This window comes from Polyodon spathula, chromosome 3, assembly GCF_017654505.1.
Source record: "Polyodon spathula isolate WHYD16114869_AA chromosome 3, ASM1765450v1, whole genome shotgun sequence".
Taxonomy (NCBI): Eukaryota; Metazoa; Chordata; class Actinopteri; order Acipenseriformes; family Polyodontidae; genus Polyodon; species Polyodon spathula.
Window position 1 is genome coordinate 38078056 of NC_054536.1, and position 72089 is coordinate 38150144.

At 36.7% G+C, this 72089-nt stretch overlaps 1 protein-coding gene across 1 annotated transcript; it reads right to left on the reverse strand.

Annotated features, from left to right (window-relative positions):
* Positions 1-1115: 1115 nt before the first annotated feature.
* LOC121313066 (receptor activity-modifying protein 3-like) lies at positions 1116-46602 on the reverse strand. The gene is made up of 4 exons (XM_041245205.1): positions 46156-46602; positions 23911-23940; positions 22910-23066; positions 1116-3606 (listed from the first exon to the last, which is right to left on the reverse strand). The coding sequence occupies exons 1-4, from the start codon at positions 46205-46207 to the stop codon at positions 3351-3353; spliced, it is 495 nt and encodes a 164-aa protein (XP_041101139.1). The 5' UTR covers positions 46208-46602; the 3' UTR covers positions 1116-3350.
* Between the last annotated feature and the right edge of the window lie 25487 nt (positions 46603-72089).

Here is a 72089-nt window from a genome sequence, read left to right on the forward strand (position 1 = left end):
TCACATTGCAGGAGTACAAAATTTTTTATTTCAAGATAATTTATTGGTATAATCACTAGTCAGTATAGAAGTCAATGGGAAGGAAAATGGGATTGGATCAGAGACCACTGGAGCCGGATCATGAGATGGGGTTTTATTACAAGGATCTGGATCAGACTCCACTGACCCGATGTTAATCCGATCCTGGAGCTACACACAATGATAATGCAGAACTTCATTCTAGAATAGTCTAGAAAATGCTGAATTGTAGGTGAACATTCTTATAGTGTATATTTTTGATGATTGCTGCCATTGCCAATAAGTCAATATGGGAAAAAGTAAAGAGTATATGTATATATGCCGAACAGAAGCATATTGCATAGCCTTGCATCATTGCAAAATATAACCTACATCCATAACACCTATGGAAGTAATCAGTAGTATATTACTATTATTTTTTGGAGGTAGTAATCAAGTAGTACAGTCATTTTTAAATATATACTGATATTGATTAGGCCCTAAGTAGATGACAATTTAAGTGTAGAAATACTGAAACAAATATTATTATGTTTCTTTTTGAGCTAAATGGATTTTTAGCTATCAATTTCTCATTTACTAGGAATAACTCCTTTAATGTCCACATGGTAGACTTTTAGTTGTGTCTCTTTCCATGCCAGGGGATTGATTAAGCTACTGTATGGCCCAGAAAAAAGGGTGATGACTGCTGACTCACACACAGCACTCAGTATTGCCACATTTAGAAACATACCAAACCCAACTCTAATTATCTACAGAGACAAGATTATAGATTTTGTACATGAATAGGAGACATAGATAAAACAAAAAAGATGAAGTCAAAGTGAAGATCTGTGGTACTGAGTGTGTATGTTGGCAAGTTTTGATGTTTGAAGATTTACTTGATGGCAAGTCTTATAGTACAGAATCTAAATTGGTTTGCCCACTCCTGGTAAAATGATTACTTCCTTTAAAAAACTGTGACTGTATTTTGATTTTCTCTTGTCATGTGGTAGGGGATGAGCACTCTGATTTTCCAACCTTTGTTTAAGGACTGTTAAAAAAAAAAAAAAAAAGTGTTTTTAAAACTTACTCAGCATACAATAATTTACACACTACAGTTTTGAAGACACTATCATCCTTTTTATTAATGTCCTTTGCACACAAAACATACCCTCGCTGGGAGGGGATACAAGCAAAAACAGCAGCAGCCCAGTCATAACAATACAAGAGCAGGGAAGTATGGCACTGTTGACAGTTCCTGTACCACTCCTGGTAAAATCATAGTCAGCCCATTTCCTCTAATTCTTTACGTGCTCTGGGAAACAGTCTTATATCCTTCCCGGAGCGCCATTCCTTACCCCTTAAGCTCTAAGAAGTCATCCTTAAGGGCATGCACCACAACGTTTCTTCAGAATATACCATTGTCTTTTGTTTCATTCTTAATGATATTTACACTTGTGACTTGTATTTTGTCTGTAATAAATAACGGATCTGTGTGTGTGTTTTTTTGGTTTTGTTTTACCTCATTAGTCCACAACCATCGACCAGTATAAGCAAATAGGTTCATTCTTCTTTTTTGCCACTTCAACCAAGGACCTTCTGAGTTTAAATTTGAATTGCAACAACAAAGTTTTAACAGAAATGAAACATCCCTTGCTTCTTATATTATAATAATATTATAATTGTTCATCATGTGTGTTTGTTTCGCTATGCTGACTAAACTTCTCTATGTTTATACCATTGTAGACGGCTGCACACTTTTATAAGTGTATGCCCACGTACGTTATCTCAACTAAGCTCTCCTGCATGTCTGCTGGCATACCAATATTACAAATTTATTTGCAACAGCTTATCCATGCAAAGCTATTTTTGCTAATCATCATTTTATCATCAAAGAAAAATGAACATTTTGCCGTAAGACAGAGAATGCAGATTTATGGGGAACATTTTACCCTTTTGCAAGGTTAAGGTACAAGAAGCATAATTGTGTTGATAGAATATCAATTACCAATTGCTTCAAAAGGTCTAAAAAAATGTGCTTCCCCAGAAATAATGGCACAGGTGGAATTACATTAGATGTAGGTATCACAAAATTATTATTAGACAAGCTCAAAAATAGTTTACAACTACACAACTTGAGTGGCAGTTTCAGATCTAAATGGCATTTCTTGCCAATAACTTATTTTAAAATTGATTAATACAGATATTTGGAATGCATGTTTTACAATCAGAAACTTTTTTGATTTCTTCTCAATCTAGGCAGGGATATTTTCATGCCTGCCTCTGACTTATGTCCGGTACTGGGTTTGTCTTTATAGTAGTAAGCGCCATCTAGTGAACAACTATTGTAGAACACATTTCCTTTTGTATTGCTGACAATAGTAAATGGCACTCTTACAACTACAAAGCACTTTAGATAATCTAGCCTGTGTTACATATGTCTATGGTTTGCCACTAGAACCACAGAGCAGCTTCTGAACTTAGGTCAAAGCAACTCAAAATAGACTATATTGAAAAGTAAAAAGGTACTGGCAATTACAACCACTCATACGTATTACAAACACCCATAAAGGGCACTGCAAATGAAATTGTAATTTAAAGCTACTTACTCTTTAATGTGAAAAACATTTTGGTAAATGTACAGCAGCAGAAATCTAAGGTAATGTGACAAAAATGCATACCTGTAACTGCCAACATTTGCTTGGTAGAAAACATAAAGAGAAATGTTGTATGGGTATGACATATAATTTATTGATTTTTAATTAAAGATTTAAAATTATACTCTAAGTATTAGAACAGTACAAGATTTACAGATAATCAGAACATGGTATCAAACCATATTGTATGAATTGATAAATAGATGGAAAGTAAAATATTATACATTTAAATTTATTATAGTCCTCTGTTAAGCCCCTGGTATCATTTTAGCACCCCTAAAAAACGCTATTGTTTATGACATTGCTGACTGCTTGTTGACTTCCCTGCTAAGAATCACTGGTATTCTGGCTGAATCTGCAGCAAAACATTATAAAACAACACAAATCCATTTCCATTGCTCTTGCCCATGATACACCATACTAATTATTAACAACCTCAAAAAGGCTGGGGGGGTTCTGTCATAGTGAGCTGGGTTTACTATCCAAAGTTAATCTACAGATTTCTAAGATTTCCAGAGACAACTCTGGAGACTTCTGGCCTTATTTTGGATCCCATAAAATGCAAATAGATTCAGATAGCTCTGGAGGAGCAACCAATTAAACACAATTAAAATAAGAAATGAAGTGCGTCCTTTCACTCTTTGCTTGGCAGGATGAAAACATGCAAATAAAACCCTAATCTCTGTGCGGTCTGGATTACAACAGGAAGTCGTTGCGTTTACTGCACCACACCACCAGCGCTATTATGAGAACCGTCAGGAGCACAGGAATTAAAATGAGGACAGTGAGCATGTTGTCTGGGGGATCCTCCCAAACCACTTGGTCCGAAGTACAGTTTGAGAAAAAGTGTTTGTGGATGCTGATAATGAAGCTCTCAACAAGTGGATTTGGCCAGAAGCAACCTACTTTCTCAGCATTATGCTCAGTACAGGTGGAGAATGTGTTGTATTCCCTGCAAGACAGAAAGGGAAAATAATGGTCAGTTATACAAAAAAAACCCATAATAATATTGCCATACCATAACAATACAATTGTATAACCTCTGCAAACCATTACATTTCTAGCAATGGTAATGGAAAGAATTTGGAATTAATGATATTTATATATATATATAATTCTGAGTTCTATATATATATATATATATATATATATATATATATATATTAATATATACACAGTCATTCTGATACAGTTCACATGAGAGGATAGGGGACTCGCCATCAGAGCCAGCCCCTTCAGAACCAATAGCCCTCGTGTCCCAGCACCAGTGGAAGGATGCCCATTGCTGGAAGAAAAGCCTAGACAGTCCAGGTCAACCTAGAAGTGGTTGGACTTCTGCTAGAACTACCTAAGTCAGCACCACCTCTAAGAAATAGTAATCCACATTAGTTGCTGACTGAGAAGGGGCTATCAGAAAGAAGGATTCAGCCACTGCCACCAACACCCTGACAACCATCTAAACCATGTCAGTTGGGCATGGGTTAACAGAAGCTACTAAGAGGTCTCCAGGATTCACAATTGCAGTGCCAGTGGATCTTTTGTTGCTCCCCCTCTTGCCCCAGTTGCTGCCCCAAGGTTCCAAGAATGTCACTGCAGACAGCAGAAGTCGCAATGTTTAGAAACATTCTCTTCGGTTAAACAGTGATTTGAAAAATACGAATGTACTTCCAACCCTCTATAAAACAGTTCATAAAGGTTTGATGCACTGCAAACAGGATTTACAGTATTTATTCAAAACTGGATTATTATTATAAATCATGTTTTAATTAAAACACACACTTTGTTACAAACAACAAAAATGGTTGTCAGTTTTGACAAGCTATTTTTAAAAAGTCTGAATAGTCTCACATGAACTATAAAGATAGAACTATAGTATAGAAATAAAGGAATTTGCTAGTAGTTAGGGTGGGCTTAAAGTATTCAGAACAAATCAGTGCAAGATACAAGTCAAAAAGGAGGTACACTGGCCAACTGCACTGGGAAATTATTATAAATTTTTTTTTTGCAGTTTTTTTTTTCACAGTGAAACGGGTCAGCGTGAATTGACCAATGTTTTCCAGTGTTTATTGGTTATCCATCGATTTCATTTTTTTTGTATGGGGGATGTTTTATCGTTTTTTATCAGTTAAAACCGAAAATCAGAAGCCCTAATTAGATGTTATGTATTATTTTGTTTATATAGTTTAACTATTATATGAAAATCGTTTTTCTGGTTACACAGAACTAGCATTGACCATTAGATAAGTATGAAATATATTATTCCTGCAGTCATTTTTGCGTAGACAATCAAACAGGATAAAAATTGCAGGTTTCCTCGCCTAACTTGTTTCAGGAAATGTGGAAAACATACACATTTATTTTGCAAATATTTTTCATGACAAAAATGTGAGGTGGTTTTACTTTTTCCTAGCTATTGGGCTAAATAAAATATATGGTGCTGTCCTTTTTTTTTATTATTATTAAAAAGAAATCAGTGGCATTATATAGTATTTATTTTCTATACTAAAAAGATAGATGGTAACCCTTCCACAAACATTTTCTCTAAACATTTGTAAAACACTATTTTATCTGCAAATTATTTCTAAATTGTCATTATTTCTCAGCCATAAGAAGGTCATCTTCCTGTTACCTGATTGGCAATTTGAGCGGTATCAGCAGTGGACCAACAAAACATCCAGTGGGATTACAAAAGTAAATTCTGACTGAACACTTATGAGGGACTTTGAATTATGTGCAATCAGTCCACCATGTAATGTTCATTTTTCATTTTTGGATAGCAGCCATATCATTGTACTAAGTGCTGGCTGGCATGCAGATAAGGTGCTCATTTAAAAAAGTACCCTTTGTTTGAACAAGGTATGCTATTTGGTTTAAATGTGGCACAAAGGTAAAACACAACAATTTCCATTCATTACAGTCCCTTGCTGCAGTTGTTTCCTTCACTTGTACAAACTATTCCGCTCATCACATTAATGGGAGTTTAAAGTAGCAATGAACAGGTCATGAATGGATAAGAGCCACGGAACACAATTGCACTTGATCGCTGCAGTCTGCTTCTAGATCTGTGCCATGTAACAAAAAACACTCACTTGAAGCGCTTGATTAGCTCTGTTGACCGGATAGATTTTAATTAGCAATGTTTTGGGAAACGTACATTAACCAAAGGACCTCTTTATTTTTCCACTCTGCTGTTCTTCCAGATGAGCTCTTTTACGTCTGTCCACTGTTTAGCATAGTAATTACCTCTTTCCAATTGCTCCAAATTTGATGTAATATGATTTTAAAATGATGTTTGACATTATGGCTGTAAGTCTCATGCTTGCATTAAAGCATGTAGTACTGCATTTAAAATCATTGGCTATTTTTATTACATCTGGTGTTTGATCACTTTGCTTTTGGATGATTCATTTGATCTTATCAACCCTTTTTCAGCTGCTTTCAGTCATAATTTAGCTTTTTAAATGTAATTGAACATTTTTGGCTGAAGGTAATGCAATTGTGTAGCATTACACAAATTAAAAAAAAAAAAAAAAAAAAAAAAAACTAACTAAGGATTAAATTTATGGAACCTATGCTGTATCTATGGAAGGGTTTCCATGCATTTTAGAAACTCAAATTTTTCTCTCCATTGTCATCAGAATGTAATGTAGCACATAGCAGCAAACTGTCCAAAAACTTTTTTTTTCATTGAAACCTGTGTGAAAGCCATACATTATGTTCACGTGACTTCAGCAGTGAAGATCCCATTTGTGATGTAACCTCGCACAATTTCTACTATAACTAAAGGCTGTACCAAGAAATTCTGTATTAACACCTACAATCTGCTGGAAGTAGCCCTGGCAAGCTTCTTTGACCAATTAGGAAGCTGCTCTTCAATACAATACAATCTAAAAAGTTTTGTGTTAACACAGTTTAAGAAAGCTGTGTGACATAATTAAATCTCACAAGGCCAAAGTGGAACTCAGGCAGAAATATTTAAATATACCCTCCCATATTTTAATATTAATTAGGTTATTTGCAAGAAAGAAAACTAGTTTGAAAGAAAACTACATGGAAACAGACACAACCCAAAGGTACTACCAACATAGTGAGAAAAAGGTGAGACTTTTCTTTTTCCATGGAAATTGCCTCAATGTCACAAAGCATTTGTGTTCCAAAGGACATCACTCTACCCCCTACCACTGCAGATACATTAATGTTTGAAAAATCAGAGTTTAACATGGAAATGAATTATGCAGTACACGGACAAGAAAAGCAGACACATCGTTGCACTTTCACAGTGCAGTGCAGCAAAGGAACTCTAAACAACCAGATTTCTTTGATTTAAGAAGATATATTCGAAACGGAGAGATTAGATGGTAATACAAATACAGATATTGAAACCAGAGAAAAATTACTACTGCCACACAGGATCTGAAAAATGATCCCTTTAAAATCACACATGGACCCCACCTGGAAAACATTAGGGTTAATCTTGTAAACGTAATCTCTGCATCAATGAGATGAACAGAGCCTGACTCGAAAAGCCCACGTGCTTCTAAAATGAATGAGCTGCCACTATCAGGATAGTGTATATCAGGCACAGTTTTTAGTACAAGCCCTAGGTTTATAAAAACAATTCAAAAGTTATTCAATTGTCTTGAAGTATTATTGAAGCAATAGACATGGAAGAAAATTTAACAACTTTAGTCACTTAAATGATACTAAAATGCTAAAGCAGTGTTAACTCAATGCTTTTGGAATTGGGTTAATCTAATAATCAACATGCTGTGCTTTGGACAACATACAGTGTTAAAATTATATTTTTTTGACAGGGAGCAATTGATTAAGATCAAGACTGGTACCATATATTTTAAAATACAACCTATTAAGATTCTGGAGGCAATATGTACAAAATATGATATTGCTGTTTGTAGGAACCCCTTTTTAGACCATTATTGATATTAATTCTGGACATACATTTATGTATACACACTGTTTCACATAAAATACTAAAATTGTGTTTTCCGCATTGTCTCATTATCCTGTACATCTGGGTTGGGTTACACCAGCTGTGAGTAAGTTCTTACTTAGCTTAGTTAAAGTGTAAGTACTAACGTTGATTTTACACATTACTAACTTTTCATGGGTTGCACCGGCAATGATAGTTATAACATAAGACTTAGTTGTTACTTAAAATGTATGCATACCTTTAGGGAGGTGTAAGCTGTTCATAGAATCTGTTCATAGACTCAAAATACAAGATGACACGACAACTTTTGCTGCGTGAGCTTCATGAAGATGATTTTGTTCATAGTTTTCATCGTCAGTGAATCCTGCAAGACTGCTTACACCCTTTTGATAATTATAGGACATCCTTTGAAATCCTATTAGATTCTAGAGTTTCTATATGATTTAATGGGATCAAAAAAAAAAAAAAAAATCATACAGAAATAATTTTAAGGTTCCTGTATGATCCTATAGGAATTATTTCAATTTCTGAAGGTTTCTTATAAAATGTCCTGTAGGAGATTTTCACCAGGGTTATATTTGAATGTAGAATTAAATATTTATATGTATTATTCTTATAAGGTACACAATATTTGAGAAAGTTTAGGTTTTTATGAATGGAAAATATTTCAGAGACATAGAACATTAATTAACGGTATTAAAGTTATATTGAGTAATAATTTATAAACTTTCCTAAAACTTCTAAATTTCAATATTTTATACCGTATATATTAGAGATGTGATTTTGGTACACTTTTATGAAAGTTTAAATGCTATGCAGGTGTCAGCGTTTAAAGGTTTAAACCATATCTACATTCACACACACTCTTCATATTACATTCTGATGTATACTGACAGTCCTGGTTAGTAATTTCCAAGCAAAGAAACCTTAAATAAGCAAATAAAGTTTTAACATAGCAAATACTTAACTATAAAGTAAAAAAAAAAAATGTACACACCAAAGTATATATTGAAATTAGTACTGTCACACGATTCAAATTTTTAATCAGTTAATCTATGGGTTTTAGTTGATTAACCTGTAGATTAATTGGTAGATTCATCCATGCGCATTTTTAATAAAGGTAATGATCTTATAGCAGCTGTCCTGCATGTAATACTAAAAAAATCTAAAATAAATAAATAAATAAAAATAAACCCAATGGGAATTTGGTCTTTCTAAAAGCATTTGTTTTATTATTTTTTATCTTCAATGTCTCTTTTTGTATTTGTACTGCGCTACTGAGATGTGCCTGTGCTGGACCTGTGGGCACAGTGAGTAAACTAAACTATTTTTTAGATTATATTATATTCAAAGAACAAAACAAAAGCAATAATAAAAAAATAAAAACAGCTTACATGTGTTACAAAATCTATGAAATGCACACATTCCAATACATTGTTATATTAACTCTACTTGTTTATTTTACTTTTTAAATATCCTTTTCTATTGACAAATTACATAATTTGTTGTTGTATTTTTTTAACAACAAACGATTTGCGTAAAAGTATACTGGTAAACTAAAATCTGTACATAATTCATTTAAACTTATGGATTATGGACACACATTATAGATTATTATGGATGTTTGCTTCTTACTACATTCAGTAACTGCATCCAGAGTGTTATGTACTGAAAGAGTCTTCAAGACCAAAACTTGAATTCCCAAATAGATGCTTTATTTTTTATAAAAATCAATAGCTCCCGCTTGAACTGCGTTCCATCCTTTTATAGACTTAAATAATCCGTCTGCCAATCAAAACCATGCATTCGCCAATACAGAAATTTGCACAATATACACATGCAATAGAACACATTTACAACAATAACCAATTACAATAAAACACAACACTTCCCTCCCTTCTATTTTTTTTTTTTTTTTTTTTTTACAGATTTAATCTAACAGGAGATTTGATTACTCTTTTTGGACGACAGTTTGCCCCTTCATTAGAAATAACAGATTCTGCAATTTGTTCTGAATGATCTTGGTTTGGAACCTGGTTATTTCCTTCAGTTGCCAACACTTGTACCCTTTCCAGTTGTTTACCCAACTCATTGCAGTCTGAGCAAACTAACTCCTGGGTTAATTTTTTCAATCATTTGAGTAACATGAGTTTTTCTGCATTTCCCATTTACTTAAACCAAGTATGTTACCGGAACCAAAACTCGCTTTACCACACCTTGACACCACTTCTGTCCCCCAGTGTAATTTCTCACTAGTGCCATCTGTCCTAAATTTTCTCATAGGTCTTGTCTGATGCCTGTTTTTGTTTTCTCATACTCTCCCAATTTCTTACTTTCCATTACACTTGCTACATTTGGTCTAATCAAGGACAGTCTAGTGCGCACCTGTCTTTTCAGAAACAATTCTGCAGATGACTTTTGTGTGGAGTATTTCTATAATTGAACAGGAGATTAGCCACACAATGCTGCAGGGATCACCCTAAATGTGCACTTTTATCTAGAGCTCTTTTAAGATTGTGCAGCACCATTTGATGCTGGGTGATAAGGGGGCGTTTTAGTGTGCTTTACTGAATTTCTGAGTAAAAAAAAGTCTCAAAATCATCTGAAGTAAATTGTGGTCCGCTGTCAGAGACTATCTCCTCTGGGAGACCATACATGGCAAACAAATTCCGCAAAACCTCAGTTGTTTTTTCTGTGGTTGTTTTTGACATGGGAATGACTTCAGGCCACCTAAAATGAGAATCTGTTACCACTGGAAACCTTTGTTTCTGCTTTTCAGAAAAGTCGATGTGAATTCTTTGCCACTTCATGTATGGCATATTTCGGCTACTTAAGCATGTTTCACATTGCTTCACCATGTTTTCTATTTTGGCATCTAAACCAGGCCACCAAAAATAGCTTTCAGCTAGGGCCTTAATCTTAACTATTCCCAAGCTCTATTTTTATTTATTTTTTTCACATATAAAGTCACTTGTAAACACAGTGAACATTACACATTAGCTTTCTTATCATCATTATCTGAAAACCCCATTAACAAGCGAAATTAAAAAAGCAAATCAGTTGGCAATGTACATTAACAACACACAACACGCAAACACATAACAGCAGTCAAAATCCCGATCTTACTTTCTGAGGGAAAAACAATCAGCCAGTGAGTAGAAATGAAGCCTCCTACCTCAGGTAATATGCAACAGGCCCCCTGCTATAGAGCATAGCCAGCGTGGGTTCAGAAGAGGAAGGGTTAGGGTTAACTAACCTACTTGACTTATTTGATGACGTTACAAGTAATGTAGATGATGGCAATCATTCTGATATATCTTGATTTTCAAAAAGTCTTAGACAAAGTCCCACATGAAAGATTTATACATACACTCAAATCAGCAGGAATACAGAGGAGGACATATCATTTGATACAGAACTGGTTAAAAAGCAGAAAGCAGAGAGTAATTGTGTGAGGTGTAAAATAAGATTGGGAGTATGTACTTACTGGGGTACCACAAGGCTCTGTACTTGGACCCTTACTGTTCCTCATTTATATAACTTGGACCACGATACACATTGCAACATTGTTAAATTTGAAGGTACCAAACTTGGGGGAGTAGTGCACAAAATGATTTGGACCTTCTCTGTAGCTAGGGAAACTTGTGGCAAATGCATTTAAAGTTAAGAAATCTAAAATATTGCATACTGGGTTTAAAAAAAACATGTTATAAGTATAAAATGAACAGGAGAGAAATAGGGGACAAGGACTTTGATCTCTGGGTTATAGTGGAGTCATCATTAAAAGTATCTCATCAATGTGGTGAGGCAATTCAAAAGGCAAATAATGTAGGCTATTTTGCAAAAAGCGTAGAATACAATTCTAAAGAGGTTATGCTCAGATTATACAATGCCCTAGTTAGACCCCACCTAGAATATTGTGTGCCGTTTTTGATCGCCTCACTGCACAAATTGCACTTGAGAAGGTATAGAGGCAACTAGCTGATCCCAGGACTATGAGGGCAGATTAAAATAATGAAATCTCTTCAACCTTGAAAAAGAAGGTAAAGAGGGGATTTGGTTGGTCTTTAAAATCATAAATGGTACAGATAAAGTTAATCCAAGACACTACTTCAAATTTAGCAAAGAGAAGAACAAGAGGGCATAAGTGGACACTGAGTAAAATTCAGTTAAGAATAGAAGGTAGAAAGCACTTTTTTTACACAGAGAGTTGCAGTATAAATGCATGGAAAAGCCTGCCAAATGAAGCAGTAGGATCTGAAACACTGGGAACATCTACAAAAAGACTAGATTCTGTGCTTTTCAATTAGTTCCCCTCCCCAGTAGGGGTACATGGTGTGCTAAATTGGGGTGGTATGTGTTAATTAAGAACATAAGAAAAGTTTGAGAATGAGAAAAGGCCGTTCAGCCCATCATGATAATTGTTTCTACATAAGCAGATTTACTAACCTCAGGCTTAAAAGGCTTTCACAGATTTGTTTTTTTTTAAATGTCATCCAGCTCTGATTTGGCAATGCACAAATAACAAGTCTCAAATGAATACAGTAGTACTGGAACTGTGAAGCAAAGCTTTTACGGAAATATAACTGAAACAACTATGTATCTACCACAAATATCACCAATTATTCCACACAGCATGAAGTAATGTTGACTCTCATGCTTTCAATACTGTCAATCACATGGTTGTTCTCATGGTAACAGAAACTGCTTGGACACAAGACAAAACAAAAACATGGCACTGAGTTCTATTCCACAAACACCTTTACTGTTTAAAGCAAGGTTTCCCAATCCCGGTCCTTCTGGTTTTCATTCCAACCGAGTTATCAGTTACTTAATTTTACCCTTAGTTGAACTATTCATTAGCTTAATTAGAAATCTACAACTTTTAAGTGTCTTCTAAGATATCAGCCTATCCACAAGTAATACAACGATTTCTGCCATTTAACATTTTTTTGGCTTAAACAATATCTGGAAAAAATGATGTTATAGACTTCTTTGTTTCACTTGTTTGTTTATTTTATCCATGTGTCTCGAACAGCACTATTTAGAGTTACTGCAACTGCAATTGCCTTGTGAAGGGGGGAAAGCCTCACATGTGAAGTCTGTAACAGTCACTCACCCAGTTCATTTTTGAAAGAGTTTATTCCAAGAACCAAAAGTTCAGAAAATGTAATTACTGCTTCAGGTCTATGACAGTATGTGTATGCGAATTTCAAAAATATTTTGGAAATTCGAATCACTAATTCATGCGAATGAAGACAAATTAATACGCAGTTAATATATATGCATAAAAAGAAAACATGTGACCGAATGACTCTTCTCAAATTGCTTTATTTTTATTTTTTATTTTTATGAAAACATGGTAAGTTCAGTTTATTGAAGAATCTGATGTCTTTCATGTATTGTATAGGCTACCGCTCCTGTTTACTTGAATAATGCAGTACTGAGAGTTGCAGGGGACCCTAATGTGGAATAATCGTCTTATGTTTATAATACTGCCAATATGTTTTCAGCACTGTATTTGATTACAGCATTCTTTACAGTAGCCTGCTTATGACCTCCACAGTACATTATTGAAAAAAAACTATTTTTTATTCATACACTAGGCTACCACTATTGCGCAGCCCCTGTTGACTATAGGCAATTTGGCACTTCAAAGCAACATTTGTGCAATAGAGAACTGTTTAAATATAATCCAGATTTGTGCTGTTCTTTTGCTTTAACTGCATTTACATATGTGGGTTAACCTTTTGGCTCTGCCCAAAGTTAAATATCCCGTTGGCAACCTGGCCCTTTAACTCTTGTTACTCAGGCACTGAGAGACAGCCCTGCTTGCAACATTTCATTGGAAAGAGAAAGATTAAGACCTTTAAAACAAGGTCCTACTTGTGTAGATGACCACATTAGGAGGTAGCCTTGAATGTGAGTGTTTTGGAATGTTGCTGCTGCGCTGAAGACAAACCTACCTCGGTGCAGTAAACAAACATTTTCACACAAAATCTTTACAAAATAAGAGAAATGGTGACAACGAAGACACAAGGACCTATTTTCTGATAAATATATCTATATATTTTTTTGTGTTTGTGGATCAGATGCACGAGACCAGAGCTGTTAGGGTTATGTTGCCATGGTCGCCACCTTGCTGGCTATTCAAGCCACAGTGAACAGCCCCATCTTGTGCCACATGATCAGTGTGCCTGGAACGAATAATTAGAATGTTATAATTTGTTTTCTTTTGCACATTTTCAATTAATCACATGCACTCATATATAGTGATACTGACTCTTTAAGAAATACCCTGCATTCAGCCGAGTTAGGGGAAAGACATGTTAGCTATGACAGTCTCTTCCATATCACTATCTAAACTTGATTAAACTAGCCAATTGAAGGGGATGTTGGAAACAAAATTGGCACCTCTGGCACCTATTCATCAGTGTTTAGAACTGTTATAGAAATGTTTTCTGAACATTTTGTGTAAACATTCTTAAAAGGGGAATGTGACAGGCTGGTGAATGGATAGAGGCCCAGTGACAGACCGCAGTTCAAAAAAATAATACTTTTATTACAAATAAACACAAAATAAAAGAGCACAAGAGTGAAAACAAAGATATTTAAACACAAATAACAAAACACAAAAGCAAAACTACAAAAAAAGGTTTCCAGGCTGGGCGATGCCTTCACTGGATTAGAAAACTTCAAAAAAATTCAAAAAACCACAAAACCAAAAACAGCAAGCCTAACTATCTACTTGCTTCCTCTGCTCCCTTCTCCCCCTAATGGAAAGCTGAGGCCTCCTTTTATGTCAGGTGGCTGGGTGCTCATTGATCGTTAATTACTCCAATCAATCCCAGCCACCTGAACACAATAAACCCAGGCAGGTAGGGGAATTTAACCCCATCTCTGCCAATCTATATAGGGCAGAGCTCTGCTCTGCCACAGGGAAGTATTCACCAAAGTGTTTTCTGTTGTTGCTGTTGTATTATACGCCTGTTTAATGAATATATTAACAGTACTTAAACCATAGAAAGCACTTTTATTTAAATGAAAGACATCCCCATTGACAAAGCTTTTTCTGTAAAATGGATACCAAACAAACAGTTTTGGCCCAACATTGATGAATAGGGCTTGTGTAACAACTACTATACAATCAGAAAAATGCAGATAAATTAGATTTTAATCCCCATTATTTATCTGTTGAAAATATCATTCAGAATAATCCCATTGAAATCAAATATATAATGAAATAAAGGCTATTTCTAAGTAGTCTATACTGTGTTTAGACAGCTATAATTGAGTCAATTTCTAAACCAATTAGCATACTCACACTTACAGCTAAACACTCTACTGGCCTGAACAAAAAACAGAATAATGAAGGAAATATTTTCACTGGGAGTTTTAAAAGTGTCCTGTGAATTATGGATGAACTAGATAATAAATGGGGGGTTCAGTGCCTGGCTTAATGCAGCTTGGTCTCTAAAGAAAATAAACAAGGGGTTTATTCAGCAGAAAACTCCAAAGCTCTCTTTGTCATAATTGTCTTATTAGCAGTAAGCATAACATCTTATTAGCAGCCGTATTAGTGTTCATGAAAAATTGGGCTTAAACAGCATTGGAGAATGAAGATTCTTATTTTTTCAGAAACAGTGCAAAGTATAGGTGTGCTGGTGTAAAAAATATATTGGTGGAAAACTGAAGGAACTCTTGTGGATGTCTGCAAAAGTCTGGCTTGTCAGTAAGTTTTTTCCTGTCACCACACCTGGAACTCATGGAAATAAAATGCATTTATCTTACTGAGCTTTTTCCTGGGTTATTTAAATAAACATCCCTATGTCTTAAATAGGGTCATAACGAAATGCAGAGTAATATAGATCCCTGTTACTTCAGATCTTTTATTTAGTTTATTGCAATTTCACAAAAATTGTGATATTTTCTGTGTTAAGTTGCTTTGACTATGGTTTCAGGAAGTAATACAAAGGTTCAAGTTTTGAAAGATACAAAGGTTTAAGTTTTTATTTGTTACACACAATACACAGCTGTAAACCAGACGATGCTGAGTCCTGTTACCTTACAGTGTGGTTCATGGGGCAGGAGCTAGGGCTCCTCCCCCCTGTTCTGTCCCCTGTTGTTGAAGCTAACACCCTGGGATCCTTCAAGAAGCTGCTTGATGCGATTGTGGAATCAATAAGCTACTAACAACCAAACGAGCAAGTAGGGCCATATGGCCTCCTCTCGTTTGTAAACTTTCTTATGTAAAATATTTGTCAGACTCCCTATTTAATCCCTACTGTAGGTCACACACTTATTTCCTGTCTTGCTTTTCATTTCCTCTTCCCTTCCTCCTCCACTATGCTGCTTCACTTCTGCAACACTTTCCCTCGGAGGACAACTAAAGATCCCTCTAATCCCCGGAGGTTCTTTTACCCCACATGAACATCTATAGATAGCTTGGCTTCATCTGTATATAGCAGACAAAAAGGACAGAACAGCAGCTCCTGAATATGTCAAAAAGCAAAAATTACAAAATATTTAAACAAATACCATAAAAAAATAACCAGTCGGAAGGATTGTAAATCATAAGGAGGTAAGTGAACTGCAGAAATGTGTTTTTGGAAAATATCTGGTTCTTGCATTAATGTAGCTTTGTCCAATTTTCAGATTTCATGCGGGTTAAAAAATGTAAAGAGTAAATGAAATAACTTATTTTATAAAGGTCTGCATCATTCACTGATAATTACAACAGTTGTGTGCTGGTACAGATATTACAGTCTCAATGCAGTCACACACAAAAATGACAATCAACACCAGCTGAGGTGGGTGTTATTGACAGCTGTGTCCATCCACATTTACACATAGTTATTAAAATAGAAAGTGTGAACATTTGACTCAGTGGGGGGATCTCTCAAACATAGGTGTTTAAATAGCAGCTTTAATCTAATTATGTGAATTCTGTGTTGTTGCTGAAGATGACGTTACCTCTTTGTCATGTGACCATAAATAAAGATCGGATTTTCAGAGGCAGCTCACAAATAATATTACAAGTATTCTACCATGTTCCCTCCTTAAAACCACACTCAAAACATACAATAATTAATAAACTTAGTAAATACATCTTCCAAGTTACCAGATCAACAGCGTGAGAGATTATACTCTCCAACTGGACGTTGTACTACAGGTGTTCCCAAGTTTCTGTGGCAGTTTGCCTCAACACTTTTTCTAAAGCAATATCTGTATCATCTGCTGTACATGGTCCTAATATTTAATTTGATTCAGTGAAGCCTTGGAGAATCCTTTGGCACTAAAGGGATACTAAATATAATCTAGAATCCCCTAAAGGTTAATGTGTTTGCTGTTTACTATCCTAACACATTGTGAATGATTCCTTATTACCATTCTGCTTACACACACACACACACACACACACACACACACACACACACACACACACACACACACACACACACACACACATATATATATATATATATAGCCATACTTACTTTTTCAGCAAAAAAAAATATTAATCTGAAGAGACTTCTCAAGCCTGATTGTGGGGAAGTGAGGTAGGGAAGCATATCAGTCTTCCATACAGCTCTGGACTGCAATGCATAGTGCAACAGTAACATGCTTCCTCCTCATCTCCTCACAATCTATCTTCAGGTGTCTGTCCAGATGCAATTTATACATGGCACGCAATGATCTGCAGAAAACAACAATAGAGAATCATGTAAAACATTATGATACTAAACATATCATTTTAAATAAATTAAACAGAAATAAGGTATGTCGACACAACCCAGGAAGTGTGGTAAGAATTGTAAGGAAAAAATTTGAAATGTATTATGTATCCTTCCAATAAAAAAAAAATTGTCCCTGAATCATATATTTTGTACTTTTTTATGTAAAATCTTCAAGATAAAATGGCATTTGGCAATTGGAAGCAGACTGATCTCCCGAATCTGAGAGAGGATTCACAAACAGCCAAACACTGCACTGGCACTTGACATTAAGGGAGGAGCTTCCAAGTGTATTTTTTTTTTTTTGTGTGTGTGTAGGAAATTATCCTACTCAGGCTTTGGGGTCTTCCAGAGAAGATGACCAATAAATTCAGAGGCTGTTTTCACATCGATGGCCGGTCACCACCATAATTTCCCTAGTTGGTAAACCAGCATTAGATGATATGTGGTCTAAATAACTTCCGTGTCAGTTGCGCAGTCCTTCCCGTCCGCGGCGAGCACAATAGAATTCTATGTCGTACCCAACCTTTTTTTAAAAGTCCAACAGTTGTGTCAGAAGAGAGCAGGAGAGATTTTAATTTAGTTTTAAATATGTTTCTGAAATCGAAGGGTAGTGGTGAATTGTATCCGTTGTGTCTAATTTAAACATTGCATACTCACTAATCAGTTTTATAAGGCGATATTTAGTTTAATAAGTAGATGCTGCTGCTGCATATATATTACATGCTGAGTGAGACTTGTGTGGTGATTTCTCAGATGGCTTTTGAATAAAGTGTTACTGCTGCTGCTTACCTTAGAGTTTTCTTTGTTCTGTTCTCTGACAAAATACCACAGTTTATTTGCCATTTTTTTGACAGAGATGAAAAAAAGATTGTTGGGTTATTTAAATGTTTCAGTTATATGTTGACATTTTTACCTACAGAAACACTGTTTAGAGAATTGTTACTACTAAGGTGTAGTATATTAATAGATCAGGTAAGTAAGTTGGTCTATGATGTCATAGCCATGCAGTAAGACAGTTCTTACCGCATGGTCATGTGGTCTTGTTAAGCCAATCACAGCACTTCATTTATCCAAACCATTTTAAAAATTGAAGTTAAGCAGCATAACCAATATATAAACAATACCACTTCACAGAAAGAAGAAAAGCACAAGCTGACAATGCACTGTCTTGCTCTCAACTGCCTGAAATCTTCTCTTAAGCTCTTCTGAATCCCTTACACCCAGGGGAATTATGAACAGAAAAAATCAATTCTGCAAAATGATGCTGTATCTCTGCACAGGTATGTTACACAACGATGCCATATGCCATATGCCTCAAATCGCCAAGTTCAGCTTCCGACCCAAGCAGCAATATTCTGATTTGTCAGGGTTCAGTTTCAACCAATTGCCAGACATCCAACTTTTAATATCAGACAGTCAAGTGGACAAAGTATTAAAGTCCTGCTCATCCCAAATTTCAAGATATAGAGTGTCATCGGCATACTGGTGGAAAGACAGGCCATGTGCCCTTAACAGTTTCCCCAGCGGCTTAACACAGATGTTAAACAGTAGGGGAGATAATACGGCCTCCACATGTGACTGGCCTGGCTGAAGAGGAATAGGGACCCATTGATATTTTTTGGGAGCGATCAGTCAGAAACAGCCTGATCCAGTCGAGTGCGGTCCCTCAGATGCCCATATCCTGCTCCACCCTCTGCAATAAAAGACCGTGGTCTATAGTGTCAAAGGCTGCTGAGAGGTCTAACAGGATTAAAATAGCTGAACCACTTCTATTGAACATGCTAAGTAACTCATCAACAACACACAAGGTAACTGTCTCAGTACTAAGGAAGGGTCAGAATCCAGATTGATTAGTGTCATTCACTAGTCAACATTCATTGGTTAATCTTCAAGCCTATTCTCAGCAAGTTCAATTAAATTTGACAGCGGGCCAAATGTCACGTGGGCAGACGCAGATCCACTTGCAATACCCACCGGTATTGGTCAAGCCGGTTGAAAACAAACCAAAAAGGAAAAAAGAAGCAACAACTGTGATAGTATTTGTAACTTCCAAATAAATATTAGTAAAATAATATAGCATCTGCGTTGTAGCTCTTAAGAGACAAATTAATTTAGTTTATCATTCTTTTATCTTGTAAGTGAAACGTAACTCAAAATGACTCCTAATGATGACAGACTGTATTGTACAGCTGAAAGACAATTTTAGTGCTCACTTTGACAACTTAACTTCAGCATTCCCAGGAATGTATCATTTTTGTCTGTGATCCATTTTCAATCAACCCGATGGTGATTTCTCATCCCATGCAAAGCAAGTGCTTCCTGCAATCAATGAAGCAACAACTAGAACTAGCAGTGTATCTGAAGGCATCGTCATTGCCGAAAACTGAATTAATTAACAAAGCAAATCTGGAATCATTCTAGACCGCCTATATATGTCCAGACAACCTCTAGTCAGGATTGGAGCTGCAAACACAGCTGCTCAGCGAAATATTCCTGTGCATGTCATAAAAAATCTTGGTCAGTGGTCTTCAGATGCCTATGAGATCTGCACAAGGAACAGTATTAAAGACATTCTCATATTCCAACAACATCTGGAACCTTATTTATTCCAGCATCCAACCATACCATATCCTTTGTCATATTGAAAGCAAAACAAAACAAACTACATTTTGCTATATGATGCCACCTATTCCTTTTAGGAATTTTTTATTTTTATTTTCCCTCTGTTATCTTCAGTCTCACAAAAGTAGATATCACATTATGTGATATAATTTTTTTTTCCTTTGGGGAGTTTTTGATATTTTCACATTCAGCAAAATGTGTGAAGCGGTGTAGGTGGCCATAATTATATATGTATTTACATAAATTTTACATTTTTTGGTTTTTGGTTTTTGGTTCTGAACGAATAGGGATTCTCCAAATCTCTCAGCCTTTAGGGGAGAGTATACGATACTCATCTGCCTAATATTTTTGGTCACCTGGGTGAACATGTCGCATAGATTTATTATTTTATTGTTTGTTTATTTGGCAGATGGCACCAGAATGCTCCAAATATTTTTTTTCACCCATTGTTTGGGTTCAGTGTTTTTGGAAAACTGTAAGATTTTGTATTATAATAAAGGTGGTTATTTAACACAAGATTATCCTTACTAGCACGTGGTTAACAAGACAACAAATGCCTAAAGTAGCACACACTGTTGTGTAAATGACTGATCAAATCTGTAATGCAAATAGAATTCCTGTAACCATTAAGGAATTCTTTACACCCTGCAGAGCTGGTGTGTTGAATCAGTGCCTTCCTGGCTGGCCAGGGTGGACTGTAACTGTAACAGTGTTGTGTGATGTACTGCTCTAATGGATTCTGTCACCTGTTAGTAATATGAGATGAATTAAAATGCTTTGTAAAAGTGGTTCTACACTGGAGGCGAGCGATGTGAGCAGATTTTGTAACTACATTAAAGGTGAGTGTTTTAAGACCAGAAACTTTCATGTGACCCTATCCGTATATATATATTCCCCAGATTTTTATCGACAGCTAGTACAAACATGGACATTGACAGACACAGTGCTGCTGCAATGCTTCTCCTGCGTCGTAGACGCCAAAGAAGATAAAAAAGCCTTTTGGACATGAAACGTAAACAGCTAGCCTGTCATTTGAGTTTTAACCAGTTTGTGAAAAAACAGAAAAGCACACAACAGTACCACACAGAGGACATTTAAAAAAACAAACAATTATAGGTTTTATTTTTCCAGAGTAAAAGCCCCGCTCTACCCCAGTACATTCATTAAATTCATTCAACAGACATACTGATAATAATGCCTGAAATGTTCTGCCAGGCATTGTCCTTTTTACTGTTGTCTTTGTATGAATTTAATTAACAATAGTAGAGCACAGGATATTGCTGCACTTCCTGAATCAATTTCTCACATATTTGTGTTATGACCTGTGTCAAGTTTACTGATATTACTGGCATTGCTTTTGATTGGTCCATTTCACTTTAAACCTTTCTGAATGTTCCATTTCACCATAGTCGCCCGCGATGCACGGGGAAAATAGAACACAGTTTTATTCCTGTGGAGTCGCTCGTTTCACCCAGACTGGCCGCTCGCATCGCTCAATGGTGGTGTAGACACCAGAGCATGTGAGCAGAGTGGAGTACGAGCAGAGCTAGGAGTGGAGTGGGACCATTTTGCTAGCAGTGTGGAGTGGAATTGGTAAAGTGCCTGAGGTGAGCATGAGCGCGAAAAGCCTCTGGCACCACTCCCGCTCCAATGTCCACTCCAAAAGATATTTTGCAATGGAAAAATATTTGACACTTAAGATATAATCCATAAACGATGCAGCATTTGCGATGCTCAGACAATATTAAGCAATCTATGAAATCACCCTGTATAATGAAAGTTAACAAATAATCAATAATAACCAATTTGCACAGTAAGAGTTTTATTACAACAGCGAAAGCCATTGTGTGCTTGTATATGAACCATGTTAATGGCAAATTTCACAAAGCTTATACAATTAAAAATATCTTTAACCACATGGTGTGTGCAAACAGATCAGTGTATGTTAGGATCCCAAGCCAAAATACAACCCCTTTGGCTTGGGGTTAAATTACTTTTTTAGATAGCTGAAATCATGTCATGTTCGGCTTGGGGTTGCCTTGTGAATGATCCACTCGAGGTGCAGAAGATTCTCTTTACCCAAAGCTTTTTCATCACATGTAAAAGTGAGATTGAATTATTCTCCAGGGAAATAAATATAATTAAACAAAATAAATAAATACAAACTTAAAAAAACCAAACGTTATTGCTGTAATAAATATCTTGCCGACCTGAACGTGTCAATTATAGTTATCAAATGTATTTTTGATAGAAATTAATGTTTTAATAATCAGTTTTACTAAAAACCTAACAGTACTCACTGGAACTGGATCCCTGATATTTGTACCTAGCTCGTCGGCACCAAAGCAGGAACCGCATTCCCAATTTCAAAGGAACCAGTTCCACTATCTCTGTATTTTGGAAGTGATTTACACTAGCAGTGCAGCGGAGTGTGAGTGGAGCTGGCTGCAGAATTAGAAGCACTGGAGTGGAGTAGACTGGGGAAATAAAAGCCTTGGACCAAGCTGTTTCAAAGAGGAAGAGAGCGAGGAGCGGTGTTTATGGGCGCTCCACTCCGTTCACATGCTCTGGTAGACGCACCCATAAATTCCAATCACTGTTAGCCCACCTCCAGTGTAGAACCGCCTTAAAAACGTATGCAGACCAGCCCAGCTCTTTTTCCTTGTGGTTAAGAGACTTGCTTGAAGAGTGGCAAGCCTTTACATAAAATATATTCACTGGCCTCAATGAATGGGGTCAGCAAAATTTGAAACATTAACAGTTGTAACCACAAACAAATCCAAAGTAGTGGCACTTGTGCTTAACAATAATTAAAAGCCAAATCTTTGAAATCAGAATAACTACAGTTACCCAAATGTGGTTTCTAAGGTCTTGAAATGTTGAATGGCGTTTCAACTGGAGCAGTTAATATAACATTAAAGACAAGAAAGGCAAATGGCTCTTACTTGATATAATATGTCAAGTTACACCAGTTCTTTGGATCTACGAGGTCCATATCTCTCTTAAAGTCATCTTCACATCTTGACATCTTCAGCATCAGGGCAGTTTCATTACATGTAATTACATTTGGTTTATGGATCTGTTGAAGTTTGTCTTCCGTGGCTGCAAAATGTCAAACAGTGACAAAGTTAATTCAGTAACATGCCTTCTTACTACAGCAGCCAACTAAAATAGTCATCCATATATATATATATATATATTACAGACCTTACACTATAACTATATGGCACACATCTAAGGTATGATTTTTGTGTGGCGGTTATTTGATGGTTCATTGTAATCATCAATTGAAACAAAAAAGTCTCTCCACTTTTTGTTTTACTGTCCAGTTATCCAAGTATCTCTCATGTTATTTAATTCATAATGACAGCAGCTTCAGGTTCAGGTCTGAAGACATCACAATGCATTTTTAACTTCCACTTTGCTAATTTTGGTCCATATAAATAAAATAGTCTCATGTACTTCTAGAGATTGAGACCTACTTTAGTTGTTTATCAGTTGTGTTATTTGTTTGGTATTTTTTTATTTTTGTACTTTCACATGTATATTATCTGTCTTGACCTTACCCATTATGAAATATTGAACGTACATTTCTGTAAAGCAGCTGACTGTGCACAGCTCAGTTCATGAGAGCTTTGATTAATCTGGACGTTAATACCTGTTGATATTCAGTCCTCTAAGAGACACTGACAATTGCAGTACAGTATTTCTTTTTTTTTTTTACTTCTGACTTTAGATGAATTTGAACTCAGGCCTCAAGCTGTTATTGAATTAGCCAGATACAGCACCAAGCCCTCTTTCAAAAAGTAATTTGGAGAGACTGGCAGAGAGAAAGATGTTAGGCAGTAAAAGATACAGGTATGCTAGTGGATATTTATAAAACGGTAGTTAAGCATAGTAACAAATGTGGATACTAATTAACTGGAAAATATGTGAGGTTGCTTACCTGAAAGTCCACTCGTCATCAAGCTGTTTGCTACAAAATAAAACAAAAAGAATATATCAGCTTTGTATCAATATTATAATTCTTCTGCATTACATTTGCAGATGTTCTAGGCATTACTATTAGACAGTGAGTCCAATAAGGACATCTGGGCTGATGTGCAACAGTTTAGTTATTTGTTAGCTGTCATGATGGTGGTTTTCAGTTTTTGAGTGGAATCTAATGTTAGATGTTGTCACAAACTCAACTCAACACACCGGTCAATAGTGATTACCCTATTGATCATAATTAATTACCTTCATATATATATATAAGTGTGTGTGTGTGTGTGTGTGTGTGTGTGTGTGTGTGTGTGTTTGTCAGTGGTTTCAAATGAGGATTTTTTCCACTTATCTACACAACATACTCCACACTTTTAAGGGGAAAAAAGTTTTTATTTAAAATTATATATTAAAAATACAACTTTGCACACCAACAACTTTGCTCTACCAACTTTGCACACCTAGATTTGCCAATATTTGACCATTCTTCTTTATGAAACGGTTCAAGCTCTGTCAAGTTCCTTGGGGAGCGTTGATGGACAGCAATCTTCAAGTCACAAATTTTCGATTGGATTTAAGTAGGGGCTCTGACTGGGCCACTCAACGACATTTACCTTTGTGTTCCTTAGCCACTCCAGCGTAGCTTTGGCTGTGTGCTTTGGGTAGTTGTCATGCTGAAAGGCGAACTTCCGTCCCAGTTTCAGCTTTCTTGCAGAGGGCAGCAGGTTTTCCTCAGGGACTTCTCTGTACTTTGCTCCATTCATTTTCCATTCTATCCTGACAAGTGCCACAGTCCCTGCCGATGAGAAACATCCCCATAACATGATGCTGCCACCACCATGATTCACAGTAGGGATGGTGTTCTTTGGGTGATGTGCTGTGTTGGGTTTGTGCCAAACATAATGCTTAGCATTTAGGCCAAAAAGTTTCATTTTACTTTCGTCAGACCACAAATCTTCAAACAGGATTCAAGGTGGGCTTTCTTGAGTAATGGCTTCCTTCTTGCCATCCTACCATACAGGCCATATTTGTGGAGTGAATGGGATATTGTTGTCACATGCACACTTTGATCAGTCTTGGCCATAAAAGCCAGTAGCTCTTGTAAAGTTGCCATTGGCCTCTTGGCAGCTCTCTGATCAGTCTCCTTCTTGCTGGGTCAGCCAGTTTGGAGGGACGGCCTGATCTAAGCAGGGTCTTAGTGGTGCCGTACACCTTCCACTTCTTAATAACCGTCTTGACCATACTCCAAGGAATATTCAAGGCCTTTGATATTTCTTTATACCCATCCCCTGATCTGTGCCTTTCAACAACTTTGACCCGGAGTTCTTTTGAAAGCACCTTGGTGCTTTGAAATGCCCTACCCAGCACAGGGAACTTACAGGAACTGCTTAATGAACTAATTTAGCATTACTATTAGGGTTAAGACTTGTAGGGGGGTAGACACTTATCCAGCCAAGCAATTTCAGTTTTTAGTTTTAATTAATTTTCTACAAATTTCTACAATATTTTTTTCACTTGGAAGTAGCAAGGTAGGATGTGTAGATAAATGAAAAAAAAAAAAAAATTTAATGCATTTGAATTCCAGGCTATAAGCCAACAAAAGTGAAGATTTTGAAAGGGGGTGTAGACTTTCTATAGGCACTGTGTGTGTCTATATATATATATATATATATATATATATATATATATATATATATATATATATATATATATATATATATATATATATATATAGCTTCTGGCTGCCAGATTAATGAACGACAATTATCACATTTTTATTTGGAAATGTCAGTAAATGTGCCAGTATATTATATAGAGAATAATGCATAGGGTAGTGTGTGATATGAGAATGTAATGCCCACCCTAGGGGTGGGATGCTACACAAAACCTTACACCATATTTTTTATAATCTATGGAGAGCAATTATTTCCTGGCTAAGAAGCGAGTTAGAAAAGACAGTAACTATGTGAGGTACGGTTGGAATTTCTTTCAGTTTGACAGCTCGTGCTGAGGTCACGATCTGTTGCTGGCGATAATGAGCATGTGTTTCCTGTATCAGCTGGCCATGTATTACAGGACATATCAACTGGACGAGCCTATTGAAAAAATGTGCTCACCAGTTATTATATATGTTTCATGACAATTTACATATACTACAATCAGTCTGTTAACATTACACTACTGCATTGTCCTGCAATATTACATATTTTCTTATCAGTGTACATAATATCATGTTTGTTTGTTTTATGTTGTCCTAAGTTAATCAAGTGGTTCTGATAAGACTCTACAAATGACACAATCAGCTCAAGTCCATTAAGCAAGAATTTGCCAGGTTTTGCCTTTACAGTTGGTCTTCTTTGTTTTGGGACAATGTTTGATTGTGTTTGTAGAGCACTTCTAACACATTTGAAAGAAAGACATTTTTGGGGCAAACTACACTGCTTAAATGCTCATTACTTATTAAGTTAAAGCTCCTACGAAGTGCAGAAAATTACGCATGAAACGTGATCTGCCTGCAGTTGAAATGAAGGATCACTTTAGAAAATAGAAGGATATTTTATACTGTATTAACAGGTGGAAAAAATCAGGGGATTTTGCTGTTTCCACTGAAAATGTAACCCCTTTCGCAAAATCAAGCCCATAATTTTTTATACTTCACATTTCTGCTCCATATTGCTTGGAAATCACAACAACCGCCACGTCCCATGGAGATTCAGTTAATCCCCCCCACCAGCGCCACTTTAGAAAACCCCTGCACCTGGCATCAAAATAACCATCAGGAAATCCCCTATTTGACAAAAAACAGTTAAGAGCCAAGGAAGTGAATATTTTCCATTAACTTGTTGGGTTTTAAAAAAAACAGGTCCCAGCCTGGGAACATATTAGTGTAGAATGGCTGTTTCCTGTTACAGTACGTTATTGGACAATAAAAGATAACTGTGGCCACTGCCCTCAAAACAGCCTCCCACACCATACTAATGGGCTACCTGCCATTTGGTTGTGTTCAATTAGGCTCCAGAATTGTATAATACACAACAGCTTTCCCCAAGGATAATAACTGTAAGAATTGTGTTCTCTTAAATTCATAATGGTCTGAGGCTTGTAAATGTAAATAATGCACACAGGTTAAGTACAGCCTGAGAAAATGAAATAGTAATAATAGCAAAGAATTGCAACCAGCCTGTTAACTTATTGACTGAGTTATTTTTATTTACTATGACATAAGTTTTATTGGTCTTTGTCCATTTCTAAATCACATCACATCATTAAACCAGTATTGCTTTAGACATTGAAGCATATGTTTGCTTGTTGTCTGGCTTAAAAGGCAAGGATCAAATGAGCATAGTGACAGAACTGTCTTCTCAATTCCTCGTGAATGGTCCCTAAAGACCAGTGCAAGATTAGAGGTATTATCATTCTGTAGGTGCAATATTGTGATTGACAAAAATGTAAATAGATGCCTTTCTTAAATTGGAAACCTAATTAGCTGCCATTTATGCTGTATAATTAAGCCTTTTGCCTTTTGTTACATATTGTGGGGTTATTTTATACATTTAAGTATTAACAGACATTCTAGAAACCAGCCAAATGCCCAATTTGTTAGTGTATGTTTTCCTGAATTGGAGTGTTTGTATTCATCCTCAGCTAGGATATCTAAATCTGCCCACCAGTCACTCCACCACATCTTAACCCTTTACTGTCCAGGGTAAGTTCTCATACCTATTTAATGTTTATTTTATGTTGAAGATATTGTACACTTGGCAGTAAAAAGTTTAGGTAAATGCTAACCTAGGATAGGTCCATCTGAAAAACCTTTTTAGTGTGTGGAGACAGTAAAAACAAAACCAACATGTGACAGGGTACACCCCACCCCTGTGTGTATTTTGTGTTTTTTGTTAGGTGTTATTATTGTTTAAAATGTATGTTTGTTGTGTACGGGTGTTTTAGATAGGCAGGGTAGGATTAATTACCTTCCCTGTCAAATCGCTTCACTTACAGAATGTGCCTGAGTCCGACTGAATAATTAACAAGCAACCAAGCTCAGGCACAGATGAATAAAAGAGGCAGAAATCTCTCACTCTGTGTTGGGTTTTGTTCAGAGGAGGAATGTGAGCAAAAGATAACAATAACTATTGTTACTTGTCCTGGCTTTAAACCAGCATGTTGTTCACTGTGTTTTGTCTATTTCTTTTGGCCGATGTGCCTTATGCTTTTGTTAAGTGTTTTTGTTTTGTTTAAATGTTGTACTTATTATTAAAACATGCATCAGCGCTTCAACTCCCAGTACTGAGCTTGTGTGTATTTCCTGGTCTGACGTCACCACCAAGCCTGTGACAAAGCTATAGCAGCAGCAGCAGCAATGATTTAGGAGGGAACTGTTTAAGTACACAAAATGATAGGACTATATAAATGTTAAGGTAAAAGTCAGAATATGGTCTGTCTTAAATTTTACCAGTAAATGACAACAAATAAGACGGTAAATATCTGAAATTATGAAGAAATATACTGTTTTTTGGATATATACCAGTTAATCTTATGATTTATCAAAGCTTATTGGAAAATATCCAAGATTATCAAAAAATAGATTGCTTTTTGGACATTTACCGATTAATCTTACGATTTAGCGAAGTTTATTGGTAAATACAGGTATATCATTGAAGAATTTTTTTCCTACATATAAATTGTCAATTAACAAAATAATCATTAATGTTGAAGAATATATTTATTTCTGCATATGCAATTTCCATTAACAAAATCATTAATGAGCTTACAGTAATGCACAATTGGGCATTAAAGTAGTAATATTGTGATCCACTTATGTAGAACGACCAACATTCTGGTAAATGTGCATATAAACAATTCACAGTGGTGTTGAAGGATGTTGTACTCCAAATATGTAGTAGTTTGATGAAAAATAACATTCAATACAAAACAAATTAAATCATTTAGAGCCTCAATAGATATGTGTACTTAGTTATTGTCGTATTTTGTGGCACTTACACAATACTCCTGAAGCCTTACAATGCATGAAAGCAACATTCTGTTATTAGCCAAAGCCACTTGCTTATTCTTGAAATTTATTGGTAAATGTCCAAAGTAAAGCATTCTTATGTTTATTTGGACATTTACCATTTTGCTTGGTAAATGTCGACATTATTATATATATATATATATATATATATATATATATATATATATATATATATATATTATATATATATATATACACACACACACACACACACACACACACAGTCAAACCTGTATTAAGAGACCACTCAAGGGACAGTATTAGTAATAGTAATAGTGGCCTCTTAACACAGGTGGTCTCTTAAAAGAGGGCGCATAACTTATGAATTTTCTATTTGTCTCTGACATGCTTTCCTGTAATTATGTATGTCTTACATACACTGTAAAAGTCAGAAGATGTAATATGATCAAAAGGAAGTATTTAATTTAATAACATTCATTTAGATAATGCATTTACAAAGCAAAATATTTTGTGAAAGTAATGAATACTTGCCTGTCTCAGGTCACACAAAATCCTTTGCAAATGTCAATGCCTGTGTCTGCCTTTCAACCAACGGCAGCATAAGCAGAAGATCTTTTCGATTATCGCACACATTGTTTTCATACTCTTATAAGTATGTGTGGCAAAGTGGTTTATTGCGTACAGGTGCAGGAGTGATGTGGTGCGTAACAATCAGAGAGATTTATAATCCAGTTGGAAAAACGGTTATTTTTTTTAATCCAGGTCTGGTGACCTAATAATAATCCCCGGCAATACACAACAATGCGTAGTGCAAATAAACAGTGCAAATAAGGGGTAAATAATAACAGGGTTGCAGTGTCCTACCCCACAATGTACTAACACGGTCACCAGTCCTGGGTGCATGCAGTAGAGCCCCTATCCTGCAGTTTTTCTAGGTGTCTTTACATCAACAATGACTAAAGATCTGGAACACCTGTTAATCTTGACTAATTAAGCCAATAATTGGTGCAATTAAGTAACTGACAGCTCGATTGAAACAAAGACCCAGTAGTACCCAGTTGAAGACTCCTGCCCTAAAGGGACGTGGTGTAAATTAAAAAGGGAGGGGACTATCTCGTGCACACGACTTACTATCTACAACTTACTATATACATCAACTATACAGACGTCTCGGGGCATTGTGCGGCACAAGTTGAGGTCAAGTGCCTCCACCCCCGAGAAGTCAAAATATTCGACATATACAGATGACCTGAATGGCCTTATTGCATTTATAATCCAGATGGAACAGTGGATTTGAAAAAAAAAAAAAAAAAAAAAAAACGAAGTAATTTGTAGGGCAAAAAAAAAAGTTTTTTATTAATTATGCCAACAAAGGGACTACAAATGTAGTCCCATTTATAACTTTGACCTACACAATAAGTTAAGCTGAATAAATTGATTTAGTTGGAACTTTCAAAAGTAAATAAATATACAGTGATAACAAAGTAAGTTTACCACATTAACATTGATGTGGTAAACTTACTTTCTAATCACCGTGTATTTATTTTTGATGTGCTTAATTTTGCATTGCCATTGAAAAGATCCACCAGGAGGAAAAGTTGAGATGGCACTGAATTCATTTTTTTTTTTCTGTGACTGCAAGACACTGTTATTTCTACAGAATAGCAGTAAAAAAAAAAAAAATGACGATGAATTGGATTTTAGTGATATTTCAAGGTCTGAGAGGTGGATAATGTGCAGGTGTCTTTTTTGTGTTTCTCTGTAGCGTTTACAAACCACTAAAAAGACAAAGTTGGGGTGAGTGAGTATAAAGACAGCAATTTTTATTCATTTATTTATTTGGTATTTTTTTCTGTTTTGCCATCTTCCAGTTTATTTAATTGTTCTTCGTCCAAATCGTCATGTCTACTTACTACTTTTGGGATTTTATTGCTGGTAATTGATCACTCAGTTTTATAGCTTTATTGTATGTGTGCAACTATAAACAAGATGGCTACTGTTACTTTAAATTCTGTGAGGCACTGCATTGATTGTGAATATGTGATAAGGCTCCCACTGTCCGTATCTATCCAATATACAGACAGCTGGAACCTTGCTTGACCAATCACATTGCTTGTTTCATGTTCCATTGCCAGCCCTGGAATAAACTATAATAATAAAGTAACAGACAAACTAATGTTAATAAACTGTCAAACTATATTAACACAGCACCCCCACACATGTTAAAAAATGCAACAGCAGCTCTAGATTCATTATGAATACCTGTGCAGGAGCAATATTCAAGACATGCACAAAATTATTTAACAGAATGGTGAATCAACTCACCAGAACGGAAAACACCAAATTGCTCTGCGACTTGTATCTGATTCAGGGTTTTTTCAGGCGCTCAAACAATTTCCAACTTTTTTAGCAAGAGAAACAGTGGCGCATTTTAACGTTTGTTTACATGCCATTTTGTAGCGATGAGGTGCACTCGCGTCAATCAGAATACAAAGCGAGGCAATGATATAATGGAGGTTCTGGAAAGACTGAATAAACCAATCAGTGTTCCTTAAGACACTCTCGAGATGATATTTGAAAAGATTGAATAAACCATTTGAATTTAAGTATGATGATGATGATGAGTTTTCAGGTTACAAAACAGTACTGTATCATTTGTGAACAAATTGCTATCAGTGCCAAAAAGGTGTTCTTTTAAACAAAGTTCCTGTTCTTTTAGGTGGAGCATTTACAGTGCGAAAAATCTGTTTCACCACAAGGGTGTTCTCTTTGGCAAATTGTTTTCTTAAGAGGTGTTTCTATGTGCGGAGACGACTGTACTCCTCATTAAGTGTTTCAGGAGAGACTCCCTGGCATCCAAAACTGGTATTACTGTGGAGGCAGCTGTTGCCTGGGTGACCAGTGACCTGGTTCCTTCATTCACAATAAGTTGTCTTGGGTGGGAGTATACAAAATTATGTTCAAGATCTTTTTTGATGTTGTGTTCATCGGAAATTACTTATTACCCCTTATGGGTGCATATATCCAGGTGTACGTACATACATATGAGTTTTGTGTGTGTGTATATATATATATATATATATATATATATATATATATATATATATATATATAGAGAGAGAGAGAGAGAGAGAGAGAGAGAGAGAGAGAGAGAGAGAGAGAGAGAGAGAGAGAGAGAGATGTGCAATTGTGCAAACTTGCTAAGGACATTCTTTAACAACAATTATAAGAGCGTAATATGATTTCTGGATATATGGAAGTTGTTTTTCTGCCAAACCGTCTATCTGTATTGTAAGTCACACTAACATTTTCACATACTGTCTATCTGTTATCGTGGGGTATATGGGGGCACCCTGTGTGTCTGTCTGCCTCTGTCCATATGACACATTTACATACAGTATAAGCCTATCTTATTTTGGTCTGAACGAAAATTAGTACAAGTTATTAAGAATATCAAAATCTTGGAGAAAATGAAGGCTTCTCTCCATCTGTCTATATGTCAAACTTACATTTTTACATCCATGCAGTGGATGTAAGTCATGTTGTTATAATTTTTGATGTTACTGATATCTCTAATTTTGAATTGACAGTCTTGGCGGGGGGTGAATGTCACTTTCATGCTTGTTCTTTTATCATCAATCCTCATGAACACATTCAGTTTTACAGTTAGCTTTTTTTTAAAGAATTTAATCGGAAGACTTGAACGGTTTCATATAATTAAATATATTACAATATTCTGTAGGGAATACTCTTTGAACCAAAAAGATAAATGTACAGCATTACAAGCAGTTCTATTAATATACTATTTTTTTTTACTGATAACAGTAAAGAGAAACGGCTGCCAAACTAAATCCCTTGTTGTTTGTTTAGTGCTACTTGCCAAAGATTATACAGTATCAAATTGTTTGAAAGGAAACACATGAAAATAAACTATGCTGTATTATGGCTATCTGTGCAATTGATCATTTATTCTGCAAATTGACTCCCTGGGGTGTATTCTGTATTACAAGTGGACTATATTTCTTTTTAATTATGATTTAGAATCTGCATATCCTTCAGTATACAGGCCAGTACTGGGAAGATGGGCTTCCACTCACATAGCAGTATGTTGCCAAAGGACTTACATGATTTTTTATTTAAAATACAGATCTTAGCATCTGTTATTATTAAGTTATTTGAAAATTGAGAATAATCCAACTGGAATAAAATTCTAACCCTCTATAAAAAAAAAAAAAAAAAAAATTAAACAGATCTTTAAACTGTATTTAATTAATCAAATGGGCTTTAACAAAACATCCTTTCAAACAGTCCAGTATAGTGAATAGGAGCCCCTATGTTTCATACAGAACAATTTCAAAATTCCATAGGCATTTTGCTGCAGAACTTTCTTCAAGGACTTTGAGGTGGTAGGTCACATGTACGTCCCCCCTTACAGGCTCAAAGCAATGCTGCTCTGGTTTCCCATGGTGGCTCTGCAAACTCTAACAATGGTATGATGTTTCACGCCCAACCCATGTACTGTACATACATACTGTATATAATTTTTATTGCTTGTATCTTATTTTTCTTTACTATCTTTTACATAATTTTAAAAATAGGCTTTAATGTAGTACCATCAGGCTAGATGCAGAGGAAACCCATTTGAGTGATTCCCCTCACAAATCCTACAACAAAGGTAAAACTATAAGAAACTGTTGACAAAAGTTGACAAAAGTTTCAACAAGTGTCACAGATGAAGGAATTAATCAAAACATTTCATTGAAACTATTTTTACCTTAGAATACCTTAGAAACTCTAGTACTGTTTCATTGTTCTGCATCGTGGTGTTTGTCTCTGCATTTGGTAACTCTTGTGTTGTACCACTGCTCGGCATTGTGATGACTATATATGTATTTGGATTCAGTACATGTTATCTTTCATATCTTTCTCTGACCTCTGAATTTGTTTTTGATACCCATGATTGATATAAAGGTGATGTCTTGGAATGTGCGAGGGCTTAAGTCTCCCAACAAATGGGATAGTTGCCTTCATCTCTTGCGTAGAAAGAAAGAAGATGTAGCCATGATACAGGAATCTCATTTTAAACAACAAGATGTTCATTGATTTGCTAACAAATATTTTTATGTGTCCACTTTCTCCTTCACAGACAACAAAACAAAGGGCTCACTGATTTTATTACACCAGTTTTCAGATCACTATTTTGGGCATGGGGGGGAGACGGAGAGGGGTGGGTATCAAATCTAAAAACCAGCATCTCAGGTAAAAAAAAAATTGCCTTTGTTTCAATTTACGCCCCAACGACGTTTGATCCAGAATTTTTAACTCACTGACCAAATTATTGTTAGATTTTGTCTGATTTTAGTTTAATTATTGGTGCTGACATGAATGCAGTGTTGGCTCTTGACACGTCAGGTCTGCAACAGCAAATTCTGGCATCTTCTACCTTGCAGCGACTTGCATCTGACTTTGGTGTAGTTGATGTTTGGAGCTTACTTAACCCCTCAGCTAAATAATTTACTTTTTTCTCTGACAGACATAAATCCTTCTCTAAGATTGATTTCATTTTTGCATGAAAATCTCTCTTTTCTGAGATGCATAAGGTTGACATTTTCCTGATGTCCCTCTCGGACCATAATGCTAATTTTTGCAGATTTGTATTTGCTGACATCCCAAATCGAGCCACACGGTGGAGCTTCAATACAATACATTAATACTACAACGAAACATTCCAAATGTCATTTCAATCTAAATTTGATCAGTTTCTCGACTTTAATCATGATCCTCGTATTTTATGGGAAGCAATTAAGGGTTTTATTAGGGATACTTCTACAGTATTTGCATCTAACCTTAACATATCATGTCCGAGCAAAATTAAAGTGTTGGAAACCAAATAAGCTCTCTTAGACATACTTTACAGAGCTCTTTCTCGGAAGCTATTTCGCTTGAATTGGATATTAATAGGAAGGACCTTAATCTTTTTTTTAGACAGCGTGCAGAGCTCCTCATCCATAGGTCTAGACAGAATTATTATTTTAATGGTAGCAGAGCGTCACCTCCTAGCCTTAAGGCTTCGTAGCAATGAACATTTTGCAGATATTTCATCTATTAAAGACCACAGAAGGAGATATAGTATCTGACCCACTACAAATAAATACTGAATTTCGCTATACAGTTCTGATATCCTCTATGATAGCGATAAATGTGAGTAGTTTCTTCAGATCCTTCAATTGCCATACCTTTCAGGTGATAAATCAGCTGCGCTGTGAGCTCCATTTTCTCTGGAGGAGATGAGAAAGGCTTTGCAAGATATAAGTAAGGGTAAATCTCCTTGTTGATGGCATACCCCTCAATTTTTTTCTTACTTTTTGGAATCAACTGGGACCCGTGTTACTGGAGATGGTGCAGGCGGCTGTACAGAAGGCTTCTTTTCGCAGAGATGTTAATGGGCAGATGACGTGATGTGTCAATTTTGCTGTCCGATGATAATTATAGCTTGAATTATTATCATACTTATGGTTTTTGAGCTTCCAAAGTGTAAAAGTGTTCTTTGTTGTTACTGTCTGAAAGCTTATGCATTTTCATAAACTTAAAAAAAAAAGATAAAACAAATAATTGAATACTCCAGCACGATTCTTTGAGGGTCTTTTGTTATAAGGAGAATCTGATTATTTCAATTCACAATGAGATTTTTATGAGAAATACTTTTGTCAGAGAAATTGATGTCCTCAGATGTCCTACGGTGTACCCACCATTGAACAGCCATTTTAGACCATATTGCCTGAAGATTCCACGTGACCTGTGACCTCCGTATACAAGGAAGTCAGAAAGGGACTCAGCACATGTGGAGCAAGGTCAGTATGTCTCTCATAAATGTTAAAAAAATGCATATTCATGGCTCCTTTTAGGACATTGAAATAATCTCATGTCCTTCAGTTAAACTCTAAGGTGATAACAAAGAAACATTTAACAATTAACATCCCTCTAGATATTTGATTGTTATAGAATTTCTTCAATGTCATTGCTTTGCATAGGTGGTCTAATAATTGCCTGTTACACTAGCATTAGATGGAAAATGTCCTTCGTGTGTAACCGCAAAATGTCCTTTGACGTAACCAAAATTAGGTTACACCAAAATATCCTGGTGGTTACACCATATGACTTTAGGCATGATCTCTCAATTTAAAAGACTTATAGATTACTTATTAAGAAGAGCCAATAAACATTGATCTTTTATGAACAGCCAAGTTTAAAATGACACACGTATATATATTTTTCTCATTTTTCTTCATTTTCAGATGCCCTTGTCAAGCATGGAAAATTAACTCAATATAGAGCCCGTGGTAATGAAGACCCTATATCAAGAGCAACCTACCTTTCCAAAAGGCGATCAAGGTGCTTTTTCATGATTTAATAATACAGAATCTGATATGATACAGAATCTAACAACACATTATAGTCCAGCTAATAAGCACAACAAATAGGCAAGACTGCACATTTTACAAATGTGAAACTTTGCATACAACTTGAGGATCTGAACACTTTCTGCTGTCATGGCAATTGATCAATGCCCCCTAGAGACCACCTGTAGTTGCCATCTTGTGGACAGCATAAGAAAGCAATTTACCAGCTGAAGGTTTTTGACCAAAGTTTAATTAATAAAAGGTCAGTTAAGGCTCAGAATGTTTACATGAATGGAAGGATTATCATACAGCAATCAGTAAAGCAGCTCTTGAATTGACAAGGGAAGCAGACACAAAAACACATAACAACTGCTTCATGCATTTTCCATGTTAATGCACAAGCTTTCTGTAATGTACTCTACAATTGCATTGATAAATGTTATAAAAGTATATATATATATATATATATATATATATATATATATATATATATATATATATATATATTGACAAAAAAATTACCCCAATCCCTTACGAATGTCAAGAAAAATGACATTTCCCCTTCATGCAGCTCAAATGTCTCTGTCCCTGATGATGAGATACTAGCAGGCAAGTTTGTTTGTTTGTCATGTACGATGAACTACCATACGTTGGTAAGTTGTTAAGGAGGTAGAAAGAGAAGCTGAAGTAAACTGCATTAGTCAGTTAAATGATAAGAATCAATTTCTCTGGCCTAGAGTTTCTGATGTAATTTTTTACTACAAGTAAGATATTGTTGCAGTAATTACAGAGCCACAGCCTTCCACTTCCAGATGTTTCAAACTGTGCAGCGCTGACTGGATGAAATTTACAAAAACCTGGTAGCTGTTGACTTTCCAGTATTAGCAGTATGATACTTTCAAAGTGCCTAATGCAAAATGTTATTGTTGTTTTTCTCATGTTATGTTATATTTATGTTATGTTCCTCTGTTCACCAATGTTGATTAGTAGTAATTTAAAAAAACAAAAAAAACAAAATAAAGTTAAACAATTATTCACTACTAATGTGGCTGTTTTCCTTTAAGATTATAAATACATAATTTAGGTCTGTATTTTAATTAAATAGGCCATGGTTTCAGTATAACAATCAGAACTCCTCCAGCGTAACCTGCTTTGGTTCTATGGTGTAACTGATATGCTAATTGTATTAAAGTGCAGATATTTGTGTGAAACTTGCTGTATCTATACAAACACGTAGAATATATCAATTAAATGTGGTAAAAAAAATCATTTTTGTCTTTTCTAGTCATTTTTTTTTATTTATAGGTATTATTGTGAGCTCATTCTAAAAAAAAAAGTGGAATCATCAGAAAGAAAATGAAGAAAAAAGAAATAGATGGAAATTTAATTGTTTGCTTGTTTAGCAGGATAGCATATATGAATGTTTTTGTGTATAGAAACTGTACATAGGGCAATTTATTTCTAGAAAAATGTGTAGTTCATACGAAGGACACTTATGGTATAAAGGGCAAGAAAAGCAGAAAATAGATAAATTAAGGTGTGACAAGCATATATATATATATATATATATATATATATATATATATATATATATATATATATATATATATACATATCACATTCACAGGAAACCAAAAATACTAACTGCATTAATTTTTAAGACATTAAAGTTTTTTTTTTCATTTTTGAAAACCTTATCTGTCATCTGCCCTAATACTGCTATTATATCACTGTTACTGAAAAAAGAAAGGACCCCTCTCTATGTATTAGTTATTGTCCCCTTTCATTAATAAACACAAACATGAAATTGTATGCCAAGGTGCTCTCACATAGACTTGAGACTATGACTAAATTAATTTATTAAGATCCGATTAGCGGCAGATAATGATCGCTGTCTCCATCATATTACTCATACAGCTATGGACATTGAAGCCCCGTGTGCTGTCCTTTCATTGGATGCTGAAAAAGCTTTTGACTGCATGGAATGGGACTATCTCAGGGTTTATTAAAATGATAACTTTCCAAAGGGGCATATAATTTTGCCTATTTTCCAGGGGCACTCATCCAAAGGGATTACCCCCTCATATCATCCGCTGTTATTCGGGCTTCTCTCGGCGGAAGGGGGGAATGTTATATGCTAATCCCTCGGCGATGGTGCTCAAAGGCACTAATTTGCTATTTCCAGGGGCACTCATCAAGGATACCCTCTCTCTCCGTTGTTATTCGCTCTCTCGCGGAGCCACTCGCACTAGCTATCCGCCAATCTGTTACTTTTACCACGATCAGTGTCAAAAATCTGCAGTGCCACATCTTGCTTTATGCTGATGATGTGCTATTATTTGTTAAATGTTTCTCAATCACTCCCTCATTTGCTAACTATTTGTAATGATTTCAGTGCACTATCGGGATATAAAATGAACTGATGATGCACTGATGCCTTTGAATGCTGCAATGACAGATATAGTCTTGCACTCAAATAGACCGGTAGTTAAGCATTTTAAATATCTCTGTGTAGAAATCTATTCCTCCTTACACTCGACTGTACTAACTAACTTTAATAAGATACTCAGACAGTGATTTAAACAGATGGATGAGGCTCCACAAGCTCGTATTTCCATAATAAAAATGAACATATGCCCACGCATCAATTTTTTCAGTTCGATGCTCCCGCTCCCTCCCCCTGGTGGTTATTGGGATAAATTGCATTCTGAAATCTCCAAGTTCGTGTGGAGAGGAAGGAGGCCACGTATCAAATTCTCTACATTCCATCATGAGAAATGCTCAGGGGGGCTGTCTGTATCAAATCTCAAATTATTTCTGGTCACTCGTACTGCGGCCGATCACAGTGTGGTTTGACTCCTGTTTCATGGCGACAGCTAGAAGAAAACATAGTATTTCCACATGACTTCAAGACTTGGTTTATTCTAGCATTCCCCTTAAGCAATGCAAATTATGCTTTGGTCCCATAATCTCTTATTTGATCAGTGTGCCATTTGGTGGAAAAGAACACTAAATTTTGAACAAAATGGCACTCTCATTCGTCTATTTTTCATAATTATGAGACGGCCGTCTCTTTTCCTTTCCACAATGGATTGATAAGGGTATTCACTCCAGAGCACAAGTTACTTCTTTTTTTATTTGAATCTTCACTCCGCCATGCATGCCTATGGGATTCCCTGGGGGACAGAACTGCCATTTCATGTTTTGCATAATATACTAAACACAGGGGGTGAAATGAAAAGACTGGTATCCACACTTTATACTCAATTAAGAGCCTCATATAAACCATTGGTGGTTAATGCTATTTGGAATAGGGACATATCTTCTGCAAATGAACACATTTGCTGGGATACTATTTGGAATAATTTAAGCTGTGCTTTTAATGTAACATTTTAATAACATTTTAATGTTATTCATAGAATATGCGACCTGCTCCATATATATATATATATATATATATATATATATATATATATATATATATATATATATATATATATATATAGTAAGAGAGAGATCCTCACAACTCACTCTGTTCGTTGCCCCTTTAAAATAGACCCAAGACATGGAAAATTGATTTTTCAGCGCTTTTGCGCACTTTTAATAAACAGAAATGAACATAAACAAAATAATCACCTAGCTCCCATTCGGAGCACTAACTATACAACACAAACTGGAACCTAACTGAAACAGGACAGCTAAGCTGTTTACCTGTAACACTCAAACAAAAAAATAACTAAACACGCACACAATCACGTACCCTTCCCGTACCACAATACTTTACGATTGCCTTTGCGCAACCGGGCTCTTCGCTCACAGCAGCTTTGAGCCAACTGGCTGCTCTCTATAAATACCCTGCACCTGGGTTTAATTTAACAATAGCTACCTGGTGCAGGTAATAATTAATAATAAAACAATTAACTAAATGTGCATACGCACATGTTTTCTGCAGGGAGGATATTAACCCCCTCCCTGCTGTATTACTATATATATATATATATATATATATATATATATATATATATATATATATATATATATATATATATATATATATATACATATATATATACACACACACACACACACACAATTAAAGTCTCTATGGCAGTGCAAGTGTTCACAATTTCTTTCAGTCAAACTATATTTAAATGGCTTACCAAACGGAATTCATCATTTTGCTTCAAAGAGGTTTAAATACTTGACTCCTGCACATATATATTCTTCATCAAAATCTCTTTATTGATTTAAAAAAAGACACAGTTGTAAAGCAAACAATGCATTTCAACACTAACGTATCTTCATTAGGTATAGTAACACCAGCAGAAAACATGAGTGAGAGCTTTGTACTGAAGCAGGGTCGGCTGTTGAACAAAGTTTATTTCTCAAATTGACCATTTAAAAAATGTGAAAGCAAAACACACAGAAATGCGTGCGGTCAGCTGGCTTGCATTCCCTTCCCTTGTCCCCTGCTCCGGCCATGACGCACAACGACCTTCAAACTTGATTATTTCGACCCACAGCCACAAACACGCGCGCATTAGTTCGTAGGCTTTATGGGCAAAGACTGTGTAATTAATCCTTTCCAGGAATCGGGTAACTGGGTTCCTAGAAGGCCTAGAACTGGCTCTTAATTCTTCTACCCGATGTCATGCTTAATCTATACACACTCTATGTAATGTGCAATGTGTTTTCATTCTATCTGGGTTCAGGCAGTACAAAGTTAAACCGAACAATATTCAATCACAAAGGTTTACTGCAAGCAATAAAGGTTAGGGTTGCAGTATGCTTTTAAATCACAACCAGATAGAGTGCTTCTGAAAGGGATGTGTAACATAATAGGTATATTTGCAGCTGTTCTAGTTGTGCATCTTTCAACTGATTTTGTTTTAGTTGTGTATCCTCACTTTTAACCTTTTGCAGTCCTGTCGGACCAGGTCCCACATTACAATTTTCCCTTTCCAGTCCGATGTCGGACCCTGTCCGACATCATCAAAAAGACAGCAAACACAGGTCTCTAGTCATTTTTTTTCTCCTGAAAAAGCTGAGAAAACCTTTCAACGGCCGAGTGAGACCAATAGGAGCCGAAGCCAAAAAAAAGGGGTGTTTATGATCAATACACATAGCCCCCTGCACCACAGAGACAACACGGACACAAACAAAGGAGAAAGCAGAAAGATCACGTTTAAAGTTTACATTATTTTCGAGCAAAAAGGTGATTCCTCAAAATGTAGCTGTATGTTTAGATCTTCCAAATCTGACAGATTTGTCATGGCTAATATAAACTATCCATACCATATTTTACTTACCACCTGTTCTTAGCTCACTTGTATATTTGTAATGACATGATATATAGTGTGAATGTGGCTGTTTTGCAGAAAACCGTCCAAAAGATATCAATAAAAATATTGGTTAAATAAAATAATTAAAATGATACCAACTACTTAACTATTAGCCTGGGATTACCTCAAAAGTGTGATAAAAAATGACGATGACCCACACATAAATCCTGTCCAATTTGTATGCACATACTAAATGCCATCTGTCAAGTGACAGATTATAATTATAATTTCACTTACAGCAGTACTGTATTATAATTCGAATTACACTAAAAAGTAAAATAAATAGCTACACACATTAACACGTTTACTTTCATTAACATGTTTATTTTAGCCGGCAGTAAAAATACTGAAAGATACTATATAACATGTTTTTCAAACAAACGGGGTTACTAAAAGTGATTGAAAATACAAGAAGAATGTGCGCTCAGTGTGCCTGCCAGCCATATTCTAGATTAGCCAAAGATTCATAGAAGTCAGTGCAACCTACTGTAGTTATCTGCCACTTTGGATAACGTTTGTTTGTTTTTTTGTTTGTTTGTTTTTTTGTTTGTTTTTTCATGTTGGCAATAAATGGTGCTGGTGTTTACTAATATAAATACAGTGAGGGATTATACTTAGGTACATAAGGCATATAGCTAAAACTGAAGAGCAACTCACTGTCAAATCACTTTAACACAAACTTATCAAAAAATAATATGATGAGTTTAAACTTTGAATAAGAACCTCTTAGAAGGACCGAAACATCATAAAAACTGATTAAAAAAAGGATAATGGCCATCAATGATAAATGTAATATTTAGATGTCAAGGAGCTAATTACAGGATGAACCAGCAAATAGGTTCTTGCATCTGTTAAAGTTAAAGGCATGACAACCAAAACCAATGTCTTATATTGTATTACATTTACTTACCTCCCTTCTGTTGTACTGAAGACTGTTTTTTTTTTTCTCTTTGAAAAAATGTGGATTTTTCAAAAATACAAACAGAGATTAAAAGATTAAAGTGCCTAGTATCTAATCCCTTTCTGATCAGTAGGCCACACACATATTGCTTTAAGCCACTGGAGGTAATCTGACTGACACACATGGCTTCCTGGCAGCAAGAGCAATTTTTTGAGAATTGTGGTTATCTAAAAAAAAAAAAAAACACACACACACATTGCTTCATTAAAGGCCAAAGACATTTTTAGAATATGAAATAGAAAAGTGATTATGTTGCTTGTGATTATAAGGTTCTATTAAGATTTATTAAGCCTGTTTCATTTCATTAAACCACAACTCTATCGGATTTTAGTGTTTGGCTTTTGATGGAAGAAATACGCTCATCTTATTATTGCAAGCATACGTGCAAGACAAAAGAAGACTAACCTTGACTGAGGGTAGGAAAAGCACAGCATAGGAAAAGTCTGTTAAGAACAAGGATGTAGGTAAAAATAAGAAGTATTGCTTGGCAAAGAAAAGCAGGAAAGGAGTGTAAAGGGGCAGACAGAGGTACAAAAAATTATAACATGATGAGCAACACTTGAATCAAATGTATACTGACTGCGTTCCAAGTAAGATCTTACCACGGAATGGTTAAGTTACTGTAACCCACTGAATGATATTATCAGGTAAATACAGAGATTATTGAGCTGTAGCAATTCAAGATTCTGGCAGCTCTACACAGACGCCAGGTTCTGAATGATTTTGTTGGAGCAGTCAATCCACGTGGTATCAACCTTATCTAACTGTTTTGAGAGGTGAATTTATTTGGCTTTAATTTTCTGGGGTGATGGACACTGTCAATTGGTGACACATATAGAAAAAAATCAGACAGCGAGCGTGAACATGACAAACCAAATAGTCACACATTTAAGTGTAGAGCTTTGGGAAGAGAGTTTTGTTTTAGGACAAGTAACACAGCTCCTAGAATGTACATGCATCTGACATTATAAAGATCAGGAGCAAGGAGAGGCTTCTTTTAACTTATGAACTTATGCTGCTGTACTGTACTGCAGACCTTTAGAATACATCAGGTCTTCCTGGGAGAAATACGTACAGTAACAAAAATTAAACAAGTAACAGAGTTGATTGTTTCTAGCAGTAAAAAGCACCTGTATTACATTCATAATGAGCTACTTTCAGTTGGATGTGTTCCTCAACACATGCACCCTCATTTGTGAATTATTCAGCAGGCCCTTATAAAAATAAACAAGATCATGTGCCAAACATCTCTTTGGTTTATTATTATGTACTTAAAGTTAGTGTCACCGTTTAAAAAAGTAACTTTTCAAACTTACCCCCACATACCTATCTAAATACTGCCCCATCACTTGTGATAAACAGTGCAGTTTGTCATGATTAATAAAAGGTCTCAAAATTACTCACCAGAGCAACGATTTCTTGAACAATGTTTTTTTTAAAATATTTTTATCCAAGCTAGAAGACATTTCTTACTCCAACTCTGCCACCTTGTTGTAAGTAAGGGAAATCACTGAATCATTTTGTTAAAAAATGCTTCTAACAATAGAATTCACGTATAAACATTAATACTCGTGACAGTTACACATCACTGTGCCCCACAATGCGGAAGGCTTTTTCCTTGACTAGGGAGAATGTGTCCATGGTAATAGTGGCAATGAGAGAAAATTAAGAAACTAAGCCAAAACATCTGTCTACTTGAGGTAATGGATGAAGTGTAAGTTATGATGATAATGGTGACATTAATGCACTTTTACAAAACTAGTAATAAGGTTAAATAGTTTGTTACTAGTCTAAATAGTAACTAACAGTAAGACTTTCCTTTAGCAAAATACATTTTTAAAAACAGTGCAAATTTCACACTGGGGTACCTTAGGGCAATTTACAAGATTTTTTTATACATGTACATGTTTTTCAAAAAGTAAAAAAAAACACCCTTTCAAGTTACAAAACAGAAAATAAACAACATACAGTATATTTATTAAATAAAGTCTTAAAAGTAAATATGTTTTGTGTTTCTTTCTAGTTTTGTACTTGACTGATGATTTTCTTTTCTCAAGTATTACTGCACTTTGGATATTGTCTCAAAAATGTGGTCCAATATGTATTTTTAACTGTTTAACCTTCAACCATTTCCATAGACCATGCACAGGACAGCACTAAGAAAATGTCAAGAAACTGCAAAGTTCCTTACCCTATTTTGTACAGGCTAGAGATAATGCAACAGATATAAATGAATATCATGCTTACACCTACTATTGTATTTGGTGTCCTATGTGACACTGCCTATAGATCTGACCTTTTGTTAGAGTGGCATTCAGAAGTTGCATAGAAAAGACAAGGTGAGTGAGGGCAGAAACAAAATCATTGTATGTTAAAGGGCATAATCAAATGTTGCTTGAATAGCAACTTGAGTGTTATTTGGTAAAGTGTTTTAATCTTTATTCAGTATCTCATTTTCTTACCGCTGCTATTTCAGATTTAAATTATACAGTATAAAAGGGTTAATGGGACAAATGTGCAGGATAAAAAAAACAGACAGCATGGGGGTAAATAGGCTTTCCAACATACACCTACACCTCAAGACCGAAATTGCGTTCTGAAGTGTATTTTAAAATAAGGTCTGTAAATTTAGAAAGCAAACAGGTTTTTTTTTTTTGTTTTTTTTTTGTTTTTTGGTTACAAGGCATTGCATATATTTTGCAACAATACTGTTAAGCGATTTAATACTAGCGTGTTATTTTAGTGCGCACATCTGACAGTTGTTACATAGCGCAGTGCTGGATTTTCATAAATTTAGATATTTCCTTACATGATTACTACATCTGTAACATTTTTTGGTATGTACAATACAAAACCCTTCTTAGACGATTACATACACTACATTTCACACCTTTACTTATATTAATGTATTTCCAAATGAGAACATTAATTGCACTGAAACCTGTAGTATTCAAAGGTGTACTGGTAAGTAGAATTCAAATAATTGATACATTAAAAAAAAAAAAAAAAAAAAAAAAAAGATACTTTACTGGAGGTTGCCTGAATTCCCCAAAGCACAACATGGCTTTTTAGATCATTCACAGGTGTTCAAAATCCCAATGTATAGTTTGATGTATAGTGTAATGTAAGATTTTTTCTTCAAATCTAACATAATGGAACAGTATTCCTACCTGCACTGCACGGTATATTCTAATTGTATACAATAAAATACTTAGTTAAATCGAATTTGTTATTATTAGTATGCATTGTTATTGCCCCACTACAACAACGCATTTTATTTAATACACTGAATAGTTTGATTTAAAATATTATCTGAAGATTCCACTACAAAAAAAATATAAGAAAAAATGCAGTACTGTGTAAAAATGTCCACAGTAGATTACATAATAATGAGAAGAAAGGAAATATAATCTTGCTGGTGTTGGACAGTTCCTATCAATCTATATTGAAAAAGAGGAAAAAGAAACAGACACTTTCTGAACATGTATATAGTAAATATGGTAGTACTTACCCAATATTGCAACAACAGAAAGTTTGAACACAAAGAAGGCATTTTTATCCATTACGATCAAAAGGATGACGACCCAGTGGTTGAATCTAATGCATTCAATACGCTTTCAGCTGGCGAGTAAATGCGTAAAGCAAAACATCATTCATGTATAACAACCCCCTTTACAAAAAATGCAAATAAATATATATACTGTTATTATTAAGTTTTTATGTCAGTTTTTATTCCAGTATTATCTCCGTGTTATGCAAAGCCAACTTTCCAATAGAAACCAGGGTTTGGGAATTCGAGTTGCAATGGCTTTGAAATACGGACGTCAGTGTCACAGAGTTATCCTTAAAATAGAGAAATCCGACAAAAAGCCTGGCAGGTTTACTAGCGTGTCAGTGCATATGCCAGTGTTATGTGTGACTGGTCTGTCCTGCTCCTTCAAGTTGATATGCGGTCTACTGTCAGCAATTCAGTCTCCCACGGTACAGAGGAAGGAAATCACATGGTAAACAAAATAAACAGTGGTCTTTCCTTCCCAGCACTTTGTCACCCTTCATAAGGAATCTGAGACGAGAAGTTAGCAAGGCAACTTAACATAATATGGGAACAAAGTGTATGTTAAGGGGTTGAAACTATTTTATGGTAACTAGGCTACGCGTATAATATATTATATTATTAGAACGCGTGACTTCCCAACGTTTCAGGTACCCTTTATGCACATGGGTTAGAATTTTAATCATATTGCCCGCTATGAATATGCAACACTTTTTTTTTTTTTTTTTTTTCCCAAGACCCCGATTTATTCTTTGATTACCTTATCTGAGGTAACATTTGGCAATGTGCAAACTGGAGTCTGTTAAACCAGTTATTTGTAGCATTTTACTTTTTATATCTGTTATATATTTGGCATTCAGCCAATCAATTGTATTATAATTTTATAAAATATTTAAATACTAACATGTGAATGTACTTTATATACTGTATTTATACCTGACATTCAGTTTCCTGTAGATTTGCAAAAATACCACAATGAGCATTATGCATTTATTATATTTGTCAGTGAGTTGATAAACACTTAATATTATATTGTATTTCATTTTCATCTACCGTTATCTGATTAAAATTGAAACACAGATAACACAGCATCAGTTGTAATAATTTATGATATATTTGTTTTGTTCAGTACTTCTTATAAACACATGTCTCATAAACTTAGAACATTTGAAAATCCCAAGTTTCCTTTCAATTCGAGGATGCCCGCCAATGATACTTTTGGGTTATGCCTGCTTGTCAGATATTCGCTGAACATATTAATATCAAAGCTGCCGATAGGCCCCTCTGCAAAGTGACGTCCTCGGTCCCACCTCACCAAGGTAGTAAATAGTCACTGCCCGGTGATATCAGTCTCTTTTGCCTTTCACAGACAGGTAGGTAAGGTGGGCGAGTATTACTCTAACCTTTTTCCAGTTGTGATTGACTTTTTAGAGCTCTTCGAGTTTTTGTGAGTTCCCTTGAAATTAATTGCTGGAAGTAGGCTTGCCACTTCCCCAGAATCAGAAACTCTGCAACTGAAGGCTGCACTAACGCCACGCAACTGCGTTTTGTTTAAAAAAATAAATCTTCTTCAACCGCCTACATGACCTAGTGATTGTCGGCTGCTTTCTAACCTCTGCAGCTTGCAACGTGTTCCTCACTATAATGTTCCTCTGCTTTTTGCAGCTGTGAAAAAAAGACAGAGAGAGAGAGAAGCAAGAACACGACCCTCCAGCAAGTCCAGCCTTGTTCTGCAGCCGCTGTTGACTCAAGGGCTCTGGGCAACTTCAGTACACCCACTCGGTGTGCACAGCCTAGCGCCCCTACAGGTCACTGATTACTATTGATTTTACAGTTATAATTAAAAAAAAAAAACAAAAAAAAAAAAAACAACACTCCCGAGTGTCTCTTTTCTACTGCATTGCAGTTTAAAAATAAATAAATAAACGACAACCGCACACTCCCTCATTTGGGCCTTGGCCTTACTGTTGAGCAGACCGCGCGTATCACCACTCACCCATAAAGATGTGTTTTCTTTTCTTCTGTCTGTCTTTCCACCTTCTCCAGTCCGTGACTTTACTACCCTGCTTCAAGGTATGCGCTGCACCGGTTGTGTGCTCCACGCAATCTGGACACCATCTTGGGTGCTCCGCTCCACTCCACTGCAAGTTTAGCGCTGCACTGGTCGTGTGACCGTACTACAACTGTCTGAAGGCTCCACACCATTGCAAGCTATGCGTTGCCCCTGGTTGTGTTATTGCAAGCAGCCTAGACAAAGACACTGAGCCAAGTACCTTAGTGCTTTGCCCTCGATACTTGGTGCTCGGTTCTTTGGCACCCCAGTGTCTAGGCCTCGGCTCCCGTGGTACCCTCGGGTCCTCTGTGCTTCAGAGCTTCAGTGCCTCGGTGCCCTCAATGCACAAAAGCCTTGACGCCTCGGTGTTCAAACACTTCCAAACATCAGTGGTTTCATGCCCTGGTGCTCCATAGCCTAGGTGCCTCGAGAGCTATGAGCCTCAGCGCTTCGACGCCTGAAGGTTTCTTGGAACCTGTGCAGCGGCGCCTTCGGTGCCACGCTGCCCCTGAGCCTCGGTACCCCGGTGCTTCAATGCCCTTGGTGCCCCTGTGCTCCATAACCTCGGTACATTGAGACTCTCAGGACCCTGTGTGCCATAACCTCGGTACCTCGGTGTTCGACACCCTTGGTGCCTTGAGGACTCACCACCTCGGATTTTCGACGCCTGTGGTGCTTCACCCATCCCCTCTGGGTCTTTCTGGTGCCGCAGGACAAACACATCCTTTGTGTGAGGTGCCTGGGCATTGGGAATGCACCTGCTTCCTTGGCAGGGTCCAAAGAAGGCACCCTACAAAAAAGACTGCTGCTTTTCTCAGCTGAGAACCCTGCAGCTACCCTAGGAGAGCCGTCGTCAGTTTCATGATCCCAGGCCTCCCCATCCCACCCTCCGAGCCCTACACAAAGTATTCCTTGTGCGCAAGTTCCACAGCGCCATTACAATCGCTCTAGATCTCCCACAAGGGAGCTAAAAAGACCAGGCGAGGGATATTGCCAAGTTAAAGGGCCAAATGGCCCAAATACTGGATCACTTAAGCAGGCCGCAGGTTCAAACCCCTGTGCCTGCCCCAGCTCCACCAACGCTTGTCGCAGAGCATACTCGGGCTTCGCCAGTGGTTCCTGCAGAGGTTGAACAACAGGACGTGGTGATGAACGAGGAGGAACAGAATGTGCTCTCCCTAGCAGCTTCCTGGGATGAGGAGTCCTTCTTGCGGACAGAGATGCAGGAACCAGACCTTGCCCAGGTAATCGTCCCCAGTTAAGAGCTCACCTTAGAGCCTGAGATTCCAGCACCCTTGAACTCGGTTTGGGCACTGATGGAGAGGGACGCTGATGGAGAGGTACCCTGGAAGGCAAGTTCCAAGCAGCGCAGGTCTGTTTTCAGACTAACGCAGACTTCGACTCCCCAGCCTTTTCTGGCATTCTCGGACTTCATGGAGGTCAAATCCTCTTGGCAACACCTGGCCTCCTTTCAGCGGAAATGCTGCTAATAGCAATGCTGGTAGAGGAAATGCTGACAGTGTCAATGCTGGCAACAAAAATACTGACAGCTCTGAGATTGGTTCCTCAAGCCGGGGTAATCCTGGCAATGGAGATATGTGGCGGGTTGCCCGGAATGCCAACAAGTAGCGCTGGGGAAGGTTCGCCTGGCCCGCTGGTCCCACTGCCCCTGGTTAATATCCCTTTTGAAAAATTGCTATGGACATAGTGGGTCTGACTCTGGATATATGCATATTTTCGTAGTGGTGGACTACGCAACCAGATATCCAGAGGCATTATCACTGAGGTGCTGTGCAGTGAAGCGGCAATTCGTGTGTGTGACCTGGCTCTGTGGCTGCTGCATCTGATCAGTGTCTTACTCCTCTGCAACACAACAAGATGAAAACAAATACAAATACAGTCTCTGGCTGGTTGTACAGTCTCAGCGTAAGGGGAAGTACTCATATAGCAGAGTCCCCTTTGTACTACCGAACTGCTCCCTGCAATCAGCCAGGCGCTGCGCTCTTCCGCCCGCCAAACAAAAAAAAAAAAAGTCTAACAATATGCTTTTTCCAGGTAGAGCAAAAAATCACCACGCCATCAATGTGTGCGGCAGCATATTGATGATGGGGAGCCAGGACCTGGTCCATCAGTCTCTGAAAGGTTGCAGGGGCTCCATGGAACCTTGAAGGGCATGGTCAGAAAATGGAACAAGCCACCTGGGTTAGAGAAAGCAGTTTTCTCTTGCGAACTTTGAGTGAGTGGAATATGCCAATATCCCTTATGGTGCAAAGTTGAGATTAACTGCGCCTTTCCTAGTCGGTCGAGGAGCTCGTCCACGCAGGGCATAGGATATGCATCAGAGTTGGAGATGGCATTGACCTTTCTAAAGTCCACACAGAACCAAGTTGAGCCATCCTTCTTGGGCACCATCACAATCGGACTGCACCACTCACTCCAGGAAGGCTCATTGACTCCAAGTTCAAGCATATCACCCACCTCCTTGCTGACAGGGCCCCTGCAACTTTCCAGGATCCGGTATGGTCGCTCTCGAAACTTAACACCTGCTGGAGTGATAATAACATGGTAAATGACATTAGTTCTACCGGGAAAGTTAGAAAAAACATCATTACATTTTTCAACACATTTCTGATCCGGAAATAATTGTTTCCCCATCGGAAAGTTGGTTGTAGCTAGTGGATTGACAGTGGGTCCAAAGTCCTCTTCCATACTGTTATTGGCTATAAACAGGGCTTCCCTTTCTTTCCAGGGTTTTAGTAGATTAATGTGATAAATGTGTTGTTTTTGTTTGGAACAGCAACCTGCCATGTTTTGGATTTCTCAATACCATTGCTGGTGTAGGGAAGACCTGTTTTATTTTTGTGTATATAAAAGATTAAAACACTGATGTTTTGGGAGTAAAACTGTTATTGTGTAAATCATTCACTACTCACCACTCACCTACCTGTCACAATGTGGTTAAAAGGGAGGATGGGATAGGCAAAGAAAGAGTGCTCCATAGAAATTTGCCAATGCCATGTTTTTCCCCCTAGTTCAGCCACCATGGGAGGTAGAACAACCAGCTGTACAGGGCGTGGCAGCTATGTGGGTATATCTGGGGATTGATTTGTTTATTCCAGGTATGCTCCAACTCAATGAGGGAGAATCTGTCGCCCACAATGGAGGGGCTGCTGCTGACACTATCCCAAAGAGGAGAGCACTTTCTGCAATAGCTATTGAAAAACAAGGGTCTACTGTGTTTTTGCAGCTCCCACCGACGTGGCTGGTGAGAGGGTGCCACACTTGGACAAGTTGGTTCATACGGTTCTGAATCTCCTACACCCACACTGGCAGAAGCCAGGGACGTCAGACCCCAGCGGTCCATCAGAGGTGCCCTTGGACTGTGTATTTTACTACTAAAAAGTACCCAGACGTATTAATTGTTACTGGCAGTGTATTGACTCTTGATTTGTGTATGTTTATTAGGACTATAATAATCTTTTGATAGCAGGTATTTCTGACTTGCTGCTCTAAAGTTTACTAATTGCTGCTACATACTACTATATTGATGTACATTTAAACTGTTACTATACTTCAAGTCTTTGCTATTTATATTGAGATTTTGTGACTACCAATTAATGTACTGGACTAAGTTAAATGTAAAATAAAAATTGAGGTTGCAACCGTATTCATGCCTCTTTTTAAAATCATGATATCCCTGTTTTCTCATCCTAACGAAATGTGAGACTTTTCAGTTTTAGGTTTGCAAAGTATTGTTGCAAATGTTTGTGCTTAAATAGTATTCCTTAAAATAAGCTATTTTTTTCTTTCTACTTTATAATAAAAATGTTCCTAAATAAAATAAAATAAATGGTCAAGCAATAACTTTGAAAAGGTCAGAAGATGGTTCTTTGTTATTCAGCACCTTTTAAATGGTGGCAGCAACCCCCCAATACTGCTCAGGGGAACTGAAGGGCAATGGGAGATCTCCTATCAACCTGGCAAAACCCAGAAACCCAACAGTGGGTGGACAAGGCCTGCCCTGCCCTGCAGATGCCCCGCTCTCTGGGCCTGTAGGGTCCGTGTAGCGAGGAGAGATGAAACGGTCCCTAATGATTTGAATTTCCCTACCCGAGTGTAGCAGGTGGGACATTACAACCCTGGGGAGGTGGCTTAGCCTTAACTAATTAGATTAGTGATTAATTATCACCTGATTGCTTTTACCTAAAAAACGCCAGGTCTGGCTGTATTCACGAAAGGCTGCTTAATTTCTTTAATCCTCTGTGTTTTCTGATCTAATTTAATGGTTTATTGTTTAATGCTTTTTAATGTTGCCTCTTGCTTGTTTAGGATGGGTGTGTCTGTTTATTATATATATATATATATATATATATATATATATATATATATATATATATATATATATATATATATACACCCTTACCAAAGGTACCAAAGATTGTTTTACTCTAGTTTTTGGAACTCTGTTCTTCCGACTGTTATCAATCGGGATAAATCGTGACGTTAAACTGAGTTTGTGTTCACATTATCATGTGATTACTATGGTTTAAAGTATTGTATTGTGGTTTGCTTTGGTTTTGGTTGTTCTCTTGAGTTTTACTTTACACGTTCACATTGTTTCTGTTGTGTGTATTAATTTATCTTTTTTTTTACTTTGACGTTTACCTGATCGGCATGTGGTCGGAGAGAGTTTCTAATAGAGCTACAGTTTACATTCTCAGCACATTTGATGAGCATAAACATACCTTTGTTAGCTAGTAAAGAAGATTTTGTCTGATACCTCATTCAATTCTAGTTTCACTCAATAATAAAAAAGCTGTTTTTAACTGCACTGCTGTCTCTGTTATCCTTTATTTATTTGAGGAGGATCTGAAGGGTTTATTATCTTTTCAACCTCCAGCCAGAGGTTACACGAGGGAGCGCCAGGGCATATGCAAGCCCCAGTTGGCTCCCCATCCAAGATTGTTGACAACGCACACAGGATACAAATCAATTGAATGATTTTCCCTGCAAACCACATGGTTGTGTCCTTAGCAGCTGAACCAGCTGTGGATCCATGCTGTATAGACAAAGCTGTCACGATGTTATTGCTTTGTGCCTAGCAGTGATGTAGAAAGGAAATTTGAAGGACAGGCACAAAATGAAATGCAATGGCTAAATTATATAATAAAAGGAATTTTAGCAATTGTGCTTCTACATGACAGGTCAAGATCACATGGGCTTCAAAGTTAATGGATCACATGTAATGACTACTGTGCTGACTACATTTTTCTTGTAAAATTAAAATTGATTAATATCAACGTGCTTAATTATAGTGACTTTTTGGTAAACACCTTTTTCCCACGTTGTTCACATTTCACAAACCTGCACATTCGAAAACTGTTCTCTGTTATCTAACACAAGCTATTTCTGCATAACTAACAACTTGTAATTTGCTGTCACTGTAATCATAAGAAATGAACTTGCACAGATAATATGAAACTTATATGTATTTACAGAATAGAGCCCTTTTATTTTAATACTGACTGGCAGTTGAACACAAAGTGTGAGATGTTTGTTATTTGTTGGCTTTATTGTTTTGTTTTCTTTTTCAGTAATTTAAAGCAGTGATAACCATTGTTCCCCAATACATTTTCTTAGCTCTTAAAATCCTGAAAAGTTGTCCTGTCAATCCACTAGCTACAACCAACTGCAATGCGTTACTATTTCAGGCACGTTGTGTATAATTCAATTGGCAACTGGTTTATATATATATATATATATATATATATATATATATATATATATATATATATATATATATATATAACATAAATATAGTCGTAGTTATAAGTCACCTTTTTAATATTATTTTGCTGAAATTATGTATTGTTACTTTGGATCATGTGAAGCCAATTTATCCTGCTATCACCATATATTCAGTAGTAGGACAAAATCTTTGTTTCCATCTGCTCCAAGTCAGGGATCCAAGGGACAGAAAAGTGCTTAAAAACAGTTTAACATGACACCACCGCCTACAATTGTGTGGAGACTCATTTTGGAAAGGCCAGTCCCTGTTGTGATAGAATCAAGATGCCTTCTTTACCGGAAATCTTGTCTTATATATATATATATATATATATATATATATATATATATATATATATATATATATATATATATATATATATATGGGCCTATTCAGTATTCAGACCCCTGACCAATTCTCTCATATTACTGAATTGCAAATGGTACATTGAAATTTAGTTCAGTTTGATATTTTATTTTTAAACACTGAAACTCAGAATCAATTATTGTAAGATGACATTGGTTTTATGTTGGGAAATATTTTTAAGAAAAATAAAAAACTGAAATATCTTGCTTGCATAAGTATTCAACTCCTGTGCTGTGGAAGGCTGTGAATCTGAAGGAAAATGAAGACCAAAGAGCATATTACAAAAGTTAGAGATAAAGTAATACAAATGCATAGATTAAGGAAAGGGTACAAAATAATATCCAAGTGTTTGGATATCCCAGTGAGCACAGTCGGATCAATAATCAAGAAGTGGAAGCTGCATCACACCACCCAGGCACTGCCGAGAAAAGGCCGTCCCTCAACTCAGCGGTCAAACAAGAAGGAGACTTGTGAGAGAAGCCACAGAGAGGCCAACAATCACTTTGAAGGAGCTACAGAGTTCAGTGGCTGGGACTGGAGTAATGGTGCACCAGTCAACCATATCAAGAGTTCTGCATAACACTGGCCTGTATGAGAGGGTGGCAAGAAAGAAGCCATTACTCAAAAAGTACAATCTGAAAACATGTCTGGAGTTTGCCAGAAAGCATGAGAGTGACCCAGCTGCGATGTGGAAAAAGGCTTTGTGGTCAGATGAGACCAAGATAGAGCTTTTTGGCCAAAACTCAAAGCGCTATGTGTGGCGCAAACCTAACACTGCCCATGCCTCAAGACACACCATCCCTACAGTGGAGTATGGTGGTAGCAGCCTCATGCTGTGGGGATGCTTCTCATCAGCAGGGACTGGGCATCTTGTTACAATTGAAGGAAGAATGGATGGAGCAAAATACAGGAAAATACTACAAGAGAATCTACTTCAGTCCGCTAAAAAACTGAAGCTTGGGAGGAAATTCACCTTTCAGCAGGACAATGATCCCAAGCACAAGGCCAAAGCAACATTGGAGTGGCTCAAGAACAAAAAGGCGAATGTCCTACAGTGGCCCAGTCAAAGTCCTGATCTCAATTCCATTGAGAATATGTGGCACTATTTGAAAATTGCGGTCCACAAGCGCCATCCAACCAACCTGAACAACCTGGAGCAAATCTGCCAAGAAGAATGGGCCAAAATCACTCCGACACTGTGTGCAAAGCTGGTACATACTTACCCCAAAAGACTGCAGCAAAAGGTGGCTCTACCAAATATTAATGTGTGGGGGTTGAATACTTATGCAAGCAAGATATTTCAGTTTTTTATTTTTCTTAAAAATATTTCCCAACATAAAACCAATGTCACCTTACAATAATTGATTTTGAGTTTAAGTGATTTTTAAAAAAAAATATTGAACAGAACAGAATGTCAATGTACCATTTGTAATTCAGTAATATGAGAGAATTGGTTAGGGGTCTGAATACTTTTGCAAGGCACTGTATATAACAATTATGCACCTGTCCCTCGTTCATTGTTTTCAGTCATTTTCGAATCCCCACCGATTCTATGATTTGTCCTTGGTCTGAACTCATAGTTAAATCACCAATACATTGTGTAACTTAATTCTTTCTTTTTTTTTTTTTTACTGTGGCATTCTTGTGTGGATGTAGTCGATGAAAATGCATGATTTTTTTGTTTTTTTTTTAATTATTGATAATTTATTTAATCGAAATGTTGCTCGTAAAAACTCTCAAGAAAGAAATTGGTACGGCCAGATTAAATCCAAATACTATACCCAAAATATACTATGCTGAAATAGTTATTTGTTAAAACGGAACATAACTACAGTTTGAAGCTGTCAATTTTTCAAAATACTGTAATATAAGTCATAGTCTAACACAGTCATATCTGTTTTGCTCACTTTACAGAGATGTGACAATTCCACGGTTGCTTATGAAGAATCATGATTACACGTCAGATTTTGTGTGTATATATTTTTTCCTGGCTGATCTCCAAAATTGATGCGCCAATGTTTAAAGAGGGAAGTGTGTTTTATATCAGAAAACCCCTTGATTACTATTGTCATTGGTTAGTTAAAAAACACCTTAAGAGTTACTATCAAGCACCTGCTGGTTGTAGAGTGATGATTGTACCGCAAAAAGGAACATCAGGTGTTGATCAGACCTTAGTGTAGGGTGGTTGCCTATTGACAATCCAGCACAATTTAATGCAGTGTCCTATCACTCTGCAAAATGCATTAGGTCAGAATTAAAAAATAAGCAGACAGTAAAAGTAAAACAGACAAACAGCAGAAATATAGGGAAGACAAATCGCAGCGCAACACATCTGATCTACACAGTGCAGTTAACATCTCCTTTTCACACAATTCAGCTTCAGATTGTCATGAGAACTGGGAAGCTGAAAATGAACCTGAGCCACAGCCCATAACAAAGGATGATCAGTCTCAACTTCCCACAATGGACATCTCATACGCAGCTGCATCTGAGCGTGTGAGCATTAGCCTATACAGTCATGTAGCATGGTTGGTGACAGATGTGTCTGCAGCAGTTGGTGAAGACGGGAGAGTAAATCTTAACCCCAAACAAAAGTTCAATGATGTCTGGACTGATATGGCCCTTGAGAAAACGTACAACGTGAGGCCAAGACCCAACTGTTCAATGGTGTAAGTCTGCTGCCAGCTGCAGTGGAGAAGTACATTCGAGCATTGCCAATATTAACAGCAGTCTCTGAGCAGACAAAAGCAATGGTACACCTGGGTTACTATGATCAAAAACACCACGAAGACTCTGCTTGCCAAGCAAAGAACACCGCAGTAACCGTCAGGAAAATACAATCAGTGGTTCAAGGTCAAATGATCAATCCATTGAGTTGTGATGTGATGGAATTACTGTATGTCTCCACTGGCCAAAATTGTGAATCAGATGACATGGTACGAACCAAAAACAGGGACTTGTCACTTTAGTTTCTACACAAAAGAAGGGAAGTGAAAAAGTTGAAGCTGTGAAACATCAACCCCTTGCCAAAAGTGCTCAAAAGCCTTGTTCTGCAGCACAGAAAGTAAAATCAATTTATAGTGAAGAGAGCACAGTTTTCAGAAATGTGTACTTTGCCCAGGACCTCAATGAAGAGAAGAAGCTTTCTGTCTTTAGTCATGAGTGGACAAATTATCCCCCATCCCTATTTGAACCTGACCCTCACCTTCAGCAAGGCTATGCTATGCGAAAAGGGAACAAAGCCCTCTTCAGAAACAGTTGGGAGAATCATGGACACAGCAGAATACATTACCAGACTCAGGCGACAAGACACTTCTAGTTGTAGATGCTATGGCTTTTCTGCAGCAGTACCAACACACTGACTGCATTACATTTTATGACTTGCAGAATTACTATTGGAAGAAACTACTCCACTTTAAGGCTAAGCTGTGTGACTGCATCAACTTTGTTGGTGACAGATAGGATGACAGCCCATTAACAAGCCTCAAATATGCAGAGAGGGAGAGAAGAACACAGACCCAATTAAAGTGTAGAGAAATAATTCTCAACTGTCTAGGTGAAGCATGGACAAGCCAACATAAGAACCTGCCTGAAGATTGTAAATTGATGCTTGGAGGTGTTTTCAAGGATCCTGGATATGCAGTTCAGCTTTCTTCAAAGGAAAGAAAATTATCCAGACCTTTCTTGTGAGAAGGATGAAGAAGCTGACACTTGCATCTTCTCTCACATTGGATACTCTGTACAGAACCTCGGATACAAAAAAGTTATAGTTCAAGCTACTGATACTGATGTCATCCTTATGTGTATCTACTACAGCACACACACATTCCTGGCCTGAAGCAATTATGGATACAGAAACTGAATGAATTTATACCATGCCATAACATCGCAGCAGCTCTTGCCAGAAGATGCACCATGGATGCTTCACTTGTTAATTTCATTCTACTCAGTGCCTATGTTTTAGCTACCCCTATAAAAGGGGAAAGAAGCGTGCTCTGAGAATTGCATTTGAAGATGCTGTAAACCTCATTCCACTAGCTGGGTATGGGGAACCAGGAGAGGACCTGCATGTAAAAGAAGACATTATAACAGCTACCTGACATTTCTTCATCTCACTGTATGACAGAAGGGAATTTGATGTATGTGAGCAAAAATGCTCACATTCCAGAGCCAATTTATCCATAAGCCATTTCTTTTGGAAGGACTGTTGTGCATGACAAGTTGGTACCCCTTATGATGCTTAAGGACCCAAAGCCAAAGGAAGCCATGAAAAAATACTGCAAATGCAAAACAGGCAGATGCTTGATGGGCTGTGTCTGTACAAAAGCAAACTTAAAATGTACCATTGCATGCTTGTGTGCAGCCAATCCTAATAGATGTGGTCGAACTGACATTGAGCATTTGGAAAACAATTAAGCAAGGACTGTGTCCATAGGACAATTCTTTGACTGAAGGCTCCACTACATCACAACTACTGTAGCAGCCAGGGCCCACTTGCAGTTTAAACAAAAATTGAAATAGTTCTAAACTGTATTTATTCTTGTTGTTTATTCCTTATCTCATCTTGTAGTTCCTTATTCAATGTGTGAGGACAAACAGTTAGAAAGTACAGTATGTCAAATAAGAGGTTCAATGGGAAGTGACTCAACTGGGGACCCCTATATTATTTAGAATATATGCGATTTGGCTTTCATATATGTATTTTATATCTTCATAGCATTAAAATGTGGTTAAAGGTTTTATCAGTGCATTGCAGTATGTGTATTGTTCCAGCACAGCTACAATGTTTAACCGTCCTAAGTGTTTCAAAATAGTTATGATCCATTGTGTAATTCTATCAAATAAGTGTGCTGATGTGACAATTAAATAAGAAAAAAAAGTGTACAACTGTGTGCATTTTGCAAAAAAAGTATTAAGGGTGATTTTGAGATTTGTGGTGTCAACCAAACGCCACCATTACACAATTTTAGATACTTTTCAACAAGCTTATTTTGTTTAGGTTTAGTGTTTGGGGGGTGTCTACAAGTATAGCATACATTTAGTGGTAAAAATCATGTTAGGAAACACTAAACAGCAAGTTTGAAATAAAGCCAAAAAAATAATTAAAAAAGGGGAAAAAACTTCAAAAACATGTTCCATTTATTACAGTGTTCTGTGCAAATTCACATTTTTACTGACATATATTTTCTTAACCAATAGTACCTCTTACATACAATTAAGTTAAAACAAAGCTAAATGGTTAAAAGATAAGAGGGTTTTTTTTTTTTTTTAATTCTTAAAAACTTTTTTTTGAAGATGTCATCTATAGGACCTGTTTTTTCATATAAGCTAAGAGTTCCAGTTGAGTAGGCCTCTTGATTCTAACCCCTGATGGTCTAAACTTTCAAAAAAACAAAGGCCTGCTAATTGTAGCAGAGAGTGTCAATTCCAACCATGTTAGACACCCTGGATCCCTGACTAAAGGAAGGTCAGTGGTCTGTCTCAATGTCAAGACAAACATTAATATAATGTGTTGCACAGTGCATCTTGTACACAAGGATGTCTGCTATCTCGCTTCTGACTGAGGTCAAATAGCTTTCAAGTTACGTATGATATTTAAATTCAATGTATATGTATAGCAATGTTGCTGCACAGCTTAAGGTCTCAATGATAATTTTTTAATATACTGCAAGCGGAAGCTAGAGAATAAATCATACAAATGCTAATTGTAACCTGCTGGGAATTGCAAGAAATGCGTAACCAATAACTCCGGGTTTTCAATAAAAAAAATTTTAATTGCGTTTTTGTGACTGGTGAATAAGCAACTGGCCTTTTAAGTATATTCCATCTGCAGCATTGGAATACAAAAAAATAATTATGTTTCTGTGTTTATTTGCTTCACAGACATAATGTTTTGCCAATAAAGCAAATAAGAATATATATATATATATATATATATATATATATATATATATATATATATATATATATATATATATATATATAGCTCTGGAAAAAATTAAGAGACCACTGCAAAATTATCAGTTTCTCTGGTTTTACTATTTATAGGTATGTGTTTGGGTAAAATGAACATTTTTGTTTTATTCTATAAACTACTGACAACATTTCTCTCAAATTCCAAATAAAAATATTGTCATTTAAAGTATTTATTTGCAGAAAATGACAACTGGTTAAAATAACAAAAAAGATGCAGTGTTGTCAGACCTCGAATAATGCAAAGAAAATAAGTTCATATTCATTTTTAAACAACACAATACTAATGTTTTAACTTAGGAATATTTCAGAAATAAATAATTGGTGGAATAACCCTGATTTTCAAGCACAGCTTTCATGCGTCTTGGCATGCTCTCCACCAGTCTTTCACATCGATGTTGGGTGACTTTATGCCACACTTGGCGCAAAAATTCAAGCAGCTCGGCTTTGTTTGATGGCTAATGACCATCCATCTTCTTCTTGATCACATTCCAAAGGTTTTCAATGGGGTTCAGGTCTGGAGATTCGGCTGGCCATGACAGGGTCTTGATCTGGTGGCCCTCCATCTACACATTGATTGACCTGGTTGTGTGGCATGGAGCATTGTCCTGCTGGAAAAAACAATCCTCAGAGTTGAAGAACATTGTCAAAGCAGAATGAAGCAAGTTTTCTTCCAGGACATCCTTGTACTTTGCTTGATTTATGCCAAATCTGCCCGATTCCAGCCTTGCTGAAGCACCCCCAGATGAGTCCAATTTTCAGCGTTGCCCAGCACCTGGTCGTCTAATGGTTAGATGGAGACCTGGAAAGGCCTACAAGCCACAGTGTCTCGCACCCACTGTGAAATGTGGTGGAGGATCGGTGATGATCTAGGGGTGCTTCAGCAAGGCTAGAATCAGGCAGCTTTGGCATGAATCAAGCCAAGTACAAGGTTGTCCTGGAAGAAAACTTGCTTCCTTCTGCTCTGACAATGTTCCCCAACTCTGAGGATTGGTATCTATGAAACAGATCGGTTTGTGGAACACTTAAGAAGCGTTGGCATTTCCAGTAGCAGGGATGATCACACTGTGATCAGACATCACAGTCTGTGTGATCAATAAGTGCTATGGAACAAGTGTTGCTCAGAAACAAAAGGAACGAGAGTTTATCTTCAAACTGGGAACTTTGGAACCTCTGGGAATGAACATTATATTCTAATAATAATTTTTGTATAATTACAATTCTTGAACAACAAGTTTACTGCACTGTGTTTACTTTTCTTTTTAAACAGCTGAAGTAGGGCCTTTGCCCGAAACCAAGTTTTTGTTCTGTTGTTCAAAGTAAAATTAAAGTCAAAATGTAAGGTGATGGGATGGTGATAGACAGTAAGGCTGAAGTGGGTTGAATGTTCAAGAGTAAGGCAAGGTGAGAAAGCTGAGCAGTACTGAGACTTGTTTTGTACAGGACATTGAATATTACAAAAGTGTTCATACGAAAATGGCCTTTTCATTCACGATGTTCATAGGAACAGAAACATAGCATTAACCATTGTATACTGTAATTATGATAATTGTGGTGTAGCATAACAGGAACGGTATCAATACTGTAATGTACCTAACTGCGGTAAAGTGCAAAACTGGTATGCCGACCGACAGACCCTTTATTGCAATGACCTATCCGTTAACATGCTTAAATCAGTTTATTTTTTTTTTTATCATGATTTTGTGTAGGTGGTGCAACAGCAACATATGTTTGTGTGGCTATTATGTGAGTACAGAGAAGTCAGGAATGAAGTTCATTAAAAAAAAAAAATGTTAGATAGTGGGTGTGGAACACATACCAATCCTTCTCTGGAGCCCATGATGGCTCTCTGCGGACCTGTTAGTGGCTAAAAATATCTTTGGATTACATTTCTATGGAGCGTGTATGTCAACTTGGAAAGAGCACCAGAGACTGAGAAAGAAGCTTTACAGAAAACAATTATAAAAACTGTAACAGCCTAGTACTAAGGGGAATGCAGTAGATAAGTACATTGAGAGTAGCAGCTTCTCAGACTATAATATTATTAAGGCAGCAGGACTAATTGCCTGCATTTTTTTCAGGTGGAAAATAAGGAAAGGGAAGTATTTCTTGAAAGAGCAAGATTTTCTAAAGTACACACACACACAAAAAACGTGGGCACCAATCTATCATCTATCAGAAGAAAAAACAGTAGTGAAGCCCAGTGTGACTGACTGTGGGGCACTACTAACTTTGCAGCCCACAGATTCTGAGGATCTTGGCTCAAATCTAGATATTCTGTAACTTTTACTCACCCAAAATACATTTTATGCACGTACTGTAGTGTTTAAATTGGAGAGAAAATTACTTAATGACCCAAACCTTATCTGGAGCTCTATATGTGGGGTTAGGTGGGGTCTTGATACCTGCTGCACAGGAAGTGAGTTTAATAATAGAACTTATTATATGCAAATGAGAAGTTAAGATAACTGGACTTAGGAATTGGATATTTCCCTTTAACAAAGTTCTCTGCAATTCCAAAGAAAACGTGGGCCTTGAGTGTGTACTGTGTAAATCCCACCTGTGTGACAGACAACAGCAGCCACCACTTACCCTGTGTATCCAGCACACCAACACCACAGCCACCGAGGAAACCAGGGATTTGAGTTCAGGAACTTCAGGTTTAATGACAGCAACTCCAACTGAGTGTGTGGACTAAGCATCTACTAGCAAAAATAAACCAGCTTCCATATTTTATTTTCTGGTTTACAGAGGTTAGAACCAATGCGTACTACTGTATCATGACCAAGATGTGTTGCCATTACTCATAATAGTGTGGTCTGCTGTTGGTTCTGCTAGGTTTTCTCCAGTAGAGTACACTGCTATTATAATAGTAACATTTTCAGTAAAGTATCTTTTCTGTAAGGCTAAGTACATTAACTCAGGGCAATGCAGCTCTCCAGCCATTAAGAGCCTGTATAGTAATCAAATTCAGTTTTGTAACAGTTTTACCCAAGAGCCTTGCTAACATTTTGATTAATGGTAGGAAAATGTAGACAGGCTGAATGAGAATGGTTTGATTATCCCTTTAGGATATTCTGCAAGAGATTCCTTTGTAGTGACACAGCCAGAGAAGTTTGTCTACTTGACTTCTTAAATCTAGTTTGATATGCTACTCAAAGTGTTTTTAAATCATAAACAAACATCACTGACCTGGAATTAATATTGTTAACATTACCCCTGCATGAGAGCCCACACATTTACAGCTCTCAGAGTAGGCTACAATTTATTTTGAAAATAAAAGGCTTTTTTTTCTTAATCCCTTAATGCTTGGTGTGTTTTCGGCCCACTGTGGTAATATTTCAAAACTAGACTCACATCAAAGTACCGGTATGTCAAAAAAGGTGGCTGTTAGATTTGTTATTTATTTTATTTAATTTTATCTAACAAGCTGTTCATGGGATATAAAGAGAGCTCCAGGGCTATCTATTTTTCCATCAGGTGTCTCTGTAGAGGGGTTTGGAATGGACTAATGTTTGCCCAGGATCCATGGAAGAAATATATTAACCTGGTGAATGGGTTAAGGATAGGGTTAGGGTTGACACATGCACAGTTCAGATAACAGGATTTATAGTGACCTGTAAAAAAGTTTTGTGAAATATTGTATTTACTGCATTTGTATGATAATAAGGCTTAGATTTTGCTGTACTAATTAAAATTTACTTAGGCTACTGCAGTCGTTATTTTTAATATTACCATTGTGCTGTTATGTTGTGGTACGTGTTAAAAAGTGCTACACCGCATACTGCGCTTGCCCGGGCATGTGCTTATGATTTTAGCTCAAAAATCAAGGAAACGCCCATCTGAAGTATGATGTACTGACTTCTTTTTAATATAATTTTTTTCACAATTCAGCACAGTGATTCAGTGGTACAAACAGATTGATACATTACAAGGTGCGATTGAGGGAGCATTGTGGTTGAGGAATCATGTTGTCATAAAGTGTCGGTGCATACCAGTTGCAAGCCTGTCATGTACCAGGTAGTGGTACGTGTACCACAGGTTGAACTCCACTGCACTAGAGTGAGCCATTCATCCTACTATTGAATGTACACTCAGAAAGATACATTTGACACTATTTCAAATGTGACAGACATACCTGTCAACATTGAGCTTTTGTGGCCTAAATTGAAGAGAATATCTGCAAGGCATACAACCATTCCACTTTATTACTTCTAATTGCTTTCAAAAAGGATAAATATTAAACAGAAAAAGAACCATGACATGCTTCACAATCCAATTCTCTCTTGGCTCCTGTGGTTCAAATTGTGCTGTAGTTGTAGGTGGCTCATTTGGTAACTGGATTATGAGTTATTTGTATTCATTTGTAATGTTCTAAGTCACAAGTTGCCATACATAGCGAACACTTTTATTCATTATCTTACTGTTGAGCCATGGTAATATTATTGTTCTATGGCTATTGTAGTTTGATTTGTTCTTATCGATTGTTTTATAATATACTTTTATTGGTTATTGAATAGTTTATATTCAGTTGGATTGATAAGATTGTTTTGAATTACTTATAGCTTTTAAGAATGATATTTTAGATTTTGCATAGTAGTAGGGTGAGCTGATAACTTTATGAATAGTTTGTATTTGATGGTATTGAGATTGTTTTGATTTTGAGTTATTGGATTTTATGAGCATCGCTGAATCTACACTTATGTGCAAAACTGTAATTTCGTAGCTGTTCAGTTCTGGTGGGATTTAGCCAAGCAGCGACAGATTGAAAGCACCCAAATCCACATCAAACACAACGCCAATAAATAGAGCCGTCCTGATACAGGCAGTGAGAAAATAACAACGAACGAAGAATGCCAAAACTGTATTTTTAATGTTGAGCTACAGAATAAATTTTTAAATGTATAATAATAATAATAATAATAATAATAATAATAATAATAATAATAATAATAATAATATTTCAATACATTTATAACACAATATGGCACGTTAAACTAATTAGCCACAAATTATACACCCGGCAGTGTACTGAAATTAGCTAGCTGCTTAAAAACAACAACAAAAAAAATATATACTAAGTGAGATTATGGCTATTTAAATAGCCATTAAATGGCCTATATTTAACATGTTTAATGAGTCTTATCAATTATTTGACAATGTGTCCTAGTTTTGAGCTTTGAAAATCTGGTCACCCTAGGCTTATCGCACACACAGCAAGCATAGATGGTCAGCTACTGAATGCATGCCGGCCACAGGGCTCCCCTGGGTACTAAACAGGGATAGCAATAACCACAGACTGTACATGCCTTTTGCAGAAAGTAAATGTTTGCTGACAAAGGGGTTTAACAGTAGAGTTTCTTACAAAATACTGGAGAAAATCTGTCCCGGGAGTTGTCCGGGAGACGTGTCCAAAATAAGGGAGAGTCCCGGCAAATAAGGGAGAGTGGACAGGTCTGGACACATATTAATAGTGTTACAAAATGCAACAGAGTTGAGTGTATAGTAAACAGAAGCAGACAAATTGTGAAGTAATATGGTTAGCTACCAATGTGTTCCAAGTGTGACAAAGATACAGGCTATTAGCTCCACCTAGTGCTTATTTTGTTAATTCACACAACATATTTTAGGCCATATTCAATATAAAGAGATTGCAAAAGTTGATTTAAAAGTTAATCGAGGAGTTCCTGCTTGCAGTTTAGTTGTGTCTTGTTTGTTATATAAAAACAGTTATATAAAGTGCTTTATACAAATAAAACTTTTGGTGTCTGACAAAAGAGGGCTTAAGTGCTCCACCATTTTAATTATAAGTGGAAAAAAGCAAAACCTGAACAGCTAAAACTAAAATCTAAGAAAGCTAAAACTAAAAATCTAAAATTAAGAACTAACAAAACAAAAAAGAGATCTGATTATTATTGTATGTCCCTCTAAAATGAATAATATACAGTAAATAGAACATATAAAACTGACCCTTTTTAATGGCATTTTCAGCTTTATAGTATCCTTTAAATATGTTTAATGGAAAACTTTGCCTTACTATATGGTGATATGGTTTTCATAATTTCACTTTCAATTTTGTGACTCATATTTCTGAATAGCTGTTATCTGCAGAGAGTTGTAATGTATATTATTGTTACCTGATGATAGCTGTCTGTGGTTGCTTGTGTTGGCCCTTCCGCTGCTTATAAGTTTTAATATCAATATCAAGTTTTAATATATATGTGTAAAGTTTAACTTTTCAAATCTTCTTAACGTTTTACCCCAATTTGGCTGTTAAATGCATATTCTCCACTAGACAACAGAGAGTTCTTCAACAGTTACACACTGCCAGAGCTTTTTTAACAGTGCACTGTATATACCATTAGTATAGCGTTTAGATTTCAAGACCACATCTCTAACATACTTTGCTTAAAATATCTTCTAGAGGCACAACTGTAAACCTGTTGTTTCATCAATCTGCCATGCAAAAATAGGAGATGTACTTAGTCCACGTGAGTGAATAATGATAGGTTACGCATGTAACCCTGGTTCCCTGAAAAAGAAGATAACCGCCAGTGATACTTTTGGGATATGCCTGCTTGTCAGGTATTGCTGAGCATTTTATATCAAAGCTGCCGATAGGCCCCGTCTCACCAAGGTAATAAATAGTAACTGCACAGAGACGTCAGTCTCCTTTGCATTGAACCCGCAAATGGGAGTGATGCGACCTCACAAGGTTGGCGGTCATCTTCTCTTTCAGGGAACCGGGATTACATCCGTAACCTATTGTTCCCTTTCAATTAGAAGATGACCGCCACTGATATTTTTGGGAGACTATACCAAAGCTGTCATGAGGGAGAATGTGCAGACAGCATTTGAAGGACATCTCGCTACTGCCATTTAGTGTTGGTGCTGTAAGTGTGCAACCTCAAAGACACTGGTGCCTATTAAAGGCGTAGAGGGATCTATGACATTAAGTCGGTAGAACCTTGTAAATGTATACAGGGTAGTCCAGCTAGCCGCAGTACATATATCGGTCAACGAGGCACCTCTGAAGAGGACTGCGTGCAGCTCTGAAGCTAGCAGCATGTGGAGGGTTACGGAGCGCAGCATTCCATTAAGGTAGGCCATTAACAGGCCTCCTGTGTTCGCCAAACGTGTTACCAGCACTTCAGCTGAGTAAGGTCTGAGTCCTGAGTCTCCATCTGCAAGAAGGACTCCTCATCCCAGGAAGCCGCTAGGAAGAACGCATCCTCTTCCTCCTCACTCATCACCACATCCTGCTGATCAACCTCTGCAGCAACCTCTGGCGAAGTAGGGGTATGTTCTGGGGCAGGAGCTGATGGAGCTTAAGTTCTTGAGTATCTGGGACATTTGTCCCTTTAACTTGGTAGTATCCCTCACCTGGTTATAATGTCTTTCCAGTTGCTGGCTGTAAGCACCCAAGACGGCGAGCCACAGTACGCTGCACTAGCCCAGCCTCCAACGTGCCTATTGCATGAAGTTGCTTCTCTCTTGATAGACGTGATTTTTCTTTATTGCTTTTATTCAAGCTCGCACAACAGCTGAAATCACTCCATATCCAGTGTCCAATCAACTGTCTCACTAATTAGGTGATTAAGTGCATATGCTTCAGTCATAGTAGCTCAAGTGTATCATGGCCAAGGATGAATGATCAAGTGATTAAAAAGAAACAAAAAACATTTCGTCAATGTCCATGATTTACATATCTTATTTTTTTTCAAAAATAAATGTATTATAGTAGTGTAGTAGTATAGTAGTAGTGTTATAAGTTTCTTTTGATGCTCAGTATATTTGTTCAGATGCCATATTTAATTATTAATATGTTGATAAAAGTGGGAATAAATAGAATTGGCCATTTTTGAAAAACTGAATTTGGTATCCAAGAATGGAACAATTAGTAGCCCTAAAGATGGTTGCAATTGTTTTTTATGCAGTAGTATAAAGCAATTTTATGCAGGCCACCAGTTAAGCATGCAGTCTATATCTATGATAACAACCAACAGGTCTGCATAAGATCAGAGGATGATTCAAAATCAGAGGCAGCGCCACAATAAATGTCTTGTTTAAGAAATTGTTAAATTGTTGAGATACTTGTGTTGGAATATTGTTTCAAAATTGTATAATGCAACAAAAATATATTAAAAGGGTTAATGCGTGGCCGAAGGTTTCTCACTGGTAATTTACTCTTTCTTAGTCAAAACGACAAATTTCTCAGTATCTAAAAAGCTTAGAAGGAAAGCTGCACACAACCAGTGCAGTGTGAAGCTTGCAGTGGAGTGGCACACCCAAGATGGCGTCCGGACCGCGTGGAGCAAGCAACCGGTGCAGCACGGACCTGGAGATGGGAGAATAACAGACAGAAAAGTAAAAGAATACACAGATTTTTTTAACACACAAACACATCGCTTTCTGGGTGAGTGGTAATGCTTGCGGTCTGCTCAACACTAGGGCCAAGGCTTAATGGAGGAAGCACACGGTTGTTGTTTATTTGTAATTTATTTATTTTTTTATAAATTGCAATGCAGTATAGAGAGACACTCGACAGCAAGCTGGAGTGTTTTTTTTTTACTGTAACAGTAAAACCAATAGTAAATTGACAGCCTGTAGGGGAGCTAGGCAGCACACACTGAGTGGGCGTACCGAGGTTGCCCAGAGCCCCTGAGTCAACAGCGGCTGCAGAGCAAGGCTGGACTCACTGGAGGGTCGTGTTCTCCCTTCTCTTTCTTTTTTTTTTTTATACAGCTGCAAAAAGCAAAGGAAAATTATAGCAAGGAACATGCAGCAAGCTGCAGGGGTTAGAAAGAAGCTGAGAATCACTATGCGATGTAGGCTGTTGAATAGTTTTTTTTTTTTTTTAAACGAAACTGCCACACCAACCACTCTGAAATTACCTGTCCTTTTTAGAATTTTCAATAATAAAACGATAAAACAGATGTTTCAATATATATTCTCCTTCAGAAAATTGGACGAGAATCCAAAAGTTCAACTACCACACGGTAGAGCATTCATCAAGAGGGCACTATCGCTATTAGAAAACGATTATTCTCATTATTATCTTTAAAAAAAAAAAAAAACCCTTTAAAACCTTGAACTTGTAATGACTCATCGGATACCCTTCCGCTGTGAAAACTTTTAGGAAACTAGTGCCAAAAATGTTCATAAAGAATCACACACATAATTAGAGAAAAAAAAGAACTTTATTAAACAAATAACTTTTTTACTTGTCAGTGTTGCTTAGTTTGTCTGAACAGCACCAGATATCTGAAAGGAGCAACATTACTGGATCTTGGTTTGCTGTTGTTGAAAGATACTATGTGAACAGTAGTCGAGCTGACAGGCTGTGACTGGCTGACTCAGCAGTTGCAGGTACAGGATTGGTTGCTTTTTTCAATGCAAAGTATTGATTTTGGTGGATAATAAAATACATGTGAACCAATTGTGTCTTTGTTTAGTGTTTACTGTCCAATAGATGTGAACTAAGTATAAAAATACAGCACTGCCATTGTACTGTGTTTAAAATCAGTTAGAGTTTATAACAGAGGCTTGCCTCTGAGGAAGAAAAACTCTCTGAGCTCCTCCAATTAAAACCTGTGCTTAGATCATGTCATCTGTGACTGCTAGGACTGTGGTTAATAGTAGATATAAGTTTATAAAGAAGGCTTGTCTCCTCCTCTGAAAAAAAATATTCTGGGTTCCTCTTAGCAGCCAGAATTACTGTTAATACAGGAATGTTGACTCTAGGGCTTAGGTTAAAATGTCATTTGTTTCCTTACATTTTAGACATTAATTGTATTTTATATATATATATATATATATATATATATATATATATATATATATATATATATATATATATATATATATATATATGTTTTTATATATATGAAAAAAGAAAAAAAATTGAAACTTTTCAGGAGGCTCTGCAGTAGCCCTTGCCGGAACTATGGTATATTCTGGTCTAAACTTCAACTAAAATGCCCTATTGTTAAATAAATATTTACATGCTACCAACAGGGAGGGTTATTTGGAGAAATTAAGTTTGGTCTCCCAACAGACTATTGCTATTGAGGCTCATTTTCTTCACTTGCCAAGATGGATCTGTCACGCTGGGGCCATCTTGGTAAGGGCAGTCATTCAGATACTCCTGGTTCTGCCTCAATACAGTGATTATGTAATAATCCATTTGGCTATTGCTGGATTGATAAGATGGAGCCTAGACTGTACAGGGGACTGTGAGTTAGGGAAGTTAGTTCTGCTGGTGAATATGAGGGAGCGAGGACACTGTAATAAATAACACAAAACTTTATGTGGATATCGATTGATTTATCTTTGTGACCAGGGGCTGAAGGACTACCATTAATCCTTGTACCAAGGGTGCCTGTAAAAACTGGGTCGGTTTACATGGAGCCAGCTCATGCTATGCCTGGCTCCTGATTTGACTTTCTGCACAGACGGCTGTGACTTCCACATAACAATCTACCAAAACCTGGTCATATTGTAAATATTGTAAAGAAATATATTTGTGTTTTGAACAGTCCCACAAGCACCCTACTGCTCACACCACGAAAAACAATTTTAATAATTATATATATATATATATATATATATATATATATAATATATGCAATACATTTCATTTTAAAAGTTATTTAAAATCAAAACTAGTCTAGTTTTTGTGACCATTCCCATTTTTTTTTTTTTTTTCTGTGTAGGGAAAATGAGAATTCAATATTGATTATCACTAGTACCACCATAGCAGCTTTTTGAAAGGTTTTTGCAATTTAAAATTAAATATCTCTGCCTATGTAAATATCTCGTGCATGTCCGTTCTTAAGTGTTACTAAATATTTGAATTAAATACCCACATAGTGTTTCAGCTGCAGAATCATAAAAATGAATAAGTTATAAGCACTTGCTTCTTCAACCACCAGATCTGCAGCTTTGTAATAAAATCAAAGTCATTGTGAAAGAACATATTATATACTCGTCGAATAGTGAAACACTAATGAAAGTCATTCTACACATCATATATTGTTATTATTATTTATTTATTTATTTATGTTATTAGCAGTTGTCACAAAATATACACATTGAATCACAGTACAGTGTGATATAGCTACACTACTTTTTTCTCATCTGCCTGTCCTCTGAATCAGCTTGCAAGTTTGTAACTGTCCCCCTGCACTCCACTTCACTCCTCAGGAAGAACGACTGTGCCACACTGAGTCTGTACCGGTGTAAAAAAAAAAAGCTTTTTCTAAGCTCTCTGCACTACATGAAAGCCAGAGACTGTTGCATTTTACAACACAACAAAGTACGGTGTGGATATACTGGATCAAATGGCATGGCTGTATTCTGTCAAAGGTGGTACTCGTAGGTGGCCTTTGGATGTTTTTTTTTTTTTATGATGTTACTTTAATGTTACTTAATGAGGCGAGCAAAAGCCACAGCAGAAGTGGCAGAGAGTGCAGAGTGCAGCTCGGGTCAGGAGCAGACCAGTGGTGACAATGGGACCGAGGCCAATTTGATGGGCATGCTCCAGAACTATCTGTAGTACTACTGTTGAAACACTGTCAAAAGCTCATCAATGCCCTAAGGAACATTGGTCTGTTTATTTTGTGCCATTGCTTACAGGAAAGGCCCGCAACACATACTTAGCAATGGACCCCAGTGAAAAAATGGACTATAAAAAAGTTAAAGCTGCAATTC

Coding starts and splice junctions, on each gene's coding strand:
- LOC121313066 (XM_041245205.1), bottom strand. CDS start 46,207: ATGGATAAAAATGCCTTCTTTGTGTTCAAACTTTCTGTTGTTGCAATA. Junction 23,941..46,155: donor TTCTGTTGTTGCAATATTGG/GTAAGTACTACC, acceptor TTTATTTTGTAG/CAAACAGCTTGATGACGAGT. Junction 3,607..22,909: donor AACTTGACATATTATATCAA/GTAAGAGCCATT, acceptor TCTGTCTTGCAG/GGAATACAACACATTCTCCA.